Below are 72089 nucleotides of genomic sequence, written 5' to 3'. Positions count from 1 at the left end.
TGACGGCTTTGAGGACTAAGAGCGGCGTCGAGGATGCAAGCAGAGAGAGAGGATTGTGTGTGTGGCGAGGATGAGGGGTGCAGCCGCTCGGGCGCACCATTAATATGGAGTAGTGGGAGTTGTGGGAGAGCAGTGGGCGGTGGTCAAACCGATGGCTCGCCTCCCGTGAGCCTGCGCACCGGACTGCTGGCATGCCTGCCAAAGTTTCACACAGCTACTCGCACGCCTCCCGATGACACTACGCAACGAGCATGCCTCCGTCAATTCACACACCTGCACGCACGCCTCTCGGCCTGCCTGCACGATGGACTACTCGCATGCGTCCCGTCAACTCACGCCTGCTCGCACGGCACACGGGTCGCGCAGCGGCACGTATATTGTTTTCTATTTGGATGATTAATGCTGCCGCTTTATTGCTTAACCGAAGCATGGCACGTATCCATTGTTGGTCTAATGCTCAAGTTCGAATAAATAATCCGTTTGGGATATTGGTTCCCAATTATTAATAATCTCCCGTTTGTAATTAGATAAAGATTACATCAAAATTGGTCCCAAATTTGACCCAAAAAAGTACAATTCCACTTTGTATTGGTGTCCATATGACAACATGATAAGTTTCATGAACTTCAAATAATTTTTGGATGTACTAGAATTTAAAAATCAAGATTCTCAATGTTTGAAATTTGTTGCAGGGGGGGTAAACATGCACCCAGTGAGACACATGTGTTTTTGCAATCCATTTAGGTGCACTGTCACATGTGCATGTAGCTCAAATTTGATTTTTGCACATTATACCCGTAGAAAATCAATCAATTAATGTACTAAAATGTCTTAATGATCTGTGTGATTTTTTTGAAATAAAAACGTCCCTCCTTTGGTAACATATGTTCACCGCGCGATAATTAATTTAACATGCATCGTAGTTGCGGTGGATTCGCGGTGTGTGTGTGGATGTGTGCGTCTGGGGGTGGCGGGTGGCTCGCAGTACACTACGAGTTGTGAGCCACCGTGTGGGTTGGCCGTTTTGTTAGGAAGGCCAGTGCCACATCAGAGTTGTGAATTCGTTATTTAAAACATTACACAACCCTTTCATACGTACATGTTTTGGCCACATGCAGTCGATGGTTGTCCTACACGACACTCGATACTCGCGTGTGATGCTTTTTGTGGGCCCGCGAGGTCGTCATCCATCACTTTGACGAACAGCCGGTAGTGAGGTTAATTTGACCAGCAAGGTAGAATCTTTTTTGTTTGTGTTATGGTGGTATATAGTATGCGTCGAAGAGGTGGGAGGGGACTAGCAAATATACTATACGTACGCGTCCGTGAACAAGTACACCTCACTGAGTGTCGGGACTTTCCCGTTTCCGAGGCACATGCCACATCAAAATTGTGAAATTGGCTATTCAAACATGACATAACACCTCTTTGGGTCACATGCATGCACGCGGTGGTTATCCTAGCTAGGACACTCACGTGTGACGCTTCCATCTATGGGCCCACGAGGCCCTCGTCGATGCATGCATGCATCACTTTGACCTACATCAGGAGAGGTTAATTAATTTCACCATCGATGAGGATTCTTTTGGGTTATACATATTACGGCAGGAGCATGTAGCATGTGGTGAAGGGGGGGAAGGGGACCGTCATATGTAGTTGATACGTCTCCGTCGTATCTACTTTTCCAAACACTTTTGCCCTTGTTTTGGACTCTAACTTGCATGATTTGAATGGAACTAACCCGGACTGACGATGTTTTCAGCAGAATTGCCATGGTGTTATTTATGTGCAGAAACAAAAGTTCTCGGAATGACCTAAAAATTCACGGAGAATATTTTTGGAAATAATAAAAAATACTAGCGAAAGAATAAAGGCCAGGGGGCCCACACCCTTTCCACGAGGGTGGGGGGCACGCCCCCCTGCCTCGTGGGCCCCCTGGAGCTCCACCGACCTCAACTCCAACTCTATATATTCGTGTTCGGGGAGAAAAAAATCAGAGAGAAAGATTCATCGCATTTTACGATATGGAGCCGCCGCCAAGCCCTAAACTCTCTCAGGAGGGCTGATCTGGAGTCCGTTCGGGGCTCCGGAGAGGGGAATCCATCGCTGTTGTCATCATCAACCATCCTCCATCAGCAATTTCATGATGCTCACCGCCGTGCGTGAGTAATTCCATCGTAGGCTTGCTGGACGGTGATGGGTTGGATGAGATTTATCATGTAATCGAGTTAGTTTTGTTAGGGTTTGATCCCTAGTATCCACTATGTTCTGAGATTGATGTTGCTATGACTTTGCTATGCTTAATGCTTGTCACTAGGGCCCGAGTGCCATGATTTCAGATCTGAACCTATTATGTTTTCATGAATATATGTGAGTTCTTGATCCTATCTTGCAAGTCTATAGTCACCTACTATATGTTATGATCCGGCAACCCCGAAGTGACAATAATCGGGACCACTCCCGGTGATGACCATAGTTTGAGGAGTTCATGTAGTCACCATGTGTTAATGCTTTGGTCCGGTACTCTATTAAAATGAGGATTTAATATCCCTTAGTTTCCGCTAGGACCCCGCTACCACGGGAGGGTAGGATAAAAGATATCATGCAAGTTCTTTTCCATAAGCACGTATGACTATATTCGGAATACATGCCTACATTACATTGATGAATTGGAGCTAGTTCTGTGTCACCCTATGTTATGACTGTTGCATGATGAACCGCATCCGGCATAATTCTCCATCACGGATCCAATGCCTACGAGCTTTTCACATATTGCTCTTTGCTTATTTACTATTCCGTTGCTACTGTTACAATCACTAAAAAACCCAAAAATATTACTTTTGCTACCATTACCGTTACTTCCATACTACTTTGCTACTAAATACTTTGATGCAGATACTAAGTTATCCAGGTGTGGTTGAATTAACAACTCAACTGCTAATACTTGAGAATATTCTTTGGCTCCCCTTGTGTCGAATCAATAAATTTGGGTTGAATACTCTACCCTCGAAAACTATTGCGATCCCCTATACTTGTGGGTTATCAAGACTATTTTCTGGCACCGTTGCCAGGGAGCATAGCTCTATTCTTTGAGTCACTTGGGATTTATATCTGCTGGTAACTATGAAGAACTTGAAAGACGCGAAAACAAAAATTTATCCCTCAACTACGAGGGGAGGTAAGGAGCTGCCATCTAGCTCTGCACTTGATTCACCTTCTGTTTTGAGTAAGCTTGCGACACCTAAACCTGCTTCTGCTATTAATTCTGATATGTCGCATGTTATTGATGATGCCACTTCTGTTATGCATGATACTTATGATGAAACTACTTCTATGCTTGATACTACTGTGCCACTTGGTGAATTTCTTGATGAACAACTTGCCAGGGCTAGAGAGAATGAAATTATTGAAACTGATAATATTGATGAAAGTGATGATGAAGACTCTCCCCCTAAATATGAATTGCCTATTGTGCCTGAGGGCTATGTTATGGATGAAGAAACTGCTAGAGACTTTCTTGCTTGCAATGATAGAAGTGACCTTAAGAAATTATTAGCTAAGCTGAAACAAAAAACTCTGAATGCTAGAATGAAATATGATCCTGCTTATGCTACTTCACCTATCTTTGTTACTGATAAGGATTATGAATTCTCTATTGATCCTGATATAATTACTTTGGTTGAGTCTGATCCTTTTTATGGCTATGAATCTGAAACTGTTGTGGCACATCTTACTAAATTAAATGATATAGCCACCCTGTTTACTAATGATGAGAGAACTCGCTACTTTTATATCCTTAAAATATTTCCGTTCTCATTAAAGGGTGATGCTAAGATATGGTTTAATTCTCTTGATCCTGGTTGTGTGCGTAGTCCCCAGGATATGATTTATTACTTCTCTGCTAAATATTTCCCTGCTCATAAGAAACAAGCTGCTTTAAGGGAAATATATAATTTTGTGCAAATTGAAGAAGAGAGTCTCCCACAAGCTTGGGGGAGGCTTCTCCAATTACTTAATGCTTTGCTTGATCATCCTCTTAAGAAAAATGAAATACTTGATATCTTTTATAATGGACTAACCGATGCTTCCAGAGACCGCCTGGATAGTTGTGTTGGTTCTGTTTTCAGGGAAAGAACACCGGATGAAGCTGAAATTCTATTTAATAATATGTTGACTAATGAAAATAATTGGACACTTCCTGAGCGAACTCCTAAGCCAACTCCGAAGAAAAGGGGTGTTCTATTTCTCAGTCCTGAAGATATGCAAGAGGCAAAGAAATCTATGAAAGAAAAGGGTATTAAAGTTGAAGATGTTAAGAATTTACCTCCTATTGAAGAAATACATGGTCTTAATTTACCGCCTGTTGAAGAAATAAACGGTTTTAATCCATTGCCTATTGAAGAAACTCATGGTCTTGATAACCCGACACAGGTAGTAAAGGTAAATTCTCTCTATAGATATGATAAAGCTGAAATCCCTCCTACTAAGTTTGCTAGCCAATGTTTGGATGAGTTTTATAACTTTATGATTAAGCAAGAAGACTTCAATGCTTATTTTGGTAGACAATTAAAACACAATGCTTATATGATTGAACACTTGAGTGATTATATGTCTAGAGTTAAAGGTGAACTTAAACTCATTAGTAAACATGCTTCTATGGTTACCACTCAAGTAGAACAAGTACTTAAAGCTCAGAATGATTTGCTCAATGAATTAAATAGTAAGAATAATGATTTTGCTGTTAGAGTGGCTACTAGAACTGGTAAAATGACTCAGGAACCTTTGTATCCTGAAGGCCACCCTAAGAGAATTGAGCAGGATTCTCAAAGAAATAATGTAGATGCACCTAGTCCTTCTAAAAAGAAGAAAAAGAAAAATGATAGGACTTTGCATGCTTCTAGTGAACCTATTGCTGAAACACCTGAGAATCCAAATGATATTTCTATTTCTGATGCTGAAACACAATCTGGTAATGAACATGAACCTAGTGATAATGATAATGATAATGTTCATGTTGATGCTCAACCTAGCAATGATAATGATGTAGAGATTGAACCTGCTGTTGATCTTGATAACCCACAATCAAAGAATCAACGTTATGATAAGAGAGACCTTGTTGCTAGGAAGCACGGTAAAGAAAGAGAACCATTAGTTCTGAAACCCATGCCTTTTCCTCCCAAATCATCTAAGAAAAAGGATGATGAGGATTTTGAGCGCTTTGCTGAAATGATTAGACCTATGTTTTTGCGTATGCGTTTGACTGATATGCTTAAAATGAATCCTTATGCCAACTATATGAAAGAAATTGTTACAAATAAAAGAAAGATACCGGAAGCTGAAATTTCCACCATGCTTGCTAATTATACTTTTAAGGGTGGAATACCAAAGAAACTAGGAGATCCAGGAGTACCCACTATACCATGCTCCATTAAAAGAAATTATGTTAGAACTGTTTTATGTGATCTTGGAGCCGGTGTTAGTGTTATGCCTCTCTCTTTATATTGTAGACTTGATTTGAATAAGTTGACACCTACTGAAATATCTTTGCAAATGGCTGATAAATCAACTGCTATACCTGTCGGTATTTGTGAGGATGTGCCTGTTGTAGTTGCAAACGTTACTATTTTAACGTACTTTGTTATTCTTGATATTCCCGAGGACGATAGTATGTCTATTATTCTTGGAAGACCCTTTTTGAATACTGCAGGGGCTGTTATTGATTGCAACAAAGGCAATGTCACTTTTCATGTTAATGGTAATGAGCATACAACACACTTTCCGAGGAAATAACCTCAAGTCCACAGTATCAATTCTATTGGAAAAATTCCATCGATTATTTTTGGAGGTTTTGAATTTCCTCTTCCTACTGTCAAAAAGAAATATGATATTCTTATTATTGGGGATGTGCATATCCCCGTTGAGGTAACATAGTGTTATTCGAAATTTCTCTGGTTCCATGTTATTCGGAATGAGTTTGTTAACAAGACTTGATCAACCTTGTTAGTGGATTCCTTTTGATGAGCATGAGATGGATGAAGTTAGAAGGCACAACCTTCTGTACCCTCCTTTTACTTTCTGTTATTTAATTGAAATAAAGTAAAACTAGTATTTTCTGTCTGTTTTCTGAATTATCCGTGCAATATAAAAATACCCCAAAAATAAAAGTTCTCCAAATGCCCTGAAATTTAGATATGATTTTTTCTAGAATATTTGAGTATATCTGGCACTGAGAACACATCAGGGGGAGCTGGCACCTAGCCACGAGGATCCAGGGCGCGCCTGTAACACCCCGGATGTAACTTGCCATATTTGTAACTCTGACTCTTGCCATTTTCGGCTTTGTGCTATGATATCCCTCCGTGGTCGGGTTTTGTTTTTCCGTTTTTTCTTTTGTTAATGTCATGCATTTCATATCATGTCATCATGTGCATTGCATTTGCATACGTGTTCGTCTCATGCATCCGAGCATTTTCCCCGTTGTCCGTTTTGCAATCCGGCGCTCCTATCTCCTCCGGTGCACTCCTCTTGTTTTCTTTCGTGAGCGGGTGTCAAACGTTCTCGGAATGGACCGAGGCTTGTCAAGTGGCCCTAGTATACCACCCGGAGACCACCGGTCAAGTTTCGTTCCATTTGGAGGTCGTTTGGTACTCCAACGGTTAACCGGGCATCCGCAAAGTCCATTTGTGTGTTGCAACAAAACCTCTCAAAACCAGCCCAAAACCCTCCAAACTCTCTTCCATGCTCTAGGTCGTTCGATCACGATCGTGTGGGCGAAAACCGCACCTCATTTGGAGCCTCCTAGCTCCCTCTACCTATTAATATGTGAGACCTCCCGTATACAAACGCATTCGAAACCCTAAAATTCTCCACCGCGCGCCGCCGGACAATTTTGCCAACGACGGACAAGTCCGACTCCACCGCCGCCGCCACGTGTCGCGCCTCCGGCCTCCCACCGCAGCCGCTCGCCCGCTGCCGCTGCCGCCGGCCATCGTCACCGGCGCCGCGCTCGCTCCGCCGCTCCGCCGCCGGCGCGCGCCGCCCGTCGCCGCCAACCCTCGCCACCGGCGCTCCCCCTCCTCTCCCCGCCGGCGTCACCCTCTCCGGCGAGCAGCTCGGGCCGAAGCCCCGTCGAGCTCGAGCCTCCATCGCCAGATCTCGATCCACTACTGTACGGTTGACTTTTCCCGATCCTTTTTTTCCTAAGTTATTTTCTGTCACATTAAGTGCCCCTGTTCATAACATCATAACTCTCTGCGCATAGCTCCGTTTCGCGCGTGTAATATGTCAAATTGTTCGCCTCATGATGATCTTCATTTTTTTCAATTGCACCATGTTCATTAGAGGTCATCTCGATGCCCAAATCTCTGTGGCAAGAGGGCTAGTTGCTGTTATCTGCTGTTTCTTATCAGAACTTGGAGATTCGTCATTTTTGTATCAGTTAATCTGTGCATCTTATGGGCATGAGCTCTGCATGTATTTTGTTGTATGCCATGCCATATTTCCAAGGGTGTATGCCATGTATTTTTGTGATCTCTGTGGTGATTAGCACAAGCATGCAAACTAGGCCCCGTAATGTTTCTGATTTCAGGGACTTCGTGAATTATGTCTGTCTGATGTTATTTGGTTGCCATGTAAACTTGATGCTACAGAGAGATCCATGCATATTTTGGAGATGTTCAGTAAGGATGTTTTGTGGATATTGTTGTATTTGATCCATTCCTGCCCTTGTTTGCAATTTTGGAGTGCCATAGCATGACTCAATCTTGCTCTACTTTTGCTATAAAATATTTCTCGCAGATTCTTAACATGATATTCATTTTTGCCAAGCTTATTGTAGTTGATCCATACATGCTATGCTTTCGTTATTGCCATGGATAGCTTCATAAATATGCCATCTTGCTGTAGGTATGCTTGTTTTGTCATGAGTTTCTCTGTAGTGAGTGCGTCAAGCTCACAAAGATGCCCTCATATTATTATTTCTGCCATGCTCTATTTTCTGCTCGTCTGAAACCTGATAACGAAACTTGCTATGTTTACATGCTTGCCATCATATCTTCTGTTCCTTTTTGGCTTATGGTCAGTAAGGGACTTTTGTCATATGCATTTAGTAGAACCCTGCCATGCCTTGTTTTGCTATGTTAAGTTCCTGTAGCATGTTGGTTTCGTGCTCTGAACATTGCTACCTGATGCTGTTTTCTGCCATGTCCAGTAATTTCACTTAAGTATGTGATCCTGTTATCTTTTGCTCTTTTGCCATGCTTGTTTGAGCTTGATATGTTGTGATCTAGCCATAGCTCAGTGTTCATCTTTTGCCAAGCATCGCCTGTAGATTACTGCCTTATACTTTGTTGCTATGTTGGAGTGCTGTAGCATTGTTACTTGTTGCACTTTAAGTGCTATCATGCTGTTTATCGCAGATTCGTGTCATTCTTGTTTTGCTTGCCATTTGCAAACCGTGCATCCGTTTCCGGTGATCTTTATATCGGTTTCGACCGAAATCATCCCATCTTTCCAGTGGCATGCTTGGTTTGCCAATTTACTGCCTTGTTCATCATTTTCCTTCCGGAGCACGCATATGCATCGCATATCATATCTTGCATATCTTACATGTTTTGCATCATGTTGCTTGTGCATTTCTCGTGGTTGATTGTGGTTCCGTTTGTTTGTGTTGTTGTCTTGGTTAGATCCGGGAGACGAGTTCGTGAACGAGGAACCTGTTGAGTACGCTTACGAGGATCAAGCTTTCGACAACTCTGAGAACCTTGCAGGCAAGATGACCACCCCTCGAAATCACTTCTATCTTTGCTTTGCTAGTTGTTCGCTCTATTGCCATGCTACGCTACCTATCACTTGCTATATCATGTCTCCCATTTTGCCATGTCATCCTCTAACCATCCTTTCCTATCAAACCGTTGTTTAGCTAAGTTGTCGCTTTTGCTCAGCCCCTCTTATAGCGTTGCTAGTTGCAGGTGAAGTTGAAGTTTGCTCCATGTCGTAGATATGTTGGGATATCACAATATATCTTATTTAATTAATGCATCTATATATTTTTTGGTAAAGGGTGGAAGGCTCGGACTTATGCCTGGTGTTCTGTTCCACTCTTGCCGCCCTAGTTTCTGTTATACCGGTATTATGTTCCTTGAGTTTGCGTTCCTTACATGGTCGGGTGACTTATGGGACCCCCTTGACAGTTCGCCTTGAATAAAACTCCTCCAGCAAGGCCCAACCTTGGTTTTACCATTTGCCACCTAAGCCTTTTTCCCCCGGGTTTTCTAGAGCCCGAGGGTCATCTTTATTTAAACCCCCGGGCCAGTGCTCCTCTGAGTATTGGTCCAAAATGTCAGTCGCCGGTGGCCACCAGGGGCAACTCTGGTCTGGCCTATCGGAAGCTTGGACAATCCGGTGTGCCCTGAGAACGAGATATGTGCGGCTCCTAACGGGATTTGTCGGCACATTCGGGTGGCTTTGCTGGTCTTGTTTTACCATTGTCGAAATGTCTTGTAAACCGGGATTCCGAGACTGGTCGGGTATTTCCGGGAGAAGGTTTATCCTCGTTGACCATGAGAGCTTATGATGGGCTAAGTTGGGACACCCCTGCAGGGTATTATCTTTCGAAAGCCGTGCCCGCGGTTATGAGGCAGATGGGAATTTGTTAATGTCCGGTTGTAGAGAACTTGTCACTTGACCCAGTTAAAATACATCAACTGCGTGTGTAGCCGTGATGGTCTCTTCTCGGCGGAGTCCGGGAAGTGAACACGGTTTGAGTTATGTATGACGTAAGTAGGAGTTCAGGATCACTTCTTGGTCATTGCTAGATGATGACCGTTCCGTTGCTTCTCTTCTCGCTCTCTTTTGCGTATGTTAGCCACCATATATGCTTATTGCCGCTGCAGCTCCACCTCATTACACCTTCCTTTCCTATAAGCTTAAATAAATAGTCTTGATCTCGCGGGTGTGAGATTGCTGAGTCCTCGTGACTCACAGATTCTACCAAAACAGTTGCAGGTGCCGACGATGCCAGTGCAGATGATGGGATCGATCTCAAGTGGGAGTTCAACGAGGAACGTGGTCGTTACTATGTGTCTTTTCCTGATGATCAGTAGTGGAGCCCAGTTGGGACGATTGGGGATCTAGCATTTGGGGTTGTCTTATTTTCATTTGGATTTTGACCGTAGTCGGTCTATATGTTTGTATTTTGGATGATGTATGATTATATTTATGTATTGTGTGAAGTGGCGATTGTAAGCCAACTCTTTATCCCATTCTTGTTCATTACATGGGATTGTGTGAAGATGACCCTTCTTGCGACAAAACCACTATGCGGTTATGCCTCTAAGTCGTGCCTCGACACGTGGGAGATATAGCCACATCATGGGCGTTACAAGTTGGTAATCAGAGCCATCCCCGACTTAGGAGCCCCCTGCTTGATCGAATCGCTGGCGTTGTTGAGTCTAGAACAAAAATGTTTTGAGTCTTAGGATTATATATATCGGAGAGTAGGATTCTTTTTACTCCTCAGTCCCTTCGTCGCTCTGGTGAGGTCTCCTGACGTAGAAGTTTTGACTCTTCTCTCCTCAAATTTCACTAAAAAAAAATTTAGGATCACGCGGGTATCTTGGAATCGTTCCGATGGCTTTGTGACGAGAACATTGTTCTTGGTGCCTCCTGACATTTAGGGGTTGTGGCAGTGTCCCGGGGAGTTGAGCTCCGAGGTGTTGTCGTCACAATTTTATCGTTGCAGTTCTGGAATACCTGAGTTTCGCCGACATCGAAATCTCTTTTATGCAGTTGTTGGTGAGATCACCTCGACGCCACCCAGTACTGGGGCGGGAGTTCGGGAGTATTGCCATAACTTGTATAACGAATGCTTTTCGAAGGTTGAGGTAAACGATTTCCGAAGGTTTCCTGGTTATGTGTTGACGGACGGATACAGCTGGATCTAGGGATTGTTAGTTTGGGTGATATATTTTGTGTCCCCTGTATCCCCAACACCAGATTGCATAACCAGAAAGTTTCGGGAGTTTATAAGTGGGAATTCAAGTAGCCTTAGGATATCTTTCCGACAGACGCATGATATGAGATTGGGGTTCGACGTCTAGTGGTCCGCTTGTACACGGTTGGTTTTACAGTGGTCTCGTAGTGTCTTAAAGAGTCATTGGCTATGCCCACTCGGGGACGCTTCGTATGTCATGTGCACAGCCTTGTACATGATGGTGCTGTACGATTGAGCCTGTGTGGGCCCCACCACGAAAACTTCGGACGAAATATCTATCATATGTTTGTTCCGGCTTATTCTGCAAGCCAATACTTTGTTTTGTTTTGTATTGTGGTATTCGAGTTGCTTCGAAGTCATATGTTGATTCCATATCTTTTTCAAGTGGCTTCTCAACTTATGGAAGTGTGATGATTTACTACGGAATTCATTCGTTCATCCTTGTTCGAATGTTTATTGTGAAGACTATATGTTGCAATTTCTATCCGTTGATTCTACTTATCTATTTGCCTATCAAGATGCTAACGGATGTCACCCTCTTCAGGATGGCTCCGCCAACGCGTCAGAATCCGGATCGCAATGAAGGGAGTCAAGCGAACCCTCCGCCACCTCCGGAGGCATCGCAAGCTATCATGGCAGCCACCAACGCCAATGCTCAGATGATTCTGCAACTCTTGCAAGAACGCACCCAAGGGTAAGGCAATCTAGGCAATCAAGGTCAAGGCAACAATCAGTTTCACTTTGCTACACTCAACCAATTTCTCGCAAATCAGCCCAAGTCTTTTAGCTACTGTGCCGAGGCCACGGATGCCGATGATTGGCTCTGGGACATCAACAAGCATTTTGAATGTAGCAATGTCAGGCCTGAGGACTATGTCAAGTTCGCTTGTTTTCAGCTCAAGGACCAAGCTGCTGATTGGTTTCAGCAATACAAAGATTCCAGAGGAGGTCGTGTGATCACTTGGACTGACTTCTGTCGGGACTTCAAAGTGCACCACATTCCACAAAGTGTTGTTGAGAGCAAGCGTGAGGAGTTCCGCAATCTCAAGCAAGGCAACATGTCTGTGTATCAATACACCATCCAGTTTCAGAAACTTGCTCGCTTCGCTAAACAAGACGTTCCTGATGAGAGAAGCATGATCTATCACTTCAGAGGTGGCCTTAAAGAGGATCTGCAGTTAGCTCTCGTTCTTGTTGAGCCTACTCAGTTTGATCAATTCTATAACATGGCACTGAAGCAAGAGGCTGCTCAGCTCAAGTGTGAGGCTTCTAAGAAAAGAGTCAGGGACGCAGTTCAGTCTTCTTCTTCCTCACTTGTGGCAGCTAAGCAACAGAAGTTCTGGTTGCCTCCTCCTCCTCCTCCGTTTCGTCAGCCTTACCAGCAGAAGAACAAAGGTGGCCATGGTTCTTCCAACTCTTCCAACTCTGGCTATCAGAACAAGTCTCAGAATCAAGCTCCAAAGTCCAATGCTCCTTATCACCGTCCACTCTCAGAGGTGACTTGCAACAAGTGTCAGCAGAAAGGTCACTATGCTAACAAGTGCTTCAACCAAAGGCGTCTGCCTCCTCCTCCTCCTGTCAGATCTTCGAGCAATGCAGTGGTCAAGCATAATCCAAAGTCTGCAAAGGTGAACATGATGAATGCAGCTCAAGCGGAGGAATCTACTGATGTGATAATGGGTAATCTTCCTGTTAATGATATTCCTGCAAAAGTTCTTTTTGATACTGGTGCATCGCTTTCTTTCATATCAAGACCATTTGCATTTAAGCATGAGTTGGTTTATCAAGATTTGCCTAGACCGTTATCAGTTGTCTCTCCGGGTAAATTCATGAATGCAAGCTCCATGGTTCCGGATGTTTCCATCAAGATGGGAAACTATAAATTTCAGTCTTCTCCAATTTTTCTTGGTGACTCGGATATTGATCTTATTCTCGGGATGGACTGGCTTTCTAAGCACAAAGCTCAACTTGATTGTGCTGCCAGGGAAATTCAATTGACACATTCTTCTGAGGATGTCATCATTTATGCCGCTCGTGATGAAACCATTCGGTTTTTCTCTCTCAATGAGAAGGGCGAATTGAATGCCATCTCTCAAATTCCAGTCGTTTGTGAGTATCAAGATGTCTTTCCAGAAGAGCTTCCGGGTATGCCTCCTCATCGGCCAGTTGAGTTCGTTATCGAACTAGAGCCAGGCACTGAACCCGTTTGCAAGCGTCCATACAAGCTTGGACCTAACGAGCTGAAGGAATTGAAGAAACAGCTCGATGAACAAGAGCGTCTGGGTTTGATCAGACCGAGTTCTTCTCCATGGGGTTGTGGTGTTCTTTTTGTCAAGAAGAAGGATGGCACAGACCGACTTTGTGTCGACTACCGTCCATTGAACAAGAAGACAATCAAGAACAAGTACCCACTTCCCAACATCAATGAGCTATTTGAGCAACTCAAAGGTGCTAAAGTATTCTCGAAGCTTGACCTTCGTATGGGTTATCATCAGATTCGCATTCGTGAAGAAGATATTCCCAAGACAGCATTCAGAACAAGCTTTGGTTCTTATGAATATACTGTCGTGTCTTTCGGCCTTGTCAATGCTCCTCCAGTTTTCTCTCGGATGATGAATTTCATCTTCAACCCCTATACCAATGAATTCGTCCTGGTGTATCTCGATGATATCTTGGTCTTCTCCAAGAATAAGAAGGATCATGCCAAACATTTGCGATTGGTGCTCGACAAGCTCAGAGAGTATCAATTCTATGTGAAGTTCTCCAAATGTGAGTTTTGGCTTGATGAAGTTCTTTTCCTTGGTCACATCATCTCTGCCAAGGGCATCGCTGTTAACCCCGAGAAGGTGTCCGCAATTGTGAATTGGGAACCTCCTCAGAATGTCAAGCAGCTCCGCAGTTTTCTTGGTCTTTCAAGCTATTGCCGAAGATTCGTTGAGAATTTCTCTAAGATTGCAAAGCCTCTTTCCAACCTCCTCCAGAAGCATGTGAAGTATGTCTGGTCTCCTGAGTGTGACGTTGCTTTCAACACTCTCAAAGAGAAACTTGTCACAGCTCCTGTCTTTACTCCTCCTGATGAATCCAAGCCTTTTGAAGTTTTCTGTGATGCTTCTCTCCAAGGTCTCGGTGCTGTGTTAATGCAAGAGAAGAAAGTTGTGGCCTATACCTCTCGTCAGTTGAAGCCCAACGAGAAGAACTACCCCACTCATGATCTTGAGTTGGCGGCAGTTGTCCATGCATTGATAACGTGGAGACATCTCTTGTTGGGAAGACAAGTGGACATTTTCACTGATCACAAGAGTCTCAAGTACATCTTCACTCAGCCCAACCTCAACCTCAGGCAGACTCGATGGGTCGAAATGATTCAAGAGTACAATCCGAGTATTGAATATACTCCAGGCAAGGCCAATGACATTGCAGATGCTTTAAGCAGGAAGGCTTATTGCAACAGCTTAATCCTCAAGCCTTTCCAACCGGATCTTTGTGAAGCTTTCCGCAAGCTCAATCTCCAAGTTGTTCCTCAAGGCTTTCTTGCCAACCTCATAGTCTCGCCTACTTTGGAAGATCAAATTCGTGAGGCACAACTCCTTGATGCCATGGTGAAGAAGGTGAAACATGGTATTGACAAGGGTCTTTCAATATACAAGTGCTATCGCATTGATGACAGAGACACTTTGTTCTTCGAGGACCGGATTGTGGTTCCTAAAGGTGATCTAAGGAAAGTCATAATGAACGAGGCGCACAATTCTCTCCTTTCCATTCATCCTGGAAGTACGAAGATGTACCATGACCTCAAGCAGTCGTATTGGTGGACTCAAATGAAGCGAGAAATTGCCCAATTCGTGAATGAATGTGATGTCTGCCGAAGAGTGAAAGCAGAACACCAACGACCAGCTGGTCTCCTCCAACCTCTTGCTATCCCAGAGTGGAAGTTTGATCATATCGAAATGGACTTCGTGACTGGTTTTCCAAAGTCCAAGCGCGGAAATGATGCTATCTTCGTTGTCATCGACAAGCTCTCTAAAGTGGCTCATTTCCTTCCTATCAAAGAATCCATCACAGCAGCTCAGTTGGCAGAGCTATACACCTCCAGAATTGTCTCCTTACATGGCATTCCACAATTGATTTCTTCAGATCGTGGAAGCATCTTCACCTCTAAGTTCTGGGACTCCTTCCAGAAGGCCATGGGCACAAACATTCGCTTCAGCACAGCTTTCCATCCTCAAACTAGTGGCCAAGTCGAGCGAGTCAATCAAATTCTTGAAGATATGCTCAGGGCTTGTGTCATTTCCTTTGGCATGAAATGGGAAGATTGTCTTCCATATGCTGAATTCTCCTACAACAACAGCTTCCAAGCGAGTTCGGGCAAGGCCCCATTCGAGATTCTCTATGGCAGAAAGTGCCATACTCCTCTCAATTGGTCAGAGACTGGTGAACGCCAACTTCTTGGCAATGACTTAATCACTGAAGCTGAAGAAATGTGTAAAGTCATCCGTGATAATCTCAAAGCCGCGCAATCGCGCTAGAAGAGTTACTATGATAGTAAGCATCGTGATTTGGCTTTCGAGATCGGAGACCATGTCTACCTCCGCGTCTCTCCAATGAAAGGTACTCGTCGCTTCGGTATCAAAGGGAAGCTTGACCCTAGATACGTGGGTCCTTTCAAGATCATTGGCAAAAGAGGCGACCTCGCCTATCAACTTGAGCTTCCTTCCAACTTCGCGAACGTGCACGATGTGTTCCACGTGTCACAGCTCCGCAAGTGCTTCAAGACGCCTGAGCGCACTATCAACTTCGAAGAGATTGACCTCCAAGAAGATTTGTCTTATCATGAGCACCCCATGGCTATTCTTGAAGAAACTAAGCGCAAGACTCGCAACAAGTCAATCAAATTCCTGAAAGTGAAGTGGTCGCACCATTCCGACCGGGAAGCCACCTGGGAACGCGAGGACCACCTCCGTTCTGAATATCCGGAGTTCTTTCAGTCCTAGATCTCGGTACGAGATCCTCTCGTAGTGGTGGAGTGTTGTAACACCCCGCATGTAACTTGCCATATTTGTAACTCCGACTCTTGCCATTTTCGGCTTTGTGCTATGATATTCCCTCCGTGGTCGGGTTTTGTTTTTTCGTTTTGTATTTTGTTCATGTCATGCATTTCATATCATGTCATCATGTGCATTGCATTTGCATACGTGTTCGTCTCATGCATCCGAGCATTTTCCCCGTTGTCCGTTTTGCAATCCGGCGCTCCTATCTCCTCCGGTGCACCCCTCTTGTTTTCTTTCGTGAGCGGGTGTCAAACGTTCTCGGAATGGACCGAGGCTTGTCAAGTGGCCCTAGTATACCACCCGGAGACCCCCGGTCAAGTTTCGTTCCATTTGGAGATCGTTTGGTACTCCAACGGGTAACTGGGCATCCGCAAAGTCCATTTGTGTGTTCCAGCAAAACCCCTCAAAAACCAGACAAAAACCCTCCAAACTCTCTTCCATGCTCTAGGTCGTTCGATCACGATCGTGTGGGCAAAAACCGCACCTCATTTGGAGCCTCCTAGCTCCCTCTACCTATTAATATGTGAGACCTCCCGTATACAAACGCAGTCAAAACCCTAAAATTCTCCACCGCGCGCCGCCGGACAATTTTGCCACCGACGGACACGTCCGACTCCACCGCCGCCGCCATGTGTCGCGCCTCCGGCCTCCCACCGCCGCCGCTCGCCCGCTGCCGCCGCCGCCGGCCATCGTCACCCGCGCCGCGCTCGCGCCGCCGCTCCGCCGCCGGGCCCCGCCGCTAGCGCGCGCCGCCACCCGCCGCCCGTCGCCGCCAACCCTCGCCGTCGGCGCTCCCCCTCCTCTCCCCGCCGGCGTCACCCTCTCCGGCGAGCAGCTCGGGCCGAAGCCCCGTCGAGCTCGAGCCTCCATCGCCAGATCTCGATCCACTACTGTACGGTTGACTTCTCCCGATCCCATTTTTTTTTCCAAGTTATTTTATGTCACATTAAGTGCCCCTGTTCATAACATCATAACTCTTTGTGCATAGCTCCGTTTCGCGCGTGCGATATGTCAAATTGTTCGCCTCGTGATGCTCTTCATGTTGTTCAATTGCACCATGTTCATTAGAGGTCATCTTGATGCCCAAATCTCTGTTGCAAGAGGGCTAGTTGCTGTTATCTGCTGGTTCTTATCAGAACTTGGAGATTTGTCATTTTTGTATCATTTAATCTGTGCATCTTATGGGCATGAGCTCTACGTGTGTTTTGTTGTATGCCATGCCATCTTGCCAAGGGTGTATGCCATGTATTGTTTTGATCTCTGTGGTGATTAGCACAAGCATGCAAACTAGGCCCCGTAATGTTTCTGATTTCAGGGACAGTGAATTCTCCAAGTCTGTCTGCTGTTATTTTGTTGCCATGTAAACTTGATGCTACAGAGAGATACATGCATATTTTGGAGATGTTCCGTAAGGATGTTTTGTAGATATTGTTGTATTTGATCCATTCCTGCCCTTGTTTGCAATTTTGGAGTGCCACAGCATGACTCAATCTTGCTCTACTTTTGCTATAAAATATTTCTGGCAGATTCTTAACATGATATTCATTTTTGCCAAGCTTATTGTAGTTGATCCATACATGCTATGCTTTTGTTATTGCCATGGATAGCTTCATAAACATTCCATATTGCCGTAGGTATGCTTGTTTTGTCATGAATTGCTCTGTAGTGAGTGCATCAAGCTCACAAAGAGGCCTACATATTAATTTTTCTGCCATGCTCTGTTTTCTGCCAAGTCTGAAACCTGATAACGAAACTTGCTATGTTTACATGGTTGCCATCATATCTTCTGGTCCTTTTTGGCTTATTTTCAGTAAGGGACTTTTGTCATATGCATTTAGTAGAACACTGCCATGCCTTGTTTTGCTATGTTAAGTTCCTGTAGCATGTTGGTTTTGTGCTCTGACCATTGCTACCTGATGCTGTTTTCTGCCATGTCCAGTAATTTCACCAAGTCTGTGATCCTGTTATCTTTTGCTCTTTTGCCATGCTTGTTTGAGCTTGATATGTTGTGATCTAGCCATAGCTCAGTGTTCATCTTTTGTGAAGCATCTCCTGTAGATTACTGCCATATGCTTTGTTGCTATGTTGGAGTGCTGTAGCATTGTTACTGGTTGCATTTTAAGTGCTATCATGCTGTTTATCGCAGATTCGTGTCATTCTTGTTTTGCTTGCCATTTGCAAACCGTGCATCCGTTTCCGGTGATCTTTATATCGATTTCGACCGAAATCATCCCATCTTTCCAGTGGCATGCTTGGTTTGCCAAGTTACTGCCTTGTTCATCATTTTCCTTCCGGAGCACGCATATGCATCGCATATCATATCTTGCATATCTTACATGTTTTGCATCATGTTGCTTGTGCATTTCTCGTGGTTGATTGTGGTTCCGTTTGTTTGTGTTCTTGTCTTGGGTAGATCCGGGAGACGAGTTCGTGAACGAGGAACCTGTTGAGTACGCTTACGAGGATCAAGCTTTCGACAACTCTGAGAACCTTGCAGGCAAGATGACCACCCCTCGAAATCACTTCTATCTTTGCTTTGCTAGTTGTTCGCTCTATTGCCATGCTACGCTACCTATCACTTGCTATATCATGTCTCCTATTTTTCCATGTCAGCCTCTAACCATCCTTTCCTAGCAAACCGTTGTTTGGCTAAGTTACCGCTTTTGCTCAGCCCCTCTTATAGCGTTGCTAGTTGCAGGTGAAGTTGAAGTTTGCTCCATGTCGGAACATGGATATGTTGGGATATCACAATATCTCTTATTTAATTAATGCATCTATATATATTTTGGTAAAGGGTGGAAGGCTCGGCCTTATGCCTGGTGTTTTGTTCCACTCTTGCCGCCCTAGTTTCTGTTATACCGGTATTATGTTCCTTGAGTTTGCGTTCCTTACACGGTCGGGTGATTTATGGGACCCCCTTGACAGTTCGCCTTGAATAAAACTCCTCCAGCAAGGCCCAACCTTGGTTTTACCATTTGCCACCTAAGCCTTTTTCCCCCGGGTTTTCTAGAGCCCGAGGGTCATCTTTATTTAAACCCCCGGGCCAGTGCTCCTCTGAGTATTGGTCCAAACTGTCAGTCGCCGGTGGCCACCAGGGGCAACTCTGGTCTGGCCTATCGGAATCTTGGACAATCCGGTGTGCCCTGAGAACGAGATATGTGCAGCTCCTATCGGGATTTGTCGGAACATTCGGGTGGCTTTGCTGGTCTTGTTTTACCATTGTCGAAATGTCTTGTAAACCGGGATTCCGAGACTGATCGGGTATTTCCGGGAGAAGGTTTATCCTTCGTTGACCGTGAGAGCTTATGATGGGCTAAGTTGGGACACCCCTTCAGGGTATTATCTTTCGAAAGCCATGCCCGCGGTTATGAGGCAGATGGGAATTTGTTAATGTCCGGTTGTAGAGAACTTGTCACTTGACCCAGTTAAAATACATCAACTGCGTGTGTAGCCGTGATGGTCTCTTCTCGGCGGAGTCCGGGAAGTGAACACGGTTTGAGTTATGTATGACGTAAGTAGGAGTTCAGGATCACTTCTTGGTCATTGCTAGATGACGAACATTCCGTTGCTTCTCTTCTCGCTCTCTTTTGCGTATGTTAGCCACCATATATGCTTATTGCCGCTGCAGCTCCACCTCATTACACCTTCCTTTCCTATAAGCTTAAATAAATAGTCTTGATCTCGCGGGTGTGAGATTGCTGAGTCCTCGTGACTCACAGATTCTACCAAAACAGTTGCAGGTGCCGACGATGCCAGTGCAGATGATGGGATCGATCTCAAGTGGGAGTTCAACGAGGAACGTGGTCGTTACTATGTGTCTTTTCCTGATGATCAGTAGTGGAGCCCAGTTGGGATGATCGAGGATCTCGCATTTGGGGTTGTCTTATTTTCATTTGGATTTTGACCATAGTCGGTCTATATGTTTGTATTTTGGATGATGTATGATTATATTTATGTATTGTGTGAAGTGGCGATTGTAAGCCAACTCTTTATCCCATTCTTGTTCATTACATGGGATTGTGTGAAGATGACCCTTCTTGCGACAAAACCACTATGCGGTTATGCCTCTAAGTCGTGCCTCGACACGTGGGAGATATAGCCGCATCGTGGGCGTTACAGCGCCCACCCCCCTGGGCGTGCCCCCTGCCTCGTGGGACCATGGTGGCTCCCCTCCACTTATTCCTGCACTCACACACTCCTTCTTCCTCCCAAAAAAATCACCAACCAGCTCAAGCACGAGTTCTAGCTCATTTTGCTGCGATTTTCGATCTCCTTGCTCAAGCACCTCTCACAAAACTGCTTTGGGGGATTGTTCCTTGGTATGTGACTCCTCCAATAGTCCAATTAGTTTTTGTTCTAGTGTTTTATTCATTGCAAATTTGTGCTGCCTAGGTGACCATGTTCTTGAGCTTGCATGTCAAATTTATATGGTTCCAAGTAGTTCTAATGCATGATATAGGCTCTAGGCACTTGTAGGAGTAGTTGCTATCAATTTGTTGAGCTTGGTTCACTTTTATTTGAAGTTAATAAAATTTTCAGAAATTTTTCAGAGGAAGAAATATGTTTAGGAAAATGTACCAAGGTGGCCCTTCCAGGAAGCAAGGACCCAAGCTCGCAATGCGCGATGCCGATGATGAACCACCAAGGGACGCTCCAGTGCGGGCTTGTGAATGGCCTTCAGAGGACTTCATGGATCAAGCAGGAATCAAGGAAGAATTTAACGCATATGTGTGTAACGCTGATCTTGTGACCTTCGAGGCAGATAAGTGCCGTCAGTACCACTAGCTCACTAGTTCCTTTGTCAGGAGGTTTGAATTTTCATCTTCACGCAATTCTCAAACTGTCCTGTTTGATCTTTATGAAAATTCTTATACTATGGACTTAGAGGATTTTACCACTGCTTGCAAACTTCCACAATGGGGTAGTACTAGTGAACCTCGCAAATCTGAATTTAGAGATTTTCTTGCTAGTATAACTGTGGGGGAATCTAGAGACATAGCACAAGCTACCATAGGGAGTATTCATTTTCCTGCTATACATTATTTTGCTCTCTTCATAGGTAGGTGCATAAATGGTAAGGATGAAGCATGTCACATGTGTGTCCCTGACCTCAGTGTTCTCAGGAGTGCTGTGTTAGGAGATAAACATTATAATTTGGAGCCATTGTTGCACGTAGGTTGCATAATAATAGATTTAATGGAGATTTCTTTGGTGGAATTTATGCAACCCGTTTAGCTAATTTTCTTGGTGTAACCATACGTGAGGATGATATTGAGTTGCCTCCTGCTTATTTAGATTATGAGGCTATGGTTCGTCATCATTTTGTTGAGAGGAACGATCAGTTCCTCCAGTACCGACTAATCTTTGACAGACGACGCACCTATCACGTCGCTCTCCCTGCTTCTACCTTCTTTGACTTTCAGGCAAAGGGGAGATATTTCATAACCAGGGAGGAGGTGAACGAGTACGAGAGGAGGGATGAGATAGCTCGCCTCCAAGCTGCAGCCCACAATGCAATGACTGCTGCATCTCAGTACGACCCCAACTATAACTATGGATATCCGCCAGGCCAGCCGTGGCAATAGACCAACTTAGGCCAAAAGCCTAAGCTTGGGGGAGTACGTATTTCTCACCGACATTACATTTACATTTACACACTCATTGCTAGATGTCGGTGCTCATACTCTTTCACTGTAATATCCTTGCTAGTTTATTTTCTTTTTCTTGCTTTCTTCTTGTGTGTTTGAAAAACCTTAAGAAAACCAAAAAATATTAGTAGTAGCTTTTAGCTAGTTTATTTTCATGTTGTAGTAATAGTAATTAAAAGAAAACCCAAAAATATTTCTTGTTCTTGTTTTTGCTTGTTGGGAGCTTTCCCGTGTAAAAAGTTTTATTCTTTTCTTTGGGGGTCGATAGGACAAGACCATGATGAAATTGTTAAAGTGGCTCTTATATGCATTATTGCTGATTTAACCAAGAGCCCATATTGCCTTGTCTTCTCCTGTTTATTGAATGCTCGCAGATTCCAGCTTAGTCCAATGCACGTGCACTATTATTACTATTCACGTCGTTCGGTCGTGCAAGTGAAAGGCAATTATGACGATATATGATGGACTGATTGAGATGAGAGAAGCCGGTATGAACTCGACCTCTCTTGTTTTTGTAAATATGATTAGTTCATCGTTCCTGATTCAGCCTATTATGAATAAACATGTTTGCAATGAGAATTAGAGATCATAGTTGCTTATGCCATGCTTAATTAGCTAGGAGTTTATAATGGTTTACCTTGCGTGCCAACATGCTATTAAAATGGTTGTGATGTGGTATGATAGGGTGGTATCCTCCTTTGAATGATTCAAGTGACTGGACTTGGCACATGTTCACACATGTAGTTGAAACAAAATCAACATAGCCTCCATGATATTTATGTTCATGGTGGATTATATCCTACTCATGCTTGCACCCAAGGTTTATTAATTTTAATGCATGTTCATGACTGTTGTCGCTCTCTAGTGGGTCGCTTCCCAGTCTTCTGCTAGCCTTCACTTGTACTAAGCGGGAATATTGCTTGTGCGTCCAATCCCTTAAACCCCATAGTTATTCCATATGAGTCCACCATACCTTCATATATGCGGTGTCTACCTGCCGTTCCAAGTTAATTTGTATGTGCCAAACTCTAAACCTTCAAATGAAATTCTGTTTTGTATGCTCAAATAGCTCATGTATCAACTAGGGCTGTCTGTATCTTCCATGCTAGGCGGGTTATTCTCAAGAGGAGTGGACTCCGCTCCTCACTCATGAGAGAATGGCTAGTCATCGGGATGCCCAGTCCCATGCTTTATGCAAATCAAATCAAAATAATTGCAAACAAAACTCCCCCGGGACTGTTGTTAGTTGGAGGCACTCGTTGTTTCGAGCAAGCCATGGATTGATGCTTGTTGGTGGAGGAGGAGTATAAACTTTACCATTCTGTTTGGGAACCGCCTATAATGTGTGCAGCATGGAAGATATCGCCATCTCTTGGTTGTTATGTTGACAATGAAAGTATGCCGCTCAAAATATTATTTATCTCTACGTTGAAATCGAGCTCTGGCACCTCTACAAATCCCTGCTTCCCTCTATGAAGGGCCTATCCATTTACTTTTATGTTGAGTCATCACCCTCTTATTAAAAAGCACCAGCTGGAGAGCACTGCTGTCATTTGGATCCATTACTATTAATTTATATTGGGTATGACTATGATTGGATCTCTTTTACCATGAATTACAATGTTTAGTCAGTCCTTGATCTTTAAAGGTGCTCTGCATTTATGTTTTGCGGTCTTAGAAAGGGCTAGCGAGATACCATCTTGTTATATCATATTATGATTGTTTTGAGAAAGTGTTGTCATCCGAGATTTATTATTATTGCTCGCTAGTTGATTATGCCATTGACATGAGTAAACATGAGACCTAAGTGTTATTGTGAATATGGTTAGTCATAATCTTTGCTGAAAACTTGAATGCTGGCTTTACATATTTACAACAACAAGAGCAAACAGAGTTTGTAAAAGTTTTTCTTTATCACTTTCAGTTTATCAACTGAATTGCTTGAGGACAAGCAAAGGTTTAAGCTTGGGGGAGTTGATACGTCTCCGTCGTATCTACTTTTCCAAACACTTTTGCCCTTGTTTTGGACTCTAACTTGCATGATTTGAATGGAACTAACCCAGACTGACGCTGTTTTCAGCAGAATTGCCATGGTGTTATTTATGTGCAGAAAAAAAAAGTTCTCGGAATGACCTGAAACTTCACGGAGATTATTTTTGGAAATAATAAAAAATACTGGCGAAAGAATCAAGGCCAGGGGGCCCACACCCTTTCCACGAGGGTGGGGGCGCGCCCCCCTGCCTCGTGGGCCCCCTGGAGCTCCACCGACCTCAACTCCAACTCTATATATTCGTGTTCGGGGAGAAAAAAATCAGAGAGAAAGATTCATCGCGTTTTACGATACGGAACCGCCGCCAAGCCCTAAACTCTCTCGGGAGGGCTGATCTGGATTCCGTTCGGGGCTCCGGAGAGGGGAATCCGTCGCCATCGTCATAATCACCAATTTCATGATGCTCACCGCCGTGCGTGAGTAATTCCATCGTAGGCTTGCTGGACGGTGATGGGTTGGATGAGATTTATCATGTAATCGAGTTAGTTTTGTTAGGGTTTGATCCCTAGTATCCACTATGTTCTGAGATTGATGTTGCTATGACTTTATTATGCTTAATGCTTGTCAATATGGCCCGAGTGCCATGATTTCAGATCTGAACCTATTAGGTTTTCATGAATATATGTGAGTTCTTGATCCTATCTTGCAAGTATATAGTCACCTACTATGTGTTATGATCCGGCAACCCCGAAGTGACAATAATCGGGACCACTCCCAGTGATGACCATAGTTTGAGGAGTTCATGTATTCACCATGTGTTAATGCTTTGGTCCGGTACTCTATTAAAAGGAGGCCTTAATATCCCTTAGTTTCCTCTAGGACCCCGCTGCCACGGGAGGGTAGGACAAAAGATGTCATGCAAGTTCTTTTCCATAAGCACGTATGACTATATTCGGAATACATGCCTACATTACATTGATGAATTGGAGCTAGTTCTGTGTCACCCTATGTTATGAATGTTGCATGATGAACCGCATCCGGCATAATTCTCCATCACCGATCCAATGCCTACGAGCTTTTCACATATTGCTCTTTGCTTATTTACTGTTCCGTTGCTACTATTACAATCACTACAAAACCCAAAAGTATTACTTTTGCTACCGTTACTGTTACTTCCATACTACTTTGCTGCAGATACTAAGTTATCCAGGTGTGGTTGAATTGACAACTCAACTTCTAATACTTGAGAATATTCTTTGGCTCCCCTTGTGTCGAATCAATAAATTTGGGTTGAATACTCTACCCTCGAAAACTGTTGCGATCCCCTATACTTGCGGGTTATCAGTAGTACGCTTCATGAAGCTCACTCTATGTGGGTGCATGGTTTACGGTTTTTGAGGCATGTGGCACATCAAAGTTGTGCATTTTTGGTATTCATCATATATATGTTTGGCCCACATGCAAAGCGGTGGTGGTTGTCCTCTCGCACCCACTTAAGTGGTTATCAGCGATATTGATGCTTTCCATCTGTGGGCCCGCTTGGTCCATCGCTACCTTTTGCCTGACAACACAAGAGAGGTTAATTTGACTTAGGAGGGGATTATTTTTTTGCTTGTAATATTATATATATATAGGTCATGCTCTGGGATGACATGCATGATACAGTTTGCGCACACACACATGCATGTGTACGCATGAATCCCTCCCATCGAGTCGAAGTGGCTAGTAAAACGACACGTCGTGAACCGGCCTCGCTCTGTGTGGGGAGCTAGTGTGCGATTTTTGACGCACGCGCCACATCAATGTTGTGAAATGGTATTCAAACATGCATGCACGCATCACCTCCATACATATGCGTGTAATGGTTGCCTTCGAACGGTACACTCCCTCGCGTGGTTATCGGTGACAAGCCTATATATTTGTGGGCCCGTGTGGACATCCATGATCACCTTGACTGACAACAAGATAGGTTACCATGGAGGATTCTTCATTTGGTTCGTGTTATCGTAGTATAGGTCATGGTGAGATTCAAACCTAATTAAGTTTGAGCGCATATACTATGCACGCATGCATGCATGATTCCCCGTCGTTGGCTTGAAGTGTGGTGTAACATACATATGCATAGTCAACCTAACCCTCACTCAGTGTGGGGATTTCTAGTTCGAAATCACGGTGCCACATCAAAGTTGTTCCATTGTTATTCAAAAACACACCTCTCCATATATATGTTTGGGCCACACGCATGCAGTGGTTGTCTTCGGGGACTAGCTACTTGCGTGATTATTGGTGAGCTAGCCCATCACCGGGGTCGCATGGACGGCCATCACTTTGACCAACAACAAGAGAGAGGTTGTACGACCAAGGTGAATTATTCTTGGTCCGTTTTACGATCCATCTTGGTGAGAGATGCCTCTCTGGCCCGCCGACTGAAAGTGTGGGGGGGGCTGCTACTTCGCACTTTGCTAGGTGAACCTCAGTTGGGGGGGGCATGCATTCATAGCATAGGATTCCCTTTGTGGCGACACAAGGTTGGGTGCTGCTAGCTGCTACTTCACACTTTTCTAGGTGAACCTCGGTTGGGGGGTGGCATGCATTCTTATCTTAGGATTCCCTTCTTGCCGACACGAGGGAGGGGGCTTCTAGCTACTTCACACTTTGGTAGGTGAACCTCGGTTTGGTGGGGCATGCATTCATAGCTTAGGATTCCCTTCGTGCCGACACGAGGGAGGGGGCTGCTAGCTACTTCGCACTTTGCTAGGTGAACCTCGGTTGGGGGGTGCATTCATAGCTTAGGATTCCCTTCGTGCTGACACGAGGGAGGGGGCTGCTAGCTACTTTGCACTTTGCTAGGTGAACCTTGGTTTGGGGGGAGGGGGCATGCATTCGTAGCTTAGGATCCCCTTCGTGCCGACATGAGGGGGGTGGAGGCAAGCAATACCGTGCGCTTTGCGAGATAGGTGCCACATCGAAGTTGCATTTGGTATTTGAAAATCAAACCACCCTTTTCATACAAAAATTTGGTCCACATGCAAGTGTGTTCGTGTTTTGACCCTCTCCCGCGTCATTTTTCGCCAAATTTATGAACATTAGACAAGTCGGATGACGCAACAGACGTGGTTCACACAAACTAACCGTGTGCCACGCTGGTGCCCCTGTCACACACACATCCGCACAGTATATTGGGCTCCACGAGGCTTCCCCTCTCAAAAATATCTAGCCGCCTGCAGCTTTTTTCTGTTTGATAACACACGGTTATTGTGTTTCGACCATGTGGGATGTTTCTTGTTCCCAATCCCGCCTGCATCCCTAGAAAATATCTGCCCGCCTCCAGGGTTTTTCTGTTTCATAACACACAGTTGTTATCTCCGGACCATGTGCGATGTTTCTTATTCCCAATCCTGCATGCATCCCTCAAAAGTATCTGCCCGGCTCGAGGGTTTTTCTGTTCCATAACACACAGTTGTTATCTCCGGACCATGTGCGATGCACCGTCATCAAAATTTTCAATAGCCCCGGCATTTCACTCCCGCGTTTGACTCCCACGTAGTAAAATTTTCAGTACCCGCGTAATTTCCTCAAACATCCCCCCCTTCCAAACACACACTCACACACACACACCCTACCTCACTCGAAACCCTAGCAAGGTCCCCAACGTCGCCGCCGCAAGGCCTCCCTTGTCAACATCTGCCGGTTTGCCCGTGCAGCTTACCCACCGATCTCCATACCCAGGCCGCCCTGAGTTTCTTAGATGACGCCTGCCAAAAGCCCCCTTTCCCACAGATCCCCGTCCCCCACTCCAGAGCGTCGCAGCCTAAGCCCAGCTACGCTTCCTTGGAGCTTGAGGACTGACTGGCCCAAAAGAGGTGTATCAAGGTCTCTTCGCCCGACGTCACCGAGGAAGCTGACGACCATTACTGGTGGCAGGCACTCAAGCAGCGGGCTAGAGTATGCAGGCATGTCTCGGCCACCGGCTACGACTTCGAGGTCATCGACAGTGATGTCATAGGTTAAGTGGCCCACCCCCAACCCCTCAGGTTCAACCGCCGTCGATCTCATCCATGGCCCCGTCGTTGATCTCCTCTGGCTCGCTGTCAATAATTTGCCATCCTACATAGCCATCGAGCCCCTTTTGTCATTTCTGAAGGACACGTTCTGCGACGCTGGCTTGGGATCCAGAGCTTCCAAGTCAGACCTCATCGATGGCGACCACAAGGAGGGCACCCTCTCCGGCTCTTCCAAGGGGAAAGAGCACATCTGCTCTTCCAAGGAGAAGGCGCCCGTCTGTGACATCGGGGAGGGCACCCTATAGCCGTGCCCTTCCAAGGGGAAGGAGCCCATCTGCGACAACATGGAGCCCATCCAGGGTCCGTGCTCTTCCCATGGGAACGAGCCCATCTGTGACAAATGAGGAAACCCATGATTTGTTTTGTCGTGCCTCTTCACAGGGGGAAACCCATGATTTGTTTTGTCGAGTCCCTTTTGTAGTTAATTGCTATATCTGGTTGTTTGCAGTATGCCCTATTTATTTCAGTTGTTTACACTGTGACGCTCTATATGAATAATTATTTATTGTGCAGTACATTTCATCAATCCAGTTTTAAACATACCGATAAGAATGCATATATTTGCTTGCTGTTAAGCCTATTATAGCTAGCATATGCCTCTTCCAAAGTTTTTTGATTGTTTGGTTGTCTGTAGTTAGCACATGTCCAGTTTCAAATGCTATCTTTGGTTGTTCGTAGTATGCCTTGTTTATTCCAGTTATTCACAACGTGATGTTCTATATGTGCAAGTATGAACTGTGCAGTTCAATATCATCACCACTAGTTTCAACAATACCACTATGAATGACTACATTTGGTTGCTGCATCTTGTAGTTAACATGCCTTTCCATTTCTATTTAACAATAACTAGTGTACTTAGACCGGCACAATACCAGTTTGAATGACTATGTTTGCTTGTTGTTAAATGTTAGGCCTGTTGCAGTTAACACACCTTTCCACTTGTTTTTGCTTTACTAGCGTGCTTAAACCTGCACACTAAAGCTATCTTTTGGAGATTATTTTGTCTGCAATGGATAATTTTGGTTGATGTTTAGCCTGTTGGATTAACATGCTTCTCGATGTACCTACACAGAACAATTTTGGGAACGGCTGCCGTTTTCCATCGAGGTTAGTTTCATCCCATGGCTTATATATGCTCACTGTTCAGGATATCGGTAGCTGGTACCATATAGGCCGGGGGCTGATAAGGGACTAATCGGTGAATCGGAATTTTAACTGAATATATCTGCAACCCATTATCGTTAGGTTAACTAGGGCCATATGTAATATATCTGAGGCTACATAAAAACATGCATTGTACTTAATGTCTAAATATGCAACAAGGAAGAGTGTTACATTAATATTCTGATGATGTCTAGATATACGTAGAAGAGCAGCAACAACATCAACACAGCCCCGTTTGGATACTCAACTTAGCTAGAGGTTAGAGTTAGTTTCTAGCTCATGACTAACCCTGGACTAACTCCATCCAAAGAGTTGTTTGGATGGGAGGGTTAGATTGACAATAAATGCACTAGGAGAACTAGCTCCAATTAGCACCTCTTCGGTTGGATAGTTTTTTTGGGTGGGTTATAGATGCAACTAGCTCAAACTAGCCCTCATGTTTAGATATACTTTAGGTCTATTTGATCCCGAACTAGCTCAAACTAATTGTAACCCATGGATACAGCAGCAGTTAATCAGCCGATAATTTGTAAGAAAGCACTAAACTCCTTCTGGCCCATAATATAAGATGTTAATTCATCTAATATGTGAGTATATTGGATGTTATAAGATATTATAAAAGAGTGTTGTACTACATCATTGTGCAATTGTTGTTTAACTTCTAATATTAACTTGGTGCTTTTAGGTACATATGTCATTGGTAAAGATCCGGGCTTCGACCCTTTCTGCGTATGGGGCAATGAGATATCGATGAACCAGCATAAATGAGGAAGCTGATAAAGATTGCTAGTAAAATGGGTCCAAAGATGGCAATTAAACTATTTGTTTACAGTGTATCCAAGACAACAGCGAATTGCGGGATGGTAAGTAAGAACTCTGCAGCCTTCTTTTTACTGCCCATAATGAGTTGTGTTAGATGATAATGTCTGAATCTTTTTTCCTTTGCAGTGGTTGCCAAGCAGTTTACTCAAGATTACCTCTCAAACTACTTGATTGGTGGGCATGCAAAGGTTAAAGTATTTCTACCAGAACACGATGATTATCTACATGTTTTCATGAAGACCGTGAAGGATGGGCGGTCGGCCATCACAAGGGGTTGGACTAGAGTCATGCGTGCCTTCTGCATGGAGGAGGGCACAATATGGGCGTTCCGCTTCACCTTGTTTAGCAACCAGAATGTATTTCACCTATTTGTTTACCGTCTTTAATAGTACAAGTATACAACTGTGGTTCATCATTCTTTATTTGGTTCTTATGTAATTCTTGAACATATGTACCTATGAATCGAATAATGCATTGGTTGTTTGAACTTGATGGATATGAATTAAGCTGCAGCATACATTCAAATCTGGTATAATTTGAAATAGCAACAATTAAATTACAGTGAAATTACGCTCTCCAGGTCGTTACGGCACACACGGTTGGTAAAACACAAACGTTTGCGTTATACACCATAATCTGAGACGGTTCACAGAGAGGAAACATGTGCAAGCATGCACCCAGTTGCCGTTTGCAAAGCGTGTGCGATGTCAGACAATATCACAAACGGTGAGGGCAAACTAAACGTTTGTGTTAGTTGCCTTATCATACATGATTCGCAACCATGAACTATTCCTGATGAAGTATGCATCGTAAATGTTGCATCACAGAATAGCGTGTGTGATAGTTGTCGTGTACGACGATGTTACGACAGTCCGATGTTTTGTAATCCTGTCCGACACTCGTACGATGATTAGCTAATCTTCTTAATCAGTTATCGCATACGGTTTGGGAAAAGCAAATGTGTGTGATTGTATACTTATGACACACGATCCTAAACATAAAACTGTGTGAGATGTACATACGAACGGAAACATTTTCCCTGGATTGACTGTGTGGGATGTACATAAGAACGGAAATGTATTCCTTGGATTGACTGTGTGTGATATACATACGAACTGAAACGTTTTCCCTGGATTGACTGTATGGGATGTACATAAGAACATAAACGTATTCCTTGGATTGACTGTGTGTGATATACATACGAACGGAAATGTTTGTCTGGGATTCACCATGTGATATACATACGAACGGAAATGTTATTCTGGGATTCCACGAAAATGATTGGGTTTCGATGCCTCGCCCAATTGCACACGGCCCCAGCCTGTGTCCTAGGAGGGCCTATCACCGACGATTTCTGGGTCGTGTGGGAAGGACCCCCCTACCGCCCACACTCACTTGGCGACGGTTCCAAATGCCGTCGCGGGAAGGGGTTAAAACCCGTTTGTATAGCACCGACGCGTACCAGTGAGCCTAGTTTTTTGTTTTTTTTTGCACAATACCCAACTGAGGCCTACTTGCTTTTGTCTGCCCGGTTGGCCTGCAAGGGATGTATTCAGCTTGCCCAGAAAATGGGCTATCAATAATGAGAAATGAGTTGTACATTTTTAAGACATAGCAACCGGCAATTAGTTCCAAATTTCCCTTTTTGCATTTTGACATTTTAAATTTCATTGATTTTTATGCGGGGGAATTTTTTTTGGATTTTAAATTGATATGAATTTATTTTTCGAATTAGTTTGAATGTGACTCAAATTTTCGGTATTAAAAATAGTTCGGATCGCACCGAAATATGCAAAAAAAAATCATTGAGTTTTTGTCGGTGTTCTGGGAACGATGGTACCCATACTTGCCTGCCTGCGGCCCACGGCGTGGCTCCAGCAGTGGCCTAGTACGGCCCATCTTCACCAGCAAGCACACAAGACCCTTGTGAGGGGCCAAGCCTCGCGAGGCGGACGACCCAAGACCTCCTCAGGGGCGGCCTCACTAGGCTGGCTCGTGAGGAGCGGAGAGATCAAGGCGAGGGGCACCTCATGAGGTTCCAGTGATGTGAACCGTGCCGACCAAGGCTAGGCGGCTGCCCGTTGCCTCTTTGGTGCTAAAGGGGCAAGCGCAGGCGAGGAGTCCCGAGGCATCAGGCAAAGGTTTCCATATTGGTGCAACGAGACCAAGACCAGCAGGACGGCAGGACGGAGGTCATCGCGGAGCCCACGACGACGTCATCACCAGAGCCTTTGGCAGGCGAAGACCACCTTTTGTCAGGATAGCCTGTACTAGTTGTCCCCCTTCAAATTGGCCGTTGTGGGATTCCTTCCCGCCTAATATTTGGGGAGAGGACCTGGGCCTCTATAAATAGGACTAGCCACCACCTTAGCAAAGGAGGACGAATCCCGAGAGGATCATTCAGATCATCCTCATCCACAAAAGCTCATCGAGCCCAAGAGCACCTCTCCTCAGGAGGATGTTCTTCACTTGTACTTGTTCATCCTCAGCCTACAAGGCAATCCACCATACCACACTGGAGTAGGGTATTACACCGCATTGGTGGCCCGAACCGGTATAAACTCTTGTGTCCCCTGTTCTTCGAGTTCGACGCACTGAGCTTTGAGATCGTGGTGAGTGAGCGAGCTAGAAGGAGGGATAGATCTTCGTGCGCACCCCAGTGTTCGAACCTTTAGGGTTTTGCCGGAACCCGAAATCCGACAATTTTTTAACCGTGGCCACAATATGGGTTGTAATGCTAACAAAAATTATATGGGTTGTAATGCTAACAAAAAGAATATGGGCTCCAAAAATTACTTAGGAATTAGCAAATGGGCTATAAATTATTAGAAATAATGGCAGATGGGTTGTATGCTATTTTCCATAGATTTGAGGCTGACTTGTGGGCCTACTAGGTTGACGCGTACGCTTTCCTAAAAAAACATTGGCGTGTACGCAAGGCTGTGTTACCTTAGTCAAAACACGAGAGCAGTGACTGTTGGATTTACATCCAACGGCCGGCGTGCTTCTTCAATGTATGATTTTCCTGCTCCAGTCGCCCAAACCAGCGCCGGCGGGACAGCCTGCTCCTTCCTCCCATGGCCGGCTGTGCTGTCGTGCAGGCCTCACTGGCCCACCCTACTCACACCACTGGCCAGACCATCCCTCTACCCACCCGCACCCCCTATTATTTTCCGACGAGGTAAGCGTCACCCCACAGCCTTACCAGTCACAACCCTCGTACTCCCCTCAGTGTGGGCATCTACTGTTGTGGCTTCACCGGCTCTGGGTCATTCCCTTCCTGGGCCTCGCCGTCGTTCATCGCGTTGATGCTGTTGGTGTGGCGTGGTCAATGCGATCAGCAAATCACAGCCATCAGAAGAGGGATGTTAGTGGAGAGGCTGACAGTAGGCACTTGTGCAGAATCGGGCTATTGTCTCGGTTCGTAAGGACCTTTAGTGCCGGTTCTACAACCAGCACTAAAGGGTGGGGACTAAAGGTCCCCCTTTAGTGTCGTTTCATCATGAACCGGGACCAAAGGCCCACCATGTGGCACGAGCCAGCGCCGGGGGCTAGGGGCCTTTAGTCCTGATTGGTTATACCAACCGGGACTAAAAGGTTTAGGGGTTTATGGGTTTATGATTTATTTTTCCTTTTAGTTTTCCGTTTTGCATTTAATTCTTTTTCATTTCAAACATATTTTACGCTACTACATATTGTACACGTTATGCGTATATATATATATATATATATATATATATATATAAAATTTCTCGTAGAACTGATCACATATATATATATCATCGAATTTCTTGCACGGACATTCACATACACATGTATATATATATATATATAATTTGGTATATACAATTTCTCCTACAATTTGCAGATCATTACATGGAGGCACTACAGCTTGTAATAGTATTCTCCTTTGGGATCTATGACCTGGTCGAGAAAAAATCCCGTTATTTCCTCATGAATTGCTCGTACGCGATCCTCTGGTAGGAGCTTATCCCGCATCTCCTTCATCTTGAAAGAAGGAGATCAATATGCATGTATTAGTTGTGTGTATATATATTAGATAATGATGTAAAAATTGTGAATAGTGTTCTTGCAAACATACCCATTGCTCTCTATCATTTCTGCTCCTTTCAGACGTCATCATGCGAATGTTCTCGCGAATGTAGTATGCACATAAATTATTCCCCGGCGCCTGCTTCAGGGCCTTTACGAGAATAGAATTCAATCAGATAATAATTAATCAAGCATGATAATGGTATTTAAACTATAATTAAAGAGATGGTAGCTAGCTAGTACTAGCTACTTAATTAATTCCCTAGGGTCGACACCATTTCAGCTTTTGTTTCCATTGGCCTTTTGTTTCCGCCGGCAAAGAAAATGAATAAAGGAGTTATCAATTAGTTGATATTAGGAAATGAAGAACTAAAGAGGCCGACATATAGTTCGGTAATGATTGAAATTTCCTGTCGACCATCCCCCTCACGAATGAGTAGTCATTAACGTCTTTAAGTAGCGAGTCCAGTACTTGAACACTTCCCTCGTCAACTTCAATGATTAGCAGGATCCAGTGAAAACTGCATGCGCACACGTTTGTATAATTAAGCTGGCATGCCCATAACTCATCAACTACACATATTAACATCTAGTAAGCAAAAACAAAATTTGTAGTACAAGACAGTGTGACTCACCCGAAGTTGTAAGGAAGTAGTATTTCTGGTTGGGTATTTAGGTGCTTCAAGAACTGTAGCAAGCTTTTCTCTGTGTATGGTCGATCATATTCTTGTAACCATCTCTTTTCATTAATGGTATTTGGGTCAATGAACCCAATGCCATAGTGTCCAGCTTTTTTTCATTTCATACATCTTCATTCTGCATAATACCACAGAAAAAATATAGTGAGGATAATTACAGGTAATGAACGAGCCCTGCAGCTAGCTAGAGACTTAAAGTACAGAAAGAAATCACTTACAGACAATAGCAACTGATGATAGATTTGACGAGTGCGTCTTGATTGAATAACTGAAACATTTCTTGAAACTCAACCCACATATCTTTTTCATGGAAGTAATGATCTGCCTTAACTCTCACCATGAGGGACTCTTGATCGGTAGTCTTTACTTCTCTCATGTACCATTGATGCAATTCATACATGCTCATTGATAGACGCGGGATCTCCTCAGGATTGACCAGAGGTTCGCCGCAAGCATATTTCCGTTTTAGTTCCTCCTCTTTAAACGTTTCGAATGTCGTGATGCCTAGGAGTTGTTCTATAGTGACACCGGCCTGTTCAGCCTGCCTTCTATGATCGTCGGTTATTACCAGCTGATCGGTGTCGGTACTCACATGTGTTGGTACAATGAGCGGGGGGATCGTTTGCACCGCATGTTCTCCTAGCTGGGGAACAGTTTTCCCGCTTTTTTGGCAGCCGCCGTAGCTGCGACGCCTCTCTTCCGTTGTTGGTGAGGCGGCGGAGACGGCTAACGCGGTGCCTGACTTGGAGGAGGAGTCGGCTGACGCGGTGCGGGACTTGGAGGAGGAGGAGATGGCTAACACGATGCTGGACTTGGAGGAGGAGAACTGGGCTGACGCAGTGGCGGACTTGGAGGAGCAGGAGTGTGCTGACGTGGTGGCGGACTTAGAGGAGCGGGAGTCTGCTGACGTGATGGTGGACTTGGAGGAGGAGCCGGCTGACGCGGTGTCGGTGGCCCTGGAAAGACGATGCAATCCTTTCTCCATAGAATTATATGATGTATGGCCTCGCCCAGTGTGCGCTCGTCGTCACCTCCAGGAATGTCAAGCTCTAGCCCCGAATATCCTGCCACCACTTCATCAACCCCGACACGAGCATAGCCAGCTGGAATCGGATTGCAAGGGAAGTTTGCTTCAGGGGGATGGGTATCTATCCAGTAGTGCATCATCGCCCAGGGCGGAACCCACGCCACTTCTCGGCATGGATGGGATGGTGCTATCCAATGCTGGATCCGCTAGTTGCTGCCGCTGCTGAGACCCCCTTTCCTGGCTAACTGAGTCGATCTACTGCTACTGCCGCTTGAAAGCGAGATCCAACTCCGCATGCTTTGGTTCTAGGCCTTGAAGGCGGTCCGCTTCCTGCTTCCTCTGCTCCTCCTCCAGCTTCTTCTTCTGCTCCTCCTGCTGCTTCTTTCTCGCACGGCTTTTGTAGTCGGTGTTCTAGTCCGCAAACCCCTCAAACCACAGAACAACGCATTTGCCTCGTCTTCTTCCGGGTGTTTAGGATTCTTCAGGGCGCGCGTAAGCCCGTCATTCTCTCTATTGGGCGAGAACACCCCCGTTTGAGCCTCTTCTATTGCAACAAGTAAACTGTCGGTGGCTCCTTTAAGACTTGCCCACTCCAAAACCTCGCCTGTCTTTGGGTCCAACTTCCCCCCCCCCCCCGCATGCACATAGAACCAAGTCCTGCACCTGGGGGGCAGCCCAATGTAACTGGAGTGACCCCTTCCTCCATCATCCCTTGCTCAGCGAGATCCCACTTAGGCTGGGCCACCTCGTAGCCACCTGGCCCCAGCTTATGGTGCCACTGCTTTTTCGCGGCATTAATCTTGTTTATTCTCGACCGTTCCTGAGCTACTTCCGATTCCTTGAATTTCATGAAAGCGTCCTGTCATGGATTTGTCACGGCAGATGTCCTAGTGTGAGGACTTAGTCATGAGAACAACTCATCTATGTAGTAGCTTGAGAGGGGTTGAGTGGGACAAGAGACGCGAAGTTTTTTACCCAGGTTCGGCCCCTCATGGTGGAGGTAAAAGCCTACTCCTGCTTCATTGATATTGATCATCATGACGATCTCGGTTACAAGGGTGCTCTATCTCGAGAGCAATCGACTTGTCTGTCTTAACTTCTCCATCTTGGGTTGCCCTGCCCCTCCTTATATAAGTTGGAGGGGCGGGTTACATGTGGAGTCCTAGTAGGATTAGGACTATTCTATCACAAGTAGAATCCTAGTATTGCTTCCTTTGTAGGGAATACTCCTTATGCCTTTCCTCTTAAGCCGTCCCACCATAACATAAGCCGGCCTTCTGGGCCTCCGGGTCTTGTCGCTCCTCTGACCCGCCTGCCGGGTCACCAATGAATCACCTGGCTTGGCCGGGTCATCAGCGAGTGGAGATATCCGGGCGGGTCACTTAGTGAGTCGCCAAGTCAGGGCGGGTCACCAGTGAGTTGACAAGTCCGGCCGGTTAATACTTCCGACCGGGTCATAACGCGGGGTATATCCCCGACATTAGCCCCCGGTTTAATTTGGATTTATCCATGTTAAACTGATCCTGCAAAATAAACACAAGAACAAATTTGACAGGTTGTGCTCCGGGTTAAAAGTTTCTTAGCCAGCACCTGATCATCCTTAAGTCCTTGTCATTTCCTCCTTGATACGTGTCCATGATCTCATAGCAAATCTCCCTTAGCAGATATGTTCAAACTTTGCCAATGCAAAAAATCTTGGCACTTCTTCTAAAAGGTCCGGGTCTATAAGCCAGCTTCATAGTCCATTTGCTTGTAGAAGAAATATTGTAAAAAAGAATCCATTTGTGTCGGCCTTCAATGCTCTGACTTGACAAAAATATTGGTCTTGAAATATTCATCCAATGCTTAGCCAGCTTGAAGATGTAGAGCTTTGCGAGTTATGATTCCCAAAATCCCCGGGTTATAAAACAGATGATGCCGGGTCATAATTGTTGCTGACGCCGGGTCATTATTGTTGCAAACGCCGGGTTATGATTGTTGCCGACGCCGGGTCAATCTTATGGCGACTTGGTGCTTGCCGGTTTGCTCAAAACTAAGAATTTGAAGATGTTCCTCCTTTATATGTATATCACCTGTAGCCCCCGAGTCTTAAGAGGAGAACGTAGTGACAGCTCAAGACTTTCTTTAATATAATGCTGCAACTTTGTAGAAATCCGGGTTGTTCATGTAAGTCACCAATCATAAACTGCACATTTTTAAACTTACCATGTGTAGCCCCCAAGTGCCAGGTCATTATGCAATAATAAGAAGGGACTTTGTAGAGCAGATTATGTGGACTTTGAGCAGCAATGTGTAGCCCCCAAGGATCGGCTCAGTAAGATAATACTGAGCTGGGACTTTATGTGTACTTCAAAAAATAACACCAAATGATGTAGCTCCCAAGTTTTGGGTTACCTTTGCCAGGAGAAATTAGTAGCCCTCAAGGTCCAGCTCATTACGATGTGATGAGTCGGGTCTTCAATAAGGTGAGTTAAAAAATGACCTTGCATTAGCCCCCAAGTGTCATGGTGCATGCTTGCAGCGACATGGGACTTACATATTTGGTATAATCATGATTTGAATAATATAGCCCCAAAGTGCCGGTTCGTGTGCCTGCAGCGACTCGGGACTATTCCTTCCATTGTAAAATAAAACCATATCCATTGTCCGAATGATGTTGCTGAAAACCTTTGCATATTCAATATTGAGCCATGCTCTCTGTTTTGAGCCGTTATTCTTGGATAAATAAATAATAGCCATTGCTCTGAAGCGGCTTTGAAAACGTCAATCATAATATTGGTTATTGATACTAATAATAAAAATCTAGCCATGTGGGCTATTAAAGATTTGAATAATATAATCCGGTATGAAAACCTCAATCATTCAATACTGGTCATGACAACCATAATGAAAATCCAGCCAAGTTTGGCTATTAAAGATTTGAATAATATAACTTTGTCTGTTGACAAGTAAATCCGGAGTTAAATACCCAGCTGCTCTTGGCCGATGGCGACTTAATGCGCATCCATTGTTATCTGGGATTTTTGTAACCCGGCGGCTTATAGCCTTTTGTAAAAAATCAGGAATTGATAACCCCATCCATGGCGGCTTATACTCATGTCCATTTTAAAAAAAAATCACTTTGGCAGCTTATAGCATCAATAAACTCAATATGGAGCAATATAGCCCAGAGTTGGATAACCCGGTAATATCTTCAGATGGCCAGATGATGGGTTTAAACGCAATGATTCATATAAGCAATAGCAGTATCCTTACTTATGTGTAAAGCTCTGCATGTCCTACACAAAGTTTAAAGAACATATGCCCTGGCGACTCAACATCAAAAGCCAGGGCGGGTAACAACCCAAACATAATATAGTCTTATGCAATTACGGAATAGACTAGAATTAAGGCCATCAAAGCCAAAATATACTTGCGACCTAAAATCAAAAGCCAGGGCGGGTTATCAAACCTCGCATTATCATATAACCAGGAAAACATACCTGTAGGATTAATTTATACTGCTGGAAAATTGGCTCAAATTGCCGGCTTACATCGCCACATCCAGTGAGGGTGACAACCCAAGTATTCATAAACGCATAACCCCAATTGCGCAATCAAAGTATATTGGCAACATAACATCCAAAGCCAGGGTGCAATCCAAAGATTTTATAGCGCATAATTCCAATTGCGCAATCAAAGTATACTGGCGACTTAAAGTCCATAGCCAGGGCGGTTTACTAAACCCAAAATATTCATACCATTATTGAAAGACATACCTATAGATTAATACCATGGTGATGCCTTGATAATTATAATCCGGAGCCAGTATCAATCCGGAGTCATGAAATATCATCATTTTGTTTGCTCAAGGCAAAGATATCCTGGCGATTTAATCGTCCGCTATCAGGGCGGGTTATCAAACCCAAAGATGCTCAATGATGAGTCATATAATCAAGGCTACATAGCATGTGAAATCGGTTCATACTGCTGGTTTACCAAGCCACATGTAGTAAGGGTAACAGCCCAAAGACTTACAGCGCAGAACTCCAAGCTTATAATCAAGATTTTTACTGGCGACTTATTGTCCAAAGCCAGGCTGGGTCATCAAAACTCCGGATAAATTCAAATAGGAATTATATGGATCAAAGCAACATGGCCCAAACCAATTTGTTAAACCATATATCAATATGGTACAAAAATATAAACCCCAAAAAAAGTTCAAAAACAAATAACAAAAAAATCAAGGCTTTCATAGGTGGCCAAGCCTCAACATCAAGTGCTTTTCATGGGCTACACAGCCACAAAGTTAATCCTTCATTCAAACATGTAAGCCGGGCCTCACATGACCAACCGTCGTTTTAACTTTGACAAGTTCAGGGTCTTAATAAGATTCACTGTCAAAAGTTCGGCGGGTCATTCCAGGACTACCTGGGCGGAGTGGCAGACGTACAAGGCAGGATCAACTGAAATTTTTGGTGTATACACCTGGCGTTTCAAGCCAATCAAAAGGGTTATCAAAGCTATGTTCAATGAATAGGGAGCCCCCAAGTGAAATATATTAGGCCGTTAAGGCAGGGTGGCCATGTTTGAGTTGTGCTCTACACCAGACTCTCTTTAGCTCCTTTAACCCGGGCAGCAAGCCCCCAAGTGGGTTGTAGCAACGTCGTTCAAGCCGGATCAATAGGGTGGTCATAGCTATGCTCAATGAGCGGGAAGCCCCAAAGTAATTTAACAAGGCGTGCGCCGGATCAAGAGGGTAGTCACAACTATGCTCAATGAGCAGGAAGCCCCCAAGTGATCTATAATGTGATAAGCCAATAAGGCAGGATACCCATGTTTGAACTGCGCATCATGGCAACAAGTTCTCTTTGGCAACCTTTAATTTTTTTTTGAAAACTCGAACCTGCGAGAGATAGATTCTTTTTGAACCGGATATTGAGAGCTTCAAAGCTTTGTGAGAGACATACTTCCCTTGAGCCGGATTTTAAACCAGAATCCTTCATTTTAAGCCGGAAATTTTCTGACGGCCTTTAAATTTTCATCAATATGCTAGTAGCTTCCGGGACCAGATTATTCTCCCTTCAATGCCCCAGGGTTCTTGAATCTGGCAAAATTTGCTAAGTTATGTCATCGTAGCCCCGAGTGTTAAGACGACTCGATGAGTTGTCTTGAGATTCTCCATACTTGACCGTGATATAAATCGGCATATAGTTGAACAGTGGAACGCTGTAATATGTTGAAGCTCGGCGGGTTATAAATGACCCCGTATGATTTGTATCAGTAATCCGGCCAGTAGTTCAACCCAGCCGGTTGTTGAAGTTAAACAAACCGAAGTGGCGACAACTTGTGCGCCTTTGTTCCACAATGTTGTACAGTTGGACACTAGCGCATGACAATATTGGCGCGAGCTTTATATTTATAGAATGACAATCGCTCTTGTAGTGACAATTGTCCTGCATAAACAATATCGCAAGCTGGAGTAATTGTCCTTTAAAGAATAAATACATGTCAATAACAATTGACTGAACAGAATTCACTTGATATGTTTGACCGGAAATTATCAAGCATGGAGTTGATGATCATCGCGGTGAAGCTGAAGTCATCTGCGGGCGAGTCGTAGATGCTCGCAATCCTTGGCATGTATACATATCATATCCTCTCTGCCCAATTTTTAATGGACTCAGCAACCCATCACGGCGTAGTAACACACGAAGTCCCCAAATTGCCATGTGGCAACCAAATTTCACATAGGCAGTTTCTCATCCGAAACCCATGAATTAAGCTCAATGATGCTACCAATAGAAATCCTTAGCCTTCCATGACAATCAACCAATCACCACAGGTTTGGAAAGCAAGGCCCCATCAATCCATCAATACAGACCGTTCAAGCAACTGCCCAAGAGCAATCCACTTATTATTATAGCTTAATTCATGGGTGGAAGAGCACTGGTCACTCTTATTTAACCGGCGATTTAGCGCAGTGTGAGGGGAAGAACGCAGCAAACCACAGCGGCGGGCTGAAAAGCGGAGTCCACGGCAGTGGGGTCGCGCCACGACGAGGGCAGCCAAGCGGGTCGGGCCTGTAGTCATAGAAGTTGAGGCTGAGGCAGAGACGGCGCCTGTCAGCTTGAGTGAAAGCGGGTCTGCGGGTCGTAGCTGCGGTGGCGGGCAACGGCTAACCCCGCAGGCAGTTCAGCAGCAGTTTTCAACTCGTCCATTGGATGTAACTCCATAGAGGCTAGTATGTAAAGCTTTTGCAGCTGAACAAAACTCCATAGCCAGCACGGTGAGCAGACGGTGGATCGACCGCAGCAGCGGAGGTGATTTGGCGCGGACGCAAGGCCACTTGGAAGCGGCGGAGGCAGGTCGGCGGCTCAGTCGAGCCACGGGTAGGATTCGGATCAAGGTCGCGCCGGCGGAGACGGCGACGGACTGGTAGTAACACTGAGTAGCTGAGTAACAGTTCAGTATACTCAGCTTGCATCTTACTTTTGAAATCTCTACCGCTAACAGAACCATGCACTCTGTCACATTTCTTGAGAATTGGACGAATAGCAATAGTATTCATAGTCGCAGTCTGCCTTCTTGAAACACGATTTGTTGATCATCTATGAAGCATTGAGCTATTGACGTAGGTGCCACATATACTGTTGCCATCAATGTGCAAGAACTACAGTCAGAGGCATCCGAAAATTCATCGCTCAGTATTTGTAGTAGACGACAGAGCACAGGGGGAGGCGGCTTGAAGCGGCACCGCTGCATCTGCGGCCGCGACGATGGCGACCGACGACTCAGCATGAAGCCGAGCAAGGGGCGGCCTGAAAACAGCGGCAGCTCGTGGCGAGTCGAAGTCGGGCTGCTCTCGGAGACGGCCATGCGGCTCAGCGACATAGCTGGGCCAGTGTGACATGGGGCGGTGCAAGGTGAGGGTGGCTCGGAGTCGAACATCGTCAGGCAAGGTGGCTTGGCACCTCCGCAGCTGAGTAGGTTGCTCGGCGGAGGCGACTCCCGATGGCTCCAGAGCCACGGCGGGTCAAAGAACTGCCGGCTTTAACCGTAGCAGCAGCTTAAGAGGTAGACCGGCGGCATTAGCAATTTGAAATAGTGTCGGCTTGTGGCAAAGACTCCGGCGGACGGCGGCTCACAGTAGCAGCGGCGAGTTACGGAAGCCGCGGGGCAGACACGGAGACGGCAGTGGCGGCCCGCAGTTGCTGATGCGAGGCTTGTGACTCGGAGCTGTACGCGACGACGGTTTGCGGCTATGGGTTCTACTCCTTCTCCAGGTTGCAGTTGACTTGTAGAACCCACGTCCGCGTAGTGTCAAAATAACAGCGACAGCAGATCACTTTTGCGACAACAGATCACTTTTGACCACCTGTCCGCACCGGCATCTACAGAAGAAATACTCAAATCGCTTGCAGCGGCGTACAGGAGCATCCTCAACTTGGTTACTTCCTCGATCCATGTATCCACAGAAATTTTTGCTGTCTTTCCCTTCCTCAACGGCGTACAAGCCGTTCTATGGCAGATAAGAAACATAGCTAGGGTGGCTCGGAGACGCCGGACTGCGGCAGAGGCGGGGACCGCAGGGGAGACACCCGCGGCGGTAGCGACCGGGCGTGAAGGACGGGGGCCGCTGGTCGGCGACTTGAAAAGGGGCCGGCTTGCGGCAAAGCTGCGGCGGCTCAAGGCGGAGCCAAGGCGAAGATAGAAACCAATGCGGGCGACTTGGCAGGCGAGCGTTCTAGTTTTGAAGACGGCCGGCAGCGGTGACTCACAGGTGGAGGAGGCTTGGGCGAGTCATGGTCGTAGAGACGGCGGCGTTCCGCGATTCAACGGGGTGGCTCGGATGGCTGCACCAGAGGCGGAGGCAAGCGGGCCCGCGGGGGCGGATCCAGCGATTCAGAGCAACGGCGGAGCGAGCCTGGTCACGGCGTGGCGACTCGGAAGGTGAACCTCAGCAGTGGAAGAAGACTGCCGTGATGACTTCAAAACAGAAGCTCAAAGGCGGCTTTGCTCCATGGAGACGACTAGCGGACACTCAGGCATGATAGCAGCGCGTGAGAGTACTCATTGAACTAGTACTTTGATTGGGTCTTCTCGTTAGGAAGTGGAGCAGCTATAATTGATGGAGTAGTAGCAGCAACACGACCGATCAATTTTCCTTGGGAGTTGCAGCGAACATGGATACAGAAATCAGCTGACGCGTCCAATTGGTTAAACAGGCTGCAGCGGCTCATACAACTAGCACTCGAACACGCAGAGGAATCTCCAAACTCGATCTCGGCGGCTAGTAATTTGGACGCCGATAACTGCCACACGTGTGGGCGTTAAGGAATCTGCCCACACGTTCTGTGTGGTGCCTAAGAGGACCAGCCCACACGTCTGTTTGTGGGCAAAACAACTAGTGCCCACACGCCTCTTTTTTTCCCTCCCGGTCCCTCTTACACGCGTGCATGTGGGCGAAATAGATAACGCCCACACGCCCGATACGTCAGGCCTCGTACCTCGTGGTCCCGCACGCCCCACGTGACACTTTACCGCGCGCCCCGCAGTTGCCATGGGCCGGACCCTCGTCCATGTTCGTTTAAGTGCAGTTGCCATGTAGCTGAACTACGGTTGCCATGTCGGACAACTACAGTTGCCATGTTTGCTCAACTGCAGTTGCCATCTCAGGTCAAAGTTCCAGATTGCCATTTTTTGGACAACTACAGTTGTTGCCATGTGTGGTCTGGTCTACTGCAGTTGCCATGATTTCAAAACTTTAGGAGTTGCCACCTACTAACACTAGGCAGTTGCCATGTAGCGCTACAAAAAAGGCATGGCAAAAAACATGTTCGGGTAAAAGAGAGAGTTGCCATGTGCTCACAAGCACGCTAGGGCAGTTGCCATTTAAAAAGAAAGAGTTGCCATCTGCTTACGTGCACGCTAGGGCAGTTTGCCATGTACCATGCAAAACATATGGCAACTGACATGTTCGGGTAAAAAAAGAGAGAGTTGCCATCTGCTTGCAATCACACTAGGGTAGTTGCCATGTACACTGCAAAACGCATGGCAACTGGCAGCTTGGGTGTGGGAGAGGAGGCGGGCATGTGGGCGAGATGGCAAACGCCCACACACCAGCCCTTGTGCGTGACTGAAAACTGGTGTGTGGGCGAACTGCTAAACGCCCACACACCGACCCCTCCGTGTGGTAAAACGGATGTGTGGGCGACCTCTCTCACACACCACACACGCGAGTTGTCCTACGTGGCATACAAAATCAGCTAATTCATGCCAAGATTCGTGCAGAAGTTACTGGACGGTGATGGAGGCGTTTGGGTGAGTTGGCTAATGCCCACACGTGTGGGCATTACACTTTTCGTAATTTTTATCGGGCGGCGCAGCAGCGAAGATCCATCTTCTGTTGACCTCGGAGTAGAAAATGCCATAGATAAATCGCTCGCATACTACAACTTGTCTCGGACTCGGCGTATCCAAACGTCGGCGGACAGATCGCGTGCAGGAGCGGCAGCACAGCGTGTAACCCTAAAATAGTCTCAATCTCATCCCCGCCGTCGCGGAACGCTTGGTCAATCTTGATCGATGAACTCATAGTTGATGTGAATTTTTCGGCTCTTTGTCGAGCCGGAAAGTTGCAAACTTCTCGAACCCTAGAAAAGATCCCTCCAAGAACTCAACACCACCGTGCGCATGCCCCATGGTGGGCGCCAACTGTCGTGGATTTGTCACGGCACATGTCCTAGTGTGAGGACTAAGTCGTGAGGCCACCACATCTATGTAGTAGCTTGAGAGGGGTTGAGTGGGACGAGAGACGCGAAGTTTTTTACCCAGGTTCGGCCCCTCTCGGTGGAGGTAAAAGCCTACTCCTGCTTCATTCATATTGATCATCATGACGATCTTGCTTACAAGGGTGCTCTATCTCGAGAGCAATCGACTTGTCTGTCTTAAGTTCTCCCTCTTGGTGTGCCATGCCCCTCCTTATATAAGTTGGAGGGGCGGGTTACATGTGGAATCCTAGTAGGATTAGGACTATTCTATCACAAGTAGAATCCTAGTCTTGCTTCCTTTGTAGGGAATACTCCTTATGCCTTTCCTCTTAAGCCGGCCCACCATAACATGAGCCGGCCTTCTGGGCCTCCAGGTCTTGTCGCTCCTCTGACCCGCCTGCCGGGTCACCAATGAATCACCTAGCTCGGCCGAGTCATCAGTGAGTGGAGAGATCCGGGCGAGTCACTTAGTGAGTCGCCAAGTCAGGGCGGGTCACCAGTGAGTTGCCAAGTCCGGCCGGGTCATACCGCGGGGTATATCCCCGACACGTCCCAGTGATCTCTTGCCTTCTCCAGTGTCCCCTTGAATTCTGGAGTCTTCTTTCCTGCATTGACGTACGCTGCCCATATATTTTTCTTGTGGTTGTTGAATGCTATCGCCATCTTCTTAAGAGCAGAGTTCTTGACTTTCTCCAGATCTGCATCTATCAAATGATCTAGTAGGGTGAAATGTGACATGAGAGATTCCCAAAGCAGATCTTTTGCTCTTTGGTCGACAAAAGTAACATCTGGATCTTCCTTTGTTGGCTTTTTCCATTCTTGAATGGAGATTGGGATTTGGTCCCTGACAATAACTCCGCATTGACGAATGAACTTTTTCGCATTCTTCTTAGGTTCGCACGGTTCGCCATTAGGTTTGATGGCATCAATGTTGTACTTTACGCCATCCTTCAACTTTTTGGCCGAGCCTCGAACTGTCATGTTGCTTGTAGAAGATTTGATCGATCTGGAGGGCTAAAAGAAGAGATCGATTCATTAATATATATGCAAATCAATTAAAACATGTGATGATCACCACATGCCTGCTTATATTAAGATACCTCGCCAGTCTTTGTTATTTGAAGAACAACATTTCCTTCGTCATCATTGTTCTAGACCTCATCTATTCGTTTGTCTACATCAAATATCATAACCTTATAGGTAGGGTTCAGATATTGCGAGCCGTCATCTTCTTCATTCCCATCTGGGCTCGGGGAGCGTATGATGTCGAACAGAGTCTCTTCTCCTTCTCTGCCAGTATTGTCAATAGCTTTTATTTAACTAATCCAGAAGAAAGATAAAACAATTTAGTATTGAAATTAGAATGCATGCATGCAATCAATAAGGAAAATCTGAATCATATAGTAGATAATATTCATCTCAAATAATCCAGAAAATTAATATGCATCATCGAATATAATCTCGAATACATCGTCTCGAATATTATTGAATAATATAATCTCGAATACATCACTAGCTAATACAGATTGAATATTATCGAATAATCTAGTTCACTCGCGGTGGACACCCAAAGAGAAGGAACCATCACAGGATCATAGCTCGGGTGAGATCCCTAAAGAACCTGCCAGGTATTGGAGAAACTGACGTCCAACGCAGCCATGTAGCGACGGACGTGCTCATCCTCCTCCCTGACTTTAACACCCTAGATTTTTCCCTTTTCTTTTTCATTTGATTTTCTTGGATTTCTTGATTTATTTTGCTTTTCTGTGGCTATGTGGTTCTGAAACTTGGGAAAATCATGTTGTTGGGGAACGCAACATGCAATTTCAAAAAAAAATCCTACGCTCACGCAGGATCTATCTAGGAGATGCATAGCAATGAGAAGGGGAGAGTGTGTCCACGTACCCTCGTAGACCGAAAGCGGAAGCGTTAGGTTAACGCGGTTCATGTTGTCGAACGTCTTCACGATCCAACTGATCCAAGTACCGACGTACGGCACCTCCGAGTTCAGCACATGTTCAGCTCGATGACGTCCCTCGAACTCTTGATCCAGGAGAGGGTCGAGGGAGAGTTCCTTCAGCACGACGGCGTGGTGACGGTGATGGTGATGTCATCCCCACAGGGCTTCGCCTAAGCACTACGACACTATGACCGGAGGAGTAAACTATGGAGGGGGCACCACACACGGCTAAGAGAACAATTGATGTGCCTTTGGGGTGGCCCCCGCCCCCGTATATAAAGGAGAGGGGGAGGAGGTGGCCGGCCAGGAGGAGGCGTGCAAAGGGGGGGGGGTCCTACTAGGACTCCACTCCTAGTAGGATTCCCCCCCCCCCCTTCATTCCAAAGGAGAGGGGGGAAGGGGAAAGAGGGGAGAGGGAGAAGGAAAGGGGGGTCGCGCCCCCACCCTTTGTCCAATTTGGATTGGGCAGGGGAGGCGCGCTCCACCTCTTGTGGCCTGCCTCCCTCTCTCCACTATGGCCCATGAGGCCCATTAACTTTCCCGGGGGGTTCCGGTAACCTCCCGGTACACCGAAAAATCCCCGAACCTCTTCGGAACCATTACGGTGTCCGTATATAACCTTCCAATATATCAATATTTACCTCTCAACCATTTTGAGATTCCTTGTCATGTCCATGATCTCATCCGGGACTCCGAACAAACTTCGGTCACCAAAACACACAACTCATAATACAAATTATCATCGAACGTTAAGCGTGCAGACCCTACGGGTTCGAGAACTATGTAGACATGACCGCGGCACATCTCTGGTCAATAACAAATAGCGGAACCTAGATGCTCAAATTGGTTCCTACATATTCTACGAAGATCTGTATCGGTCAAGCCGCATAACAACATATGGCATTCCCTTTGTCATCGGTATGTTACTTGCCCGAGATTCGACCGTCGGTATTATCATACCTAGTTCAATCTCGTTACCGGAAAGTCTCTTTACTCGTTCCGTAATGCATCATCCCGCAACTAACTCATTAGACACATTGCTTGCAAGGCTTATAGTGATGTGCATTACCGAGAGGGCCCAGAGATACCTCTCCGATACACGGAGTAACAAATCCTAATCTTGATCTATGCCAACCCAACAAACACCTTCGGAGACACCTGTAGAGCATCTTTATAATCACCCAGTTACGTTGTGGCGTTTGGTAGCACACAAGGTGTTCCTCCGGTATTCGGGAGTTGCATAATCTCATAGTCAGAGGAATATGTATAAGTCATGAAGAAATCAATAGCAATAAAACTTAAAAGATCATAATGCTATGCTAACGGACGGGTCTTGTCCATCACATCATTCTATAATGATGTAATCCCGTTCATCAAATGCAACACATGTCGATGGTCAGGAAGCTTAACCATCTTTGATTAACGAGCTAGTCAAGTAGAGGCATACTAGGGACACTCTATTTTGTCTATGTATTCACACATGTACTAAGTTTCCGGTTAATATAATTCTAGCATGAATAATAAACATTTATCATGATATAAGGAAATATAAATAACAACTTTATTATTGCCTCTAGGGCATATTTCCTTTAGTCTCCCACTTGCACTAGAGTCAATAATCTAGATTACATAGTAATGATTCTAACACCCATGGAGTCTTGGTGATGATCATGTTTTGCTCGTGGAAGAGGCTTAGTCGACGGGTCTACAAAATTTTGATCCGTATGTATTTTGCAAATCTCTATGTCTCCCTCCTTGACTTGATCGCGGATGGAATTGAAGCGTCCCTTGATATGTTTGGTTCTCTCGTGAAATCTGGATTCCTTCACCAAGGCTATTGCTCCAGTATTGTCACAAAAGATTTTGATTGGACCCGATGCACTAGGTATTACACCTAGATCGGATATGAACTCCTTCATCCAGACTCCTTCATTTGCTGCTTCCGAGGCAGCTATGTACTCCGCTTCACACGTAGATCCCGCCATGACGCCCTGCTTGGAACTGCACCAACTGACACCTCCACCATTCAATATAAATACATATCCGGTTTGTGACTTAGAGTCATCCAGATCAGTGTCAAAGCTTGCATCGATGTAACCATTTAAGACAAGCTCTTTGTCACTTCCATAAACGAGAAACATATCCTTAGTCCTTTTCAGGTATTTCAAGATGTCCTTCACCACTGTCCAGTGATCCACTCCTGGATTACTTTGGTACCTCCCTGCTAAATTTATAGCAAGGCACACATCAGGTCTGGTACACAGCATTTCATACAAGATAGAACCTATGGTTGAGGCATAGGGGATGACTTTCATTTTCTCTCTATCTTCTGCAGTGGTCGGGCATTGAGTCTGATTCAACTTCACACCTTGTAACACAGGCAAGAACCATTTCTTTGACTGATCCATTTTGAACTTCTTCAAAACTTTATGAAGGTATGTGCTTTGTGAAAGTCCAATTAAGGGTCTTGATCTATCTCTATAGATCTTGATGCCCAATATATAAGCAGCTACACCGAGGTCTTTCATTGAAAAATTCTAATTCAAGTATCCTTTTATGCTATCTAGAAATTATGTACCATTTCCAATCAAGAATATGTCATCTTAGAAATGCTACAGAGCTCCCACTCACTTTCTTGTAAATACAGGCTTCGCCAAAAGTCTGTATAAAACCATATGCTTTGATCACACTATCGGAGCATATATTCCAACTCCGAGAGGCTAGCACCAGTCCATAAATGGATCGCTGGAGATTGCACACTTTGTTAGCACCATTAGGATCGGCAAAACCTTCTGGTTGCATCATATACAACTCTTCTTTAAGAAATCAATTATGGAATGCAGTTTTGACATCCATTTGCCAAATTTCATAATCATAAAATGCGGCAATTGCTAACAAGATTCGAACAGACCTAAGCATCGCTACGGGTGAGAAGGTCTCATCGTAGTGAACTCCTTGAACTTGTCGAAAACCTTTCGCAACAAGTCGAGCTTTGTAGACAGTAAAATTACCGTCAGCGTCAGCCTTCTTCTTGAAGATCCATTTATTCTCTATGGCTTGCCAATCATTGGGCAAGTCAACCAAAGTCCACACTTTGTTCTCAAACATGGATCACATCTCAGATTTCATGGCCTTAAGCCATTTTGCGGAATCTGTGCTCATCATCGCTTCCTCATAGTACGTAGGTTCATCATGGTCTAGTAACATGACTTCCAGAACAGGATTACCATACCACTCTGGTGCGGACCGTACTCTGGTTGACCTACAAGGTTTGGTAGTAACTTGATCTGAAGTTTCATGATCATCATCGTTAACTTCCTCACTAATTGGTGTAGCTATCACTGGAACTGATTTCTGTGATGAACTACTTTCCAATTTCGGAGAAGGTACAATTACCTCATCAAGTTCTACTTTCCTCCCACTCAGTTCTTTCGAGAGAAACTCCTTCTCTAGAAAGGATCCATTCTTAGCAACAAATATCTTGCCTTTGGATCTGTGATAGAATGTGTACTCAATAGTCTCCTCTTGGTATCCTATGAAGACGCATTTCTCCGATTTGGGTTCGAGCTCATCAGGTTCAAGCTTTTTCACATAAGCACCGCAGCCCCAAACTTCAAGGAACGACATCTTAGGTTTCTTGCCAAACCACAGTTCATATGGTGTCGTCTCAACGGATTTAGATGGTGCCCTATTTAATGTGAATGCAGTCGTCTCTAAAGCATAACCCCAAAAAGATAGTGGTAAATCGGTAAGAGACATCATAGATCGCACCATATCTAATAAAGTAAGGTTACAATGTTCGGACACACCATTATATGGTGTGGTGTTCCAGGTGGCGTGAGTTGCGAAACTATTCCACATTGTTTCAAATGAAGACCAAACTCATAACTCAAATATTCACCTCCACGATCAGATTGTAGAAACTTTATTTTCTTGTTACGATGATTTTCCTCTTCACTCTAAAATTCTTTGAACTTTTCAAATGTTTCAGACTTATGTTTCATTAAGTAGATATACCCATATCTGCTCAAATCATCTTTGAAGGTCAGAAAATAACGATACCCGCTGCGAGCCTCAACACTCATCGGAACGCATACATCAATATGTATTATTTCCAATAAGTTAGTTGCTCGCTCCATTGTTCCGGAGAACGGAGTATTTAGTCATGTTTCCCATGAGGCATGGTTCGCAAGCATCAAGTGATTCATAATCAACTGATTCAAAAAGCCCATCAGCATGGAGTTTCCTCGTGCGCTTTACACCAATATGACCTAAACGGCAGTGCCACAAATAAGTTGCACCATAATTATTAACTCTACATCTTTTGGCTTTAATATTATGAATATGTGTATCACTACAATCAAGATTCAACAAAAATAGACCACTCGTCAAGGGTGCATGACCATAAAAGATATTACTCATATAAATAGAACAACCATTATTCTCTGATTTAAATGAATAACTGTCTCGCATCAAACAAGATCCATATATAATGTTCATGCTCAATGCTGGCACCAAATAACAATTATTTAGGTATAAAACTAATCCCGAAGGTAGATGTAGAGGTAGCGTGCCGACGGTGATCACATCGACTTTGGAACCATTTCCCACGCGCATCGTCACCTCATCCTTAGCCAATCTTCGTTTAATCCGTAGCCCCTATTTTCAGTTGCAAATATGAGCAATAGAACCAGTATCAAATACCCAGGCGCTACTACGAGCATTAGTAAAGTACACACCAATAACATGTATATCAAATATACCTTTCACTTTGCCATCCTTCTTATCCGCCAAATACTTGGGGCAGTTCTGCTTCCCATGACCAGTCCCTTTGCAGTAGAAGCACTTAGTTTCAGGCTTAGGTCCAGACATAGGCTTCTTCCCGGGAGTAGAAACTTGCTTGCTATTCTTCTTGAAGTTCCCCTTCTTCCCTTTGCCCTTTTTCTTGAAACTAGTGGTCTTGTTAACCATCAACACTTGATGCTCCTTCTTGATTTCTACCTCCGCAGCCTTTAGCATTGAGAAGAGCTCGGGAATTGTCTTTTCCGTCCCTTGCATATTATAGTTCATCACGAAGCCTTTATAGCTTGGTGGCAGTGATTGAAGAACTCTGTCAATGACACTATCATCAGGAAGATTAGCTCCCAGCTGAGTCAAGTGGTTATGGTACCCAGACATTCTGAGTATGTGTTCACTGACAGAACTGTCCTCCTCCATCTTGCAGCTATAGAACTTGTTGGAGACTTCATATCTCTCAACTCGGGCATTTGATTGAAATATTAAATTCAACTCTTGGAACATTTCATATGCTCCATGACGTTAGAAACGTCTTTGAAATCCCGATTCTAAGCCGTAAAGCATGGCACCTTGAACTATCGAGTAGTCATCAGCTTTAGTCTTCCGAACGTTCATAATGTCCGGAGTTGCTCTTGCAGCGGGCCTTGCACCTAGCGCTGCTTCCAGGATGTAATTCTTCTATGCAGCAATGAGGATAATCCTCAAGTTACGGACCCAGTCCGTGTAGTTGCTACCATCATCTTTCAACTTAGCTTTCTCTAGGAATGCATTAAAATTCAAGGGAATGGTAGCACGGGCCATAGATCTAGAACAACATAGATATGCAAAAACTATCAGGTACTAAGTTCATGATAAGTTAAACTTCAATTAATCATATTACTTAAGAACTCACACTTAGATAGACACGTCTATCCCTCTAGTCATCTAAATGAGCACGTGATCCATATCAACTAAACCATGTCCGATCATCACGTGAGATGGAGTAGTTTCAATGGTTAACATCTCTATGTTGATCATATCTTCTATATGATTCACGTTCGACCTTTCGGTGTCAGTGTTCCGAGGCCATATCTTCATATGCTAGGCTCGTCAAGTTTAACCCGAGTATTCTACACGTGCAAAACTGGCTTGAACCCATTGTATGTGAACGTAGAGCTTATCACACCCGATCATCACGTGGTGTCTTGGCACGAAGAACTGTAGCAACGGTGCATACTCAGGGAGAACACTTATACCTTGAAATTTAGTGACGGATCATCTTATAATGCTACCGACGTACTAAGAAAAATAAGATGCATAAAAGATAAACATCACATGCAATCAAAATATGTGACATGATATGGCCATCATCATCTTGTGCCTTTGATCTCCATCTCCAAAGCACTGTCATGATCAATAACGTCACCGGTTTGACACCTTGATCTCCATCGTAGCGTTTTTGTCGTCTCGCCAACTATTGCTTCTATGACTATCGCTACCGCTTAGTGATAAAGTAAAGCAATTACATGGCGATTGCATTTCGTACAATAAAGCGACAACCATAAGGCTCCTGCCAGTTGCCGATAACTTTTACAAAACATGATCATCTCATACAATAACGTATATCACATCATGCCTTGACCATATCACATCACAACATGCCCTGCAAAAACAAGTTAGATGTCCTCTACTTTGTTGTTGCAAGTTTGACATGGCTGCTACGGGCTTCTAGCAAGAACCGTTCTTACCTACGCATCAAACCACAACGATTTTTCGTCAAGTGTGTTGTTTTAACCTTCAACAAGGACCGGCCGTAGTCAAACTCGTTTCAACTAAAGTTGGAGAAACAGACACCCGCCAGCCACCTGTGTCCAAAGCACGTCGGTAGAACCGGTCTCATGAACGTGGTCATGTAATGTTGGTCCGGGCCGCTTCATCCAACAATACCACCGAATAAAAATAAGACATTGGTGGTAAGCAGTATGACTATTATCGCCCACAACTCTTTGTGTTCTACTCATGCATATCATCTACGCATAGACCTGGCTCGGATGCCACTGTTGGGGAACGCAGCATGCAATTTCAAAAAACATTCCTACGCTCACGCAAGATCTATCTAGGAGATGCATAGCAACGAGAAGGGGAGAGTGTGTCCACGTACCCTCGTAGACCGAAAGCGGAAGCGTTAGGTTAACGCGGTTGCTGTAGTCGAACGTCTTCACGATCCAAGTACCGAACGTACGGCACCTATGAGTTCAGCACATGTTCAGCTTGATGACGTCCCTCGAACTCTTGATCCAGGAGAGGGTCGAGGGAGAGTTCCGTCAGCACGAGGGCGTGGTGACGGTGATGGTGATGTGATCCGCACAGGGCTTCGCCTAAGAACTACGACACTATGACCGGAGGAGTAAACTATGGAGGGGGCACCGCACATGGCTAAGAGACCTTGATGTGCCTTTGGGGTGCCCCGGCCCTGTATATAAAGGAGAGGGGGAGGAGGTGGCCGGCGAGGAGGAGGCGCTCCAAGAGGGGGGAGTCCTACTAGGACTCCACTCCTAGTAGGATTCGCCCCCCTTCCTTCCAACGGAGAGGGGGAAAGGGGAAAGAGGGGAGAGGGAGAAGGAAAGGGGGCCGCACCCCCACCCCTTGTCCAATTTGGATTGGGCATGGGGGAGGCGCGTGCCACCTCTTGTGGCCTGCCTCCCTCTCTCCACTATGGCCCATGAGGCCCATTAACTTTCCCTCGGGGTTCCGGTAACCTCCCGGTACTCCAAAAAATTCCCGAACCTCTTCGGAACCATTCCGGTGTCCGTATATAACCTTCCAATATATCAATCTTCACCTCTCGACCATTTCGAGACTCCTCGTCATGTCCGTGATCTCATCCGGGACTCGGAACAAACTTTGCTCACCAAAACACACAACTCATAATACAAATCGTCATCGAACGTTAAGCGTGCGGACCCTACGGGTTCGAGAACTATGTAGACATCACCGAGACACATCTCTGGTCAACAACCAATAGCGGAACCTGGATGCTCATATTGATTCCTACATATTCTACGAAGATCTTTATCGGTCAAACCGCATAACAACATACGTCATTCCCATTGTCATCGGTATGTTACTTGCCCGAGATTCGATCGTCGGTATCATCATACCTAGTTCAATCTCATTACCGGCAAGTCTCTTTACTCGTTCCGTAATGCATCATCCCGCAACTAACTCATTAGTCACATTACTTGCAAGGCTTGTAGTGATGTGCATTACCGAGAGGGCCCGCAGATACCTCTCCAATAAACTAAGTGACAAATTCTAATCTTGATCTATGCCAACCCAACAAACACCTTCGGGTACACCTGTAGAACATCTTTATAATCACCCAGTTACGTTGTGACGTTTGATAGCACACAAGGTGTTCCTCCGGTATTCGGGAGTTGCATAATCTCATAGTGAGAGGAATATGTATAAGTCATGAAGAAAGCAATAGCAATAAAACTTAAACGATCATAATGCTAAGCTAACAGATGGGTCTTGTCCATCACATCATTCTCTAATGATGTGATCCCGTTCATCAAATGACAACACATTTCTATGGTCAGGAAACTTAACCATATTTGATTAATGAGCTAGTCAAGTAGAGGCATACTAGGGACACTCTGTTTTGTCTATGTATTCACACATGTACTAAGTTTCCGGTTAATACAATTCTAGCATGAATAATAAATATTTATCATGATATAAGGAAATATAAATAACAACTTTATTATTGCCTCTAGGGCATATTTCCTTCACACGTCTTCCTACGTTTTATAGTGGCTTGTCATCCTCATCATCAACCCAAGATCATGTCATTTTCATCCTAGCCCAAATCTCAATACTTTTTTGGGAATATTCCTTTTCTATTACATGAATAGCACTTTAAGCCCTAGGTTGTGAAGCAACCTATATTTCTATCATTCCCAAAATTCCCAAATAATTTTCATAAATTTTTTGGGTCCTATCTTCCTCAAATATGGCAGAACATTTCATTGTCATGTTCAAAAATAATCCTCCAATAATTCTTTTCCTATGCTGCCCTAAATGGCACTTTGTGAAGGAAGTTCTATTTATATTTGCTTGATTGACTCCAAACTTTTTGGACATCTTTTCCTGTCCATATAATTGCACCATGTCAAAATTCAACTCAATTTGCCTAGTAAATATTCCTGGGCAAATTTCAAAGTTCCTACCTAAGGGAAGTCATTGTGAAGGAAGTACAAGCTAGGCATATCCAAATGAGTTGAAAGTTTGGAAGGTCCTTCATGTGATCAAATCATCACCCTCCACCAAATTTGAGCTCATGTAACTCATCTATGTGAGCCCAGCTCCAAATCTTGGTTTCTGGTCAGATTTTCAGTTTGTGAAGCAACTATATTTTATATTGCTTCATTTAAGCTGAAAATTTTCCAGGGCATTCTCCTATCCATATGAACTCTCTCCACCAAGTTTTGGCTCAATCCATCTAACCAATTGCCCTGTGCAATTTTTCCAAGTTTCTGGCGAGAGAGATGCTTTATGAAGCAAGTGCCACTTTGGTATTTCCAAATAGCCTGAAAGTTTTTGGGCATCCTCATATTCTGAAATAATTGGGCCATGACCATTTTCAGCTTATTTCATGCACTTAAGTGAGTGTTTCTTCATAATTCCCAAATCTGACCAGTAGGGCCCTCTCTACAGCAAGTACACTCTGGAGAGCTCCATTTAATTTTATATTTGACCACCACAGTTACCTTAGCTTGTGATCAAGCTAGGCCAAAGCTCAGAGTCATTGCACTGTTCTAGCTCTCACAATTCACATCAAACAGGCTGCTGCTGAAATGTTTTGGCTCCTCCTCCAAATCTCTTCTTTGCCCCTGGACCGATTTCTTTCTTCATTTGGACTATATAAGGGCACCAAGGTCTATTAACTAGATATGATCTGGCCGATCACCTGGCATCGCGTATGCTAGTTCACGCGGTGACCACGGGTCGCGACCAGCCAAACTCGTACCTTGGCACGTTGTCGCCGCTGTTCCCGTTGTTTCCCACCTCGTCTCGACACCAAACCTTGTCCAGGAGATAGCCTGTGCTCGACTGCATCGCCCTGCATCACTGCCCCGACCTGCATCACTATGGTGTGGTCGCCGTCGTCGTGCCCGTGACATGTCCCGCTCTGCGCCTCCATTGGCGTCGAGCTGGAGCTCTCTAGAGCATCCCCGAGCCCTCCCCTGGCCTATATATAGCATGCCCGAGCTCCTCCGCACCTCACTCATCCCTCCCCTGCCTCATTTGACCATCGGAGTCGCCCAATCTCATCGTTCTTCTCGGACCACCGTGGCCATCGCGGGAGTTCATCTTCTTTCCGGCGAGCCTAGCCCTCCTCTCTCCATTCCACCACCACCAATGTCTTCCTCCCTCTCTGGTGCACCTCCCCACCCACTCATTCATCGCTGGAGTGCCCTTGGCAGCGTCTCCTAAGCGCGGTCACCGCCCGACCTCTTGGTCAGCTCCTCATCCGACCACCTCGAGCCCCTCCAGCCTTCCCCGACCTCACCACCATCCTCCCCGTGCTCCGCAGAAGCTCCCCGTCCACTTGCTCCCTCGCGGAGCGCCTGCATCATCGTCAACCTCCACCATCGGCCGCCTCTGCCTCCTCTCGGTTCCTCTCCGCCCCCGCATTCTCCACTCCTCCCCGTCGGCCGCCTCTCCTTTGAACGGGTGCGGGGCAGCACCGCGCACCCGTCGGTGCCCTCGCCTCGGCCAACGGTGGCCGGATCAGCCCGCCGCATCACCGGCCGTCACCCTGCCTCGCCTCGGCTCTGTCTCGCTCGGGGCAAAGCGAGTGAGGAAGAAGACGAGCCACTTGGCCCCCCTGTCCCCCTGGGCCTGCGTGTAAGCCTCTCCACCCTGGGCTCATCTAACTTAAGTGGAGGCGCATTCTCTGGAATGCATTTTCATTTAAGTGAAAGCGTATTTTTCTTCTTCTTCAGCCCAAAGTGCATTTTCCCTGTTCTGAAAGCGTATTCTCTGAAATACGTTTTCTGTTTTTCCTCCCAGGGACTTGTTGGTGATGAAAATATTCACAAATAGGTCCATAATCTTCTACACCTCATAACTTCGCAACCGTGACTCCGACTGAGGTGAAACCAACGCTCACTTCTTCATCTCGTTGAGCTCTTTCTGTTGGTATCATTTTCATAAGGTCTTCACACTGTGAAAATGACCACGATGCCCTGGCCCTATTCAGCCCCCTTCGAGGGAGAAGACGTCCGGCGTTTCATTCCGCGGCTTCACCGCACTTCTTCCCGGAGTCTCCGTGACCCCCAGGCAAGCCACAGCAACCACTTGCATGATAGCCATGCAGTAGCCATGGTTTCTACTTGAATATTTAATAAAATTTTGCCTGTTATCTGCCTGCTTGTTTGCTACTACTATCGTTGTTTCGATTATGCTCGTGATTTCATGTTCACCTTCATGCTATGTTCCCATGCATCTCGTTATCTTGTACTACTTGCTAGTATTATTTTCATATGTTATGCTTGGTAGTACATGCTAGTAGTAGTGATGTTCTTCCTGATGCATACTTGCCATCTGGTGCTATGCATGTTCCGTTGCATCTAGTTGGTTAAATGCTTGCATGGAAGTATTATCGTTATGTTCTTGCATGGCATTTATTGTTGATACTAGGGATTATGATATGCTATGAGTAGTTTTATATTTGTGATATTCTTGCTCGTTAGTATGCCATGCTCATTTGGATAAATGCTTCCATTGTTGTTATGCTCGAGGATTATGTTGCACCTCCATGCTTATATTGATATCATGCTCATGAATTGTAATTGCATCATGTTATTTTATTATGAACAGCAAGATAAAAATGTTCATTGTATTAAAAGTAATCACTAAGTAATTGTCATATAATAAGAAAAATCTTTAGAAGTAATTGGATGCTCCTAACCTATTTAAAACAGGGTCAACAACACTAAATATGGCCTTTTCAAAATTTACAAAAGGCTAGACATTTTCCAGTTGACCCCAAACTTTGTGGACAGCCCCATAATATTGCAGAGTATTTATGGGACAAGTCTCATATTTATCAAAACTCTTTCTAGTATTAATATAAAGTACGAAGGGGAGAAAAAATATAAAACAGATAGGCAAAAAGGAATAAGGTAAGACTTACCTGTTGGACTGGGCCGCAAGAGTGCACGGCCCATCCCGCACCTCCCCGTCGTTCCCCGCGACGGATAAGGCCACCCCGCATCCCCCTGCTAACCCTAACGCCCACACTCCCCTCGTTTGCTCTCCTCTTCCCTCTTCCTCTCGCACGAGCCGACCGAGCTCGGCCGTCACCGCGTCGCCGTCGTTAACGTGCACCGGAGCTTCCCCGAGCTACAAGAAGGTGCCCAGGAGCCTCGTCGCCCTCGTCTCCTTCGTCCTCGCCTGTGGATCGAGGCCAAAACGACGCGTAGCTTCGTCCTCGGGTCGTCTTCCCCGCCACGGCAACCGCAACCCCGCCGCTCGATCCGCCGCTCAATCCGCCGTCGTCTGCTCACCCCGGCATCCCCAAGCCCTCCCTGAGCACCGCAGTGAGCAACCCCTTCGATTCCCCCTCTCCTCTGCCTCGATTCGGTCGCCGTTTGCCATCCCTGAGCGCATCCGAGCTCACATGTATGCGTACGTGTGCGTGCATGAGCTGCTGCTGCTTAACTGTCGTCTGCTGCTGCGGCATACTGCTGCTGCCCTCGCCCGCACGTCCTCTTTCCGCGCCGCAAACCCCCGGCCCTGCCTGCTGTTGCTTACGGCGCCGCCGCTGCTGTTAGTTGCTTCTGTCACCGTCGCTGCTGGTTGCTGCCTGCCGCTGCTATCGCTCACCTCACCGCGACACTACCACTGCTCAGCACCGCGCCCGCGTCCCGCGCGTCCTGGCCTCGCGCCACACCGGCGCCCGCCTCTGCGAGCCGACACATCATCCGCCCCTGCTGCCCCTTCGCCTACTGCCTCCCCGCGTGCGTGCTACATGCTGCTGGCGCGTACTACTCTTGCTAATGGGCTGCTACTCTTTTGTACTACTACTGCTTGTTCTACTGCGTCTGCTCGCTAGCTATTGCTGCTAATCGCCGGCTGCTGTTGCTTGCCTACAGAGGTTGATGCTCGCCCATGGCTACTACGGCTGCAGCTGTTGCATTTGTCCAGGAGGCCGGCTCATTAATTAGATTAGTCTAGGATTAGGTAGGTTAGTCAAATTGCTTAATTAATAATGTGTGGATGACATATGGGTCCACCTAATTAGATTAGATAAATCATTTAGAATTTAATAAAATTCTGACATGTGGAAGCCCAACACTGTTCACTCTGACCAGTAAATTTTACTTGGTCAATTCGGATTAATTAAATATAATAATTTCAGAAATTCCTGAATATTATTAAAACTTTAAAAATTAATACAAAATAATCCGTAACTCCGATGAAAATATTTTGTACATGAAAGTTGCTCAGAAAGACGAGACAAATCTGAATATGCAGCCCGTTCGTCTGCCACACAATCCTAGCATAGCAAACATGCAATCATCCCCTTTGTTTCATCTGTCCGAAAATGCCAAACTTCGGGGAAACATTCCCGGATGTTATCCCTCTTCGTCTATATCAGCGAGCGCTGCGATAGGTCACCCCTAGCACTGAGTATTGTCATGATATGTTTGGTGATCCTTTGTTTGCTCCGTATTTACTGTTTCTTCCCCCTTTTCTTCTCCGGTAGACCCCAAGACCGACACTGATACCCCTAAGTACGACTACGTCGACGACGACCCTTCCTTCTCAACCGAGCTTCTAGGCAACCAAAGCCGCCTTGGTCAACTAGATATTGCCCACTCTCTTCTCTCTTATTCTTGCATTAGGTTTGCTACAGTTGTTGATTAGATAGCTCCTGTTCTCTTGCATAGCCTGTCATTGTTGCTACAACTGTTGATACCTTTACCTGCTATCTTAAATGCTTAGTATAGGATGCTAGTTTATCATCAGTGACCCTACATTCTTGTCCATCTGTCATGCTATACTATCTGGCCGTGATCAATCGGGAGGTGATCACGAGCATATTTTATACACTACTATACATGATACATTGTGGTGACTAAAGTCGGGTTGGCTCGTAGAGTACCCGCAAGTGATTCCGATGTGGGGGCTAAAAGGACAGGTGGTTCCATCCCGGTAGTGGTGGGCTTGTGTTCCCGACGGCCCCCGACTGTTACGTTTTGGTGGAGCGACATGGCAGGTTGTGACCAACTAGTAGACAGGTGGGCCTGATCGCTGGTCGGCGTCTGCGGATACTTCAAATAACACGCTTAACGAGATTTGGATATTTGATCTGAGTCTGGCTACGAGCCTATACGTACTAACCAACTACGCGGGAACAGTTATGGGCAATCGACGTCGTGGTATCAGCCGAAGCCTTCTTGACGTGAGCGACTGAGCGGCGCGTGCGAGGTTGCACCGCATAACGCAACTTCCTATGTAATGGAGGTTGCTAGGTCTGCTCACTGGCCGCCCACACAACATGCAGGAGTGCAATGGGCGATGGGCCCAGACCCCTGCGCGCTTAGGATTAGACCGGTGTGCTGACCTCTCTGTTGTGCCTAGATAGGGCTGCGACGTGTTGATCTTCTGAGGCCAGGCATGACCTAGGAAAGTGTGTCCGGCCAGAGGGATCGAGCGTGTTTGGTAATGTGGTGCACCCCTGCAGGAAGTTTATCTATTCGAATAGTCGTGTCCCTCAGTAAAAGGATGACCCGGAGTCATATTTTGACCTTATGACAACTAGAACCGGATTCTTAATAAAACACACCCTTACAAGTGCCAGATACAACCCAGTGATCGCTCTCTCACAGGGCGACAAGGAGAGGATCGTCGGGTAGGATTATGCTATATGTTGTTACTTGGTGAACTTACCAGCTACTCTCTTCTATATGCTTCAAGATGGAGGCTGCCAGAAGCGTAGTCTTCGATAGGACTAGCTATCCCCCTCTTATTCTGGCATTCTGCAGTTCAGTCCACAGATACTACCCATTTCATTGATACCGATGCATATGTAGTGTAGATCCTTGCTTGCGAGTACTTTGGATGAGTACTCACGGTTGCTTTGCTACCCCTTTTCCTCCTTTTTCCATTCTTCTCGGATGATGCAACCAGATGGTGGAGCCCAGGAGCCAGATGCCACTGCCGATGACTACTGCTACCCCGCCGGAGCCTACTACTACATGGAGTCTGCCGACGACCAAGAGTAGTTTAGGAGGATCCCAGGTAGGAGGCATGCGCCTCTTCGATCTGTATTCATGTTTGTGCTAGCCATCTTATGGCACCTTGTTTAACTTATGTCTGTACTCAGATAACGTTACTTCCGCTGACTCTTTTATGATCAAGCTTATATATTTGAGCCCTCGAGGCCCCTGGCTTGTAATATGAAGCTTGTATGATCTTTAATTTGTGTCTAGAGTTGTGTTGTGATCCCTACCCACGAGTCCCTGATCTTGGTCGTACAAATTTCCGTGCATGATTAGTGTATGATTGAATCGGGGGCGTCATAAGTTGGTATTAGAGCCGACTGCATGTAGGAATCCCCCTTCCAAACTCCTTGGCCAAAGTCGAGTCTAGTCATTGCGAAACTTTTACTAACATGGGTGTATGGCTTACGGGCCCACGTCGCCATTGGGTGGTATTAGGATCTTTTATTCCTCGTCTATACTCTGGGACTCTGATCTCTTTTCTATTCGGGTAAAATGATTTTACTAACTCTAACTGTAGGTTCTCGTAAATACTTCCTCCCTAAGAGCCGCTCATTGCCAATGATGACTTGAATCACTAGAGGATTCTAAAGATACTCTCCGATTGTTGGGGAACGTAGTAATTTCAAAAAAAATCCTACGCACACGCAAGATCATGGTGATGCATAGCAACGAGAGGGGAGAGTGTATCCACGTACCCGGAAGCGTTAGCACAACGCGGTTGATGTAGTCGTACGTCTTCACGATCCGACCGATCAAGTACCGAACGCACGGCACCTCCGAGTTCAGCACACGTTCAACTCGATAACGTCCCTCGAACTCCGATCCAGCCGAGCTTTGAGGGAGAGTTCCGTCAGCACGACGGCATGGTGACGATGATGATGTTCTACCGACGCAGGGCTTCGCCTAAGCACCGCTATGATATGATCGAGGTGGATTATGGTGGAGGGGGCACCGCACACGGCTAAGAGATCCAAGGGATCAATTGTTGTGTCTAGGGGGTGCCTCCCTCCCCGTATATAAAGGAGTGGAGGAGGGGGAGGGGGCCGGCCACCCTTGGCGCGCCCCATGAGGAGTCCTACTCCCACCGGGAGTAGGACTCCCCCCTTCCATGTTGGAGTAGGAGAGGAGAGGGAAGGAGAGAGAGGGGGAAAGGAAAGGGGGGGCGCCGCCCCCCTCTGTTGGTGTACAAAAAGAGGGGTGCGTTTTTGTACCCCTATACCTGTGCACGGGCAGTCGGAGCCGCGCCTACGGTCACGCCAAGCAGAACAGGGGAGGTGAGCCAAGGTTAGACCAAAGCCCAAGATAATAAGAGCAACGCCAAGGCCAAGACCACAAAGAGCAGAGGGACGAAGCAGGTTCCCCCGGCAAGACCCTTGCCGGGACAGCCTCAGCAGCCCCGGCAAGATCCTTGCCGGGACAGCTCGCCCCACACCAACAGAGTGAGCCACCCTTGAGCCCACGGTCCCCGACGCCATCATCCACATTGGGCCAGGGCTCGGGAGGCACCTCCGTGGTGGCATGCAGATCTTTGTGAAGACATATTCAAGATCAGATGAGGATTAGAAGACGACGATCCTCGGCAAGATCCTTGCTGAGGAAGACCACCAGACCCCCGGCAAGGCCCTTGCCGTGGCGCGCTTGCCGGGGACGACAGCGCGCCACGGCAAGACCCTTGCCGGGCCACACGGCAAGACCCTTGCCGGGCCACCCGGCAAGGCCCTCACCAAGGACGCCAGCAGGGCCACCGCCAGGCCCACGCCAACCAAGCTTCCACCGCCGTTCACATGCAGCTGCCAGCCCAACCAGCTGGACGGGCACCTGCGTGGCAACATGCAGCTTCCAGGCCAACTCATCGAGCACCAGCGTGGCGGCATGCAGATCTTCGTGAAGGCTCCACCACTGCGCCACCTCAGCTGGCTGCCTGCCTACATGGTACCACACGCCTCACTGGCTAGGGCGCGTGTCAAAGCGAGGAGGAGCAGCGACGGACAGGACGGGCCTCGCCCCCGTCCCCAATAAAGCAAGGGGACACCTAAGCTATGCATTAAATGCGTCTTGTCCTGTAATACGAGCGATAAGCTTAGGGCACTGTACGCCTTTCCACCTCCTGTGTGCCACTGTGGCAGCCCCTTTCGACTATAAAAGGAGGCCCATGGCATACTGGAGACGGATTCGGCTCTTTCGAACCACACACTGACCACAGCTAGTTCGAGAGCTCAAGAACTCTCTTAAATACACCCACCAAAGCAGGACTAGGGTTTTACGCATCCTCGCGGCCCGAACCTGGGTAAACGATCCTTGTGCTGGCTACTAACCCTGCTCTTCTCGCAACCCCGCGCCCCGGCAACCGTAGTAGGGATTCTTGTGATCCCATAGGTGTCGTTCCACACCGACACCCTCCTTGTCCAATTCGGACTTGGGGGGGAGGGGCACGCGGCTGCCCCTTGGCCGCCTCTCCTCTTCCACCACTTGGGCCCATGAGGCCCAATAACCTCCGGGGGGGTTCCGGTAACCCCCCGGTACTCCGGTATATATCCGATAACCCCCGGAACTATTTCGTTGTCCGAATATAGTCGTCCAATATATCAATCTTCATGTCTCGACCATTTCGAGACTCCTCGTCATGTCCGTGATCACATCCGGGACTCCGAACTACCTTCAGTAGATCAAAACACATAAACTCATAATATAACCGTCGTCGAACTTTAAGCGTGCGGACCCTACGGGTTCAAGAACTATGTAGACATGACCGAGACACGTCTCCGGTCAATAACCAATAGCGGAACCTGGATGCTCATATTGGCTCCACTTATTCTACGAAGATCTTTATCGGTTAAACCGCATAACAACATACGTTGTTCCCTTTGTCATCGGTATGTTACTTGCCCGAGACTCGATCGTCGGTATCTCAATACCTAGTTCAATCTCGTTACCGGCAAGTCTCTTTACTCGTTCCGTAATACATCATCCCGCAACTAACTCATTAGTTGCAATGCTTGCAAGGCTTAAGTGATGTGCATTACCGAGTGGGCCCAGAGATACCTCTCCGACAATCGGAGTGAAAAATCCTAATCTCGAAATACGCCAACCCAACAAGTACCTTCGGAGATACCTGTAGAGCACCTTTATAATCACCCAGTTACGTTGTGACGTTTGGTAGCACACAAAGTTTTCCTCCGGTAAACAGGAGTTGCATAATCTCATAGTCATAGGAACATGTATAAGTCATGAAGAAAGCAATAGCAACATACTAAACGATCAAGTGCTAAGCTAACGGAATGGGTCAAGTCAATCACATCATTCTCCTAATGATGTGACCCCGTTAATCAAATGACAACTCTTTGTCTACTGGTCAGATTTGGGAATTATGAAGAAAACCTTTCGCAACAAGTCGAGCTTTGTAGACAGTAAAATTACCGTCAGCGTCAGCCTTCTTCTTGAAGATCCATTTATTCTCTATGGCTTGCCAATCATTGGGCAAGTCAACCAAAGTCCACACTTTGTTCTCAAACATGGATCACATCTCAGATTTCATGGCCTTAAGCCATTTTGCGGAATCTGTGCTCATCATCGCTTCCTCATAGTATGTAGGTTCATCATGGTCTAGTAACATGACTTCCAGAACAGGATTACCATACCACTCTGGTGCGGACCGTACTCTGGTTGACCTACAAGGTTTGGTAGTAACTTGATCTGAAGTTTCATGATCATCATCGTTAACTTCCTCACTAATTGGTGTAGCTATCACTGGAACTGATTTCTGTGATGAACTACTTTCCAATTTCGGAGAAGGTACAATTACCTCATCAAGTTCTACTTTCCTCCCACTCAGTTCTTTCGAGAGAAACTCCTTCTCTAGAAAGGATCCATTCTTAGCAACAAATATCTTGCCTTTGGATCTGTGATAGAATGTGTACTCAATAGTCTCCTCTTGGTATCCTATGAAGACGCATTTCTCCGATTTGGGTTCGAGCTCATCAGGTTCAAGCTTTTTCACATAAGCACCGCAGCCCCAAACTTCAAGGAACGACATCTTAGGTTTCTTGCCAAACCACAGTTCATATGGTGTCGTCTCAACGGATTTAGATGGTGCCCTATTTAATGTGAATGCAGTCGTCTCTAAAGCATAACCCCAAAAAGATAGTGGTAAATCGGTAAGAGACATCATAGATCGCACCATATCTAATAAAGTAAGGTTACAATGTTCGGACACACCATTATATGGTGTGGTGTTCCAGGTGGCGTGAGTTGCGAAACTATTCCACATTGTTTCAAATGAAGACCAAACTCATAACTCAAATATTCACCTCCACGATCAGATTGTAGAAACTTTATTTTCTTGTTACGATGATTTTCCTCTTCACTCTAAAATTCTTTGAACTTTTCAAATGTTTCAGACTTATGTTTCATTAAGTAGATATACCCATATCTGCTCAAATCATCTGTGAAGGTCAGAAAATAACGATACCCGCTGCGAGCCTCAACACTCATCGGAACGCATACATCAATATGTATTATTTCCAATAAGTTAGTTGCTCGCTCCATTGTTCCGGAGAACGGAGTATTTAGTCATGTTTCCCATGAGGCATGGTTCGCAAGCATCAAGTGATTCATAATCAACTGATTCAAAAAGCCCATCAGCATGGAGTTTCCTCGTGCGCTTTACACCAATATGACCTAAACGGCAGTGCCACAAATAAGTTGCACCATAATTATTAACTCTGCATCTTTTGGCTTTAATATTATGAATATGTGTATCACTACAATCAAGATTCAACAAAAATAGACCACTCGTCAAGGGTGCATGACCATAAAAGATATTACTCATATAAATAGAACAACCATTATTCTCTGATTTAAATGAATAACTGTCTCGCATCAAACAAGATCCATATATAATGTTCATGCTCAATGCTGGCACCAAATAACAATTATTTAGGTATAAAACTAATCCCGAAGGTAGATGTAGAGGTAGCGTGCCGACGGTGATCACATCGACTTTGGAACCATTTCCCACGCGCATCGTCACCTCATCCTTAGCCAATCTTCGTTTAATCCGTAGCCCCTATTTTCAGTTGCAAATATGAGCAATAGAACCAGTATCAAATACCCAGGCGCTACTACGAGCATTAGTAAAGTACACACCAATAACATGTATATCAAATATACCTTTCACTTTGCCATCCTTCTTATCCGCCAAATACTTGGGGCAGTTCTGCTTCCCATGACCAGTCCCTTTGCAGTAGAAGCACTTAGTTTCAGGCTTAGGTCCAGACATAGGCTTCTTCCCGGGAGTAGCAACTTGCTTGCTATTCTTCTTGAAGTTCCCCTTCTTCCCTTTGCCCTTTTTCTTGAAACTAGTGGTCTTGTTAACCATCAACACTTGATGCTCCTTCTTGATTTCTACCTCCGCAGCCTTTAGCATTGAGAAGAGCTCGGGAATTGTCTTTTCCGTCCCTTGCATATTATAGTTCATCACGAAGCCTTTATAGCTTGGTGGCAGTGATTGAAGAACTCTGTCAATGACACTATCATCAGGAAGATTAGCTCCCAGCTGAGTCAAGTGGTTATGGTACCCAGACATTCTGAGTATGTGTTCACTGACAGAACTGTCCTCCTCCATCTTGCAGCTATAGAACTTGTTGGAGACTTCATATCTCTCAACTCGGGCATTTGATTGAAATATTAAATTCAACTCTTGGAACATTTCATATGCTCCATGACGTTAGAAACGTCTTTGAAATCCCGATTCTAAGCCGTAAAGCATGGCACCTTGAACTATCGAGTAGTCATCAGCTTTAGTCTTCCGAACGTTCATAATGTCCGGAGTTGCTCTTGCAGCGGGCCTTGCACCTAGCGCTGCTTCCAGGATGTAATTCTTCTATGCAGCAATGAGGATAATCCTCAAGTTACGGACCCAGTCCGTGTAGTTGCTACCATCATCTTTCAACTTAGCTTTCTCTAGGAATGCATTAAAATTCAAGGGAATGGTAGCACGGGCCATAGATCTAGAACAACATAGATATGCAAAAACTATCAGGTACTAAGTTCATGATAAGTTAAACTTCAATTAATCATATTACTTAAGAACTCACACTTAGATAGACACGTCTATCCCTCTAGTCATCTAAATGAGCACGTGATCCATATCAACTAAACCATGTCCGATCATCACGTGAGATGGAGTAGTTTCAATGGTTAACATCTCTATGTTGATCATATCTTCTATATGATTCACGTTCGACCTTTCGGTGTCAGTGTTCCGAGGCCATATCTTCATATGCTAGGCTCGTCAAGTTTAACCCGAGTATTCTACACGTGCAAAACTGGCTTGAACCCATTGTATGTGAACGTAGAGCTTATCACACCCGATCATCACGTGGTGTCTTGGCACGAAGAACTGTAGCAACGGTGCATACTCAGGGAGAACACTTATACCTTGAAATTTAGTGACGGATCATCTTATAATGCTACCGACGTACTAAGAAAAATAAGATGCATAAAAGATAAACATCACATGCAATCAAAATATGTGACATGATATGGCCATCATCATCTTGTGCCTTTGATCTCCATCTCCAAAGCACTGTCATGATCAATAACGTCACCGGTTTGACACCTTGATCTCCATCGTAGCGTTTTTGTCGTCTCGCCAACTATTGCTTCTATGACTATCGCTACCGCTTAGTGATAAAGTAAAGCAATTACATGGCGATTGCATTTCGTACAATAAAGCGACAACCATAAGGCTCCTGCCAGTTGCCGATAACTTTTACAAAACATGATCATCTCATACAATAACGTATATCACATCATGCCTTGACCATATCACATCACAACATGCCCTGCAAAAACAAGTTAGATGTCCTCTACTTTGTTGTTGCAAGTTTGACATGGCTGCTACGGGCTTCTAGCAAGAACCGTTCTTACCTACGCATCAAACCACAACGATTTTTCGTCAAGTGTGTTGTTTTAACCTTCAACAAGGACCGGCCGTAGTCAAACTCGTTTCAACTAAAGTTGGAGAAACAGACACCCGCCAGCCACCTGTGTCCAAAGCACGTCGGTAGAACCGGTCTCATGAACGTGGTCATGTAATGTTGGTCCGGGCCGCTTCATCCAACAATACCACCGAATAAAAATAAGACATTGGTGGTAAGCAGTATGACTATTATCGCCCACAACTCTTTGTGTTCTACTCATGCATATCATCTACGCATAGACCTGGCTCGGATGCCACTGTTGGGGAACGCAGCATGCAATTTCAAAAAACATTCCTACGCTCACGCAAGATCTATCTAGGAGATGCATAGCAACGAGAAGGGGAGAGTGTGTCCACGTACCCTCGTAGACCGAAAGCGGAAGCGTTAGGTTAACGCGGTTGCTGTAGTCGAACGTCTTCACGATCCAAGTACCGAACGTACGGCACCTATGAGTTCAGCACATGTTCAGCTTGATGACGTCCCTCGAACTCTTGATCCAGGAGAGGGTCGAGGGAGAGTTCCGTCAGCACGAGGGAGTGGTGACGGTGATGGTGATGTGATCCGCACAGGGCTTCGCCTAAGCACTACGACACTATGACCGGAGGAGTAAACTATGGAGGGGGCACCGCACATGGCTAAGAGACCTTGATGTGCCTTTGGGGTGCCCCGGCCCTGTATATAAAGGAGAGGGGGAGGAGGTGGCCGGCGAGGAGGAGGCGCTCCAAGAGGGGGGAGTCCTACTAGGACTCCACTCCTAGTAGGATTCGCCCCCCTTCCTTCCAACGGAGAGGGGGAAAGGGGAAAGAGGGGAGAGGGAGAAGGAAAGGGGGCCGCACCCCCACCCCTTGTCCAATTTGGATTGGGCATGGGGGAGGCGCGTGCCACCTCTTGTGGCCTGCCTCCCTCTCTCCACTATGGCCCATGAGGCCCATTAACTTTCCCTCGGGGTTCCGGTAACCTCCCGGTACTCCAAAAAATTCCCGAACCTCTTCGGAACCATTCCGGTGTCCGTATATAACCTTCCAATATATCAATCTTCACCTCTCGACCATTTCGAGACTCCTCGTCATGTCCGTGATCTCATCCGGGACTCGGAACAAACTTTGCTCACCAAAACACACAACTCATAATACAAATCGTCATCGAACGTTAAGCGTGCGGACCCTACGGGTTCGAGAACTATGTAGACATCACCGAGACACATCTCTGGTCAACAACCAATAGCGGAACCTGGATGCTCATATTGATTCCTACATATTCTACGAAGATCTTTATCGGTCAAACCGCATAACAACATACGTCATTCCCATTGTCATCGCTATGTTACTTGCCCGAGATTCGATCGTCGGTATCATCATACCTAGTTCAATCTCGTTACCGGCAAGTCTCTTTACTCGTTCCGTAATGCATCATCCCGCAACTAACTCATTAGTCACATTACTTGCAAGGCTTGTAGTGATGTGCATTACCGAGAGGGCCCGGAGATACCTCTCCAATAAACTGAGTGACAAATTCTAATCTTGATCTATGCCAACCCAACAAACACCTTCGGGTACACCTGTAGAACATCTTTATAATCACCCAGTTACGTTGTGACGTTTGATAGCACACAAGGTGTTCCTCCGGTATTCGGGAGTTGCATAATCTCATAGTGAGAGGAATATGTATAAGTCATGAAGAAAGCAATAGCAATAAAACTTAAACGATCATAATGCTAAGCTAACAGATGGGTCTTGTCCATCACATCATTCTCTAATGATGTGATCCCGTTCATCAAATGACAACACATTTCTATGGTCAGGAAACTTAACCATATTTGATTAATGAGCTAGTCAAGTAGAGGCATACTAGGGACACTCTGTTTTGTCTATGTATTCACACATGTACTAAGTTTCCGGTTAATACAATTCTAGCATGAATAATAAATATTTATCATGATATAAGGAAATATAAATAACAACTTTATTATTGCCTCTAGGGCATATTTCCTTCACACGTCTTCCTACGTTTTATAGTGGCTTGTCATCCTCATCATCAACCCAAGATCATGTCATTTTCATCCTAGCCCAAATCTCAATACTTTTTTGGGAATATTCCTTTTCTATTACATGAATAGCACTTTAAGCCCTAGGTTGTGAAGCAACCTATATTTCTATCATTCCCAAAATTCCCAAATAATTTTCATAAATTTTTTGGGTCCTATCTTCCTCAAATATGGCAGAACATTTCATTGTCATGTTCAAAAATAATCCTCCAATAATTCTTTTCCTATGCTGCCCTAAATGGCACTTTGTGAAGGAAGTTCTATTTATATTTGCTTGATTGACTCCAAACTTTTTGGACATCTTTTCCTGTCCATATAATTGCACCATGTCAAAATTCAACTCAATTTGCCTAGTAAATATTCCTGGGCAAATTTCAAAGTTCCTACCTAAGGGAAGTCATTGTGAAGGAAGTACAAGCTAGGCATATCCAAATGAGTTGAAAGTTTGGAAGGTCCTTCACGTGATCAAATCATCACCCTCCACCAAATTTGAGCTCATGTAACTCATCTATGTGAGCCCAGCTCCAAATCTTGGTTTCTGGTCAGATTTTCAGTTTGTGAAGCAACTATATTTTATATTGCTTCATTTAAGCTGAAAATTTTCCAGGGCATTCTCCTATCCATATGAACTCTCTCCACCAAGTTTTGGCTCAATCCATCTAACCAATTGCCCTGTGCAATTTTTCCAAGTTTCTGGCGAGAGAGATGCTTTATGAAGCAAGTGCCACTTTGGTATTTCCAAATAGCCTGAAAGTTTTTGGGCATC

The sequence above is a fragment of the Aegilops tauschii genome, chromosome 3 (assembly GCF_002575655.3).
Source record: "Aegilops tauschii subsp. strangulata cultivar AL8/78 chromosome 3, Aet v6.0, whole genome shotgun sequence".
Lineage (NCBI taxonomy): Eukaryota > Viridiplantae > Streptophyta > Magnoliopsida > Poales > Poaceae > Aegilops > Aegilops tauschii.
This window is presented reverse-complemented; position numbering follows the sequence as displayed.